This window comes from Bubalus kerabau, chromosome 13 (assembly GCF_029407905.1).
Source record: "Bubalus kerabau isolate K-KA32 ecotype Philippines breed swamp buffalo chromosome 13, PCC_UOA_SB_1v2, whole genome shotgun sequence".
NCBI classification, from domain to species: Eukaryota; Metazoa; Chordata; class Mammalia; order Artiodactyla; family Bovidae; genus Bubalus; species Bubalus kerabau.
In genome coordinates, this window is record NC_073636.1 from 80,701,608 (window position 1) to 80,773,696 (window position 72,089).

Below are 72,089 nucleotides of genomic sequence, written 5' to 3' on the forward strand. Positions count from 1 at the left end.
AGCCCACCGCAGGGCCAAGCAGGGGGGCCGGCTTCAGGGGCTGAGGCTGCAGGGGACGTCTGTCCCCGAGCAGGTCTGCATGGCCACCGCAGGCGAGCTTCCTGGCTGGGCTGCCTCCAGCCCGCTTCTCAGTCCCTCATGGAGATTCTCTCACTATAAACTATCCTTTTCCACTCAAGACAGCCAGAGATGGTTTCTGTTGCAACTCCGAGTCCTGACCTTGGGATGGCTGCATTTGAGGAGTGGTGAGAGAGGAGGCTGCGTGAGGCCCTTGTGATGTGTTCACATGGTGGCTCAGACGGTGAAGAACCCGCCTGCAATGACCTGGGTTCCATCCCTGGGTCAGGAAGATCCCCTGGAGAAGGAAATGGCCACCCACTGCAGTCTTCTTGCCTGGAGAATCCCATGGACAGAGGAGCCTGGTGGGCTACAGTCCAAGGGGTTGCAAAGAGTCAGACACGACTGAATGACTAACACTTTAACATTGAACAAGGGTTTAGTAGGACATTGGCTTTATAATAATAAAACTTAATTTCTCAGACAATTCAAAAAGAATATATTAAGCACATGAAAAATCATAATAGTCTCAGTAATAGCAGAACTGCAAGTAAAATCACACATTATTTTTATTTCAGAGAAATGGGAAAGGTTTTTTTAAAATGTTCAGTGCTGATAAAGATGTGAAAAATAAGACATTTGTGGTTCAATCATATTCCAGAGATCCTTCCAGAAGGAAGTTAGCGATAACTAGCTAACTAACTTTATATGTCTATGTGTCTTGATCCAGCAGTTTCATGTCTAGGAGTTTACTTAGGAAAATAATTAGATGAGTCCAGAGGACTTTCAGATAGATGGAGATATAAAAATGTCAGCTTTACTTCTGATGAAAAAAAAATTTTTTTTTTTTTTTGAGGATTGTTTTGAGCAGTATGTCCACCTGGGCAGTTTACCCAGGGAAAAGTTACACTTGTCAAAGGTTGCTGCCTCAGGTTACATGGTTCTGGGATAGAGAAGAATGGCTGCTGCTGCTGCTAAGTCGCTTCAGTCGTGTCTGACTCTGTGCGACCCCATAGACCGCAGCCCACCAGGCTCCGCTGTCCCTGGGATTCTCCAGGCAAGAACACTGGAGTGGGATGCCATTTCCTTCTCCAATGCATGAAAGTGAAAAGTGAACGTGAAGTCGCTCAGTCGTGTCCGACTCTTCGCGACCCCATGGACTGCAGCCTACCAGGCTCCTCCATCCATGGGATTTTCCAAGCAGCAGGTTCTAAATTAGCTTTTTACTGTTAGCCCGCCCACCTGAGCCATGTGGACCAATGGCTATCGCCCGTCAATCAAGTAACTCACTTCTCTGGGGCGGGAGCACGCGTGTCACGTGCCCGTGGTCTCTCTCCAGGGAAACGCGAGACACGAGAATAAACGTTCCTGGCTCAATAGCACCATAGGATTCCATTTCTGTTTTTTAAGAATGTGTGTATGTTGGTGGAAATAGGTATAAAAATGAGCCTGAGATGGATGTTTGATCAGGATTTTTCCCTGTGGGTTGGGGCTGGGAGGGAATCTTCAGTTGTTATTATTGGACTTTCAAAAATGCACAATAATTATTTTTCACGAGGAAAAAAACTGAAACATATTTCATTAGAGAATGAAGTTTCTGTTCAAACGGAGTGTAATGCTTACGGTATGTAAATGACATTTAGTCATACAACAGCAAGTGTCTTTTATAGTTAGCTAAACATTGACAATCCAGCGACACAGATTCCACGATGAGAGCAGTGATGGGTTCTGCGTGTGTTCTCTGCTGTCTTTTTCTTCCGCGGCACTGGGTCTTCGCTGCTGCAGGCTTTCTCTGGTTGCGGTGGGGGGCGGGGGCGGGGAGGGAGCTGCTCCTCCTTGCCGTGTGCGGGCTTCTCGTTGCAGGGGCTTCTCTTGTTGCAGAGCATGGGCTCCAGGTGCGTGGGCTTCAGAAGCTGTGGCGCACGGGTTGAGCTGCCCTGAGGCACGTGGGGTATCCCTGGACCAGGGGCCGAGCCCGTGTCACCTGCGTTGGCAGGCGGACTGCCCACCACTGGACCCCGGGAGAAGCCCTCTGCTGCCCTTTCAGTGTGCAGATGTAAACCAAGTCCCTCCTCTGCTCCCCCCGAGACCTCTCTCAAACCCTCTTTATTAAAACCATTTCTCATGTTTTCATTGTACCTCGAAAGAGAAGTCATCCTCAGTACATTAACGTCCTGCGTGAACACAAGACACACAGAGGTACCGGGATTCAAAAATCAAGCTTTTACAGAGAGATTCTTTGCGGGGGATGTGAAGGCAGTGAACCTGGAATCTGGTAAACTTGCATCCCAGATTCTGTTAGGGTAGCTGTTTCAGATGCATGCAGTTCATTCAAATGAAAACGAAAAAAAGAAAAGACAAGAAAAAAGGCAAATGATTGGTCTAAGAGGATTATTGGTCTCTTTTGCTTACCTTTTCATTGCTCTCCTATTCAATCAACTTGTATTTAATACCAAAAATAAGCCTAATTAATCTCACACTTAGAAATCAGTAGCTTTCAGAGGTGATGGCACAGAGGACTGTGTCTTTTGTCTTCAGAATTTCAGCACCACACCCTGCTCCTTTTGTGTCCACTGACATCTGTGGAAGCCCTACTTCGTTGTGGGCACTGGAAGGCAATCTTCGTTGTCTCTCTAACCTCTGTTCTTGTTTCTTCCTTGTCAGCAGACTCCGACTCTGCCTCGGCGCTCAGGGTGTCCACATAAACAAACGCGCTGTTCTCCCACCTCCCGCGCCACCAGGGGCGGACACTAGCACAGTTCTCGTGGGGAAGACTAAACCGGCCTTTCTGTTAAACTTCAGTTTTCTTTCCGACCTTCCCCCTTTTGTCCCTCTGCCATTTTTATTCTTCTCACCTGGAATACAGATGTGAGGCCTGGAGCAGAAGCAGTCGCCTTGTGACCATGGGGATCACTGCCTTATGCCAAGAGTGATGAAGCAGAAAGAAGGAAGGCCTGAGGGCTTGGTTGACCAGCTCTGGTCTATAAACCTCTGGACTTCCTGTTGTATGAGATGAAGAAATCTCTACTTTTTAAGGTCAGTAGCTTAGGGCTTTCTCTTATTTGCAGCCCAAAGTATTCTTTTAAAATACTGAGGTGAAATCCATATAACCACTTTAAAGTGAATTCAATTCAGGGAAATTTAGCACATTCACAATGTTGTGCAACGACCACCTCTGTCTAGTTTCAAAACATCTTCATCACCCCCGAACCAAAGTAATTCTTAACTGACACCGGCGTTAGCCCAGTGTTTTCTTATTGAACGCTCTGGACGGGCCTAATAAAGTAGATACTGGTGCCAGCCGTTGTGTGCTGCTGTGCACCAATCACTTCCTGTTTTCCAGTCTTGTCTTTTTTTTTTTTTAGCTTTCATTTTAATAAACTGCATCTGAAACATCTACCCTGACAGGATCTAGGCTGCACGTTTACCAGGTTTCGGGTTCACGGCCTGAGTTCTTCCGTGTCCTGGCAGCAGCACTCACTTTCCCTCTGGGAACAGCGTCTTCCCCACGTGTCCCTGTGTTCTGAGCAGCACCGACACCTTTATGGCTCCATCGCAGGTTTCCGGATGAGCAGAGCATCACTGGTTCAGAGATAGGCTTAGGGATGGACACATGACACTGGGCCAGTGTTCAAATGGCTGGAGAGGGCTGTTCTAGTTTTCATTAGAAAAATACAAAAGCCAGGAGCTCCCGGCCACCATCCTGTCCCCATTTGGAACTGGTCAGCCTGAATGTGAAGCTGATACAGTGGAGGGCAAAGCCAAGACACAGGGTTACCAGGTCCTGAGCTCCCCAAAGTGACTGGGGTAGAAGCCAGCTCTAGTTTCAATATTTTCAAATATTTGAGTTAATCTCCTTTTTCTTCAACCCATTTGAATAGGATTTTCTGTCACTTACACTTAAAAGAGTACCACCTCTCACTGCAGTGGTAGTATACCAGCCCCATTTTACAGATGTGGAACCGAGCATCCAGGATGACAGAATTTTCCCAAGACCACCCAGCTTTGAACTCAAGTCAGTGTCCCTCCAAAGTTGGTCAGCTTTACCACTAAGAAGTCACTTACCTACTTCTGTTCCATGCTGGCTGCATCCAAGTATGGGAGTCAGGATTTCCCTGGTGGTCTAGTGGTTAAGATCCATGCTTCCACTGCAGGGGGTGCATGTTCCATCCCTGGTCTGGGAACTAAGATCACACACGTCACGTGGAAAAAAAAAAGAAAAAATTTTGAATCGAGTAAGAAGGAAACTACAGTGTATCAACTTAAAACATTAGATGGGAAAACAAACAAATGAAAAACAAAGACGGGAGTCAAGTTCCACCATCTTGCTAGTGAATGGGAATCTGTGGTTCTCTTGGGTCCCAGGCTGAAAACGCTTGTTGGATGTTGGCAGGAAGAAAAGAAACATTTCCTTGAACAGATTAATTTTTGGACTTGGTATTTATAATTAGCTATTTTTGAGTTAGTGACAGCAACCTCTGTGGGTTATTTATTCATCGCGTCTGATTCTGAAGCAAAACAGCTTTGATTTGGTTTCCCAGTGACCAGATGAACCGTATCGTCAGGCAGTTGGGAGAGAACTTCCTAACGACAAGAAATAAAAGGAAGGATCTGAGCACTCCTCCTTCTCCTCTAACATTCTTTGGGAAACATGCTTCGCTAGGTTCTGGACTAGTTCACTCACGTGTCACTAGCAAAATACTGAAGAGGCAGAGGAGCCTCATGGAAACAGTTTTATTGAGTGCCTCTGTGACAAAAATATCTTCAAAGGGAGTTCTATCAATTTTATGAAGCTACATTGCGCACTTTTACACGACAAGCATATCAAGCACAATCGCATTTGAATTAGCAATCAGGTTTTAATAGTATTTGACACTTCCCCACCTTGTACTGGCAGAAGCTGTCTCTCTGAGGAGAGACACCGGGAGAGGAAAAGTCAGCCTCCTGCTGAGAAGTGGGTGGCGTCCGAAAGTTCATTTGTGAATTTGTTAGTTGTTGCTCAGAACACATGTTCCCACAGTCAGAACGGGGTTTAGTTTCCTGTGCTGACACTCAAGGGCCAAGGGAGCCCCTTGTATCAGTGAAGGGGTTTGGTGTCAAATAATAGAAACGAACTCTGCTTAGTTTCAGCCAAATTACTGGAAGGATGCTGGGAGCTCTGAATGGTGGGAAAGCGGAGGGACTAGACTTTCCACGGGGAAGCCCCGAGGCCCACAATAATGACCACCATCGTGATGTCTGTCAGCACCCTGTCTACCAAAAATCTGGTCCTTCCTGTGGTCCTCCCCCTCAGCAAATGGCTCCTCAGCCCATCAGGGTGGACTAGTCCTTGACTCTCCCATTTTTCTCACGCTTCACATCCAGGTGTTTGGTAAACCTGGTTAGCTCTACCTTCTAAATATGCATGGTATCTGATTACTTCCCATTCACCCCACGGGTACAACCTTGATCCTGCTGCTGCTGCTACTGCTAAGTCGCTTCAGTCGTGTCTGACTCTGTGCGACCCCATAGACCGCAGCCCACCAGGCTCCGCCGTCCCTGGGATTCTCCAGGCAAGAACACTGGAGTGGGTTGCCATTTCCTTCTCCAATGCAAGAAAGTGAAAAGTGAAAGTGAAGTCGCTCAGTCGTGTCTGACTCTTCGAGACCCCATGGACTGCAGCCCACTAGGCTTCTCCGTCCATGCGATTTTCCAGACAAGAGTACTGGATCCTAGGCATCATCATTTCTCACCGGAAACACTGCCGTCACCTCCTTGCTGGCCCTCCCTGCCTTCCCCTCTCAGGCTACGACATCCAGCAGCCAGAGGGATTAAGCTGAAATGGTTTGCTCATGTTTTGGTGAGTGGCTTGATCCAATCTGATCTGGGTCCTGCCTCTTCCCCTGCCTGCTCATCAATCACATTTCCATTCCATCCTTCTGCTCCAGCCACACTGACTTCCTCCTTTCTGTTTCTCAGATATAGTCAGCAGGCTCCTGCCTCAGGGCCTTTGCACTTGCTCTATCTTCCGCCAGGAACACTTTTGCCAGAGCTTCTCTGTTCAAACATAGCTTCCTTAGTGAGGCCTTCTCTGATCACCCTCTAAAATAGAAGTCACCTTTCCCCATCTCTCTCACAGTCTATCCCCTTCAGTCTACTTTTTCTTCATAGCCTCATCACCACTTGGTGTTATATAAGACACAGATGTTTATAGTCCTAGGATATAAACTACTTGGGGCTTCCCTGGTGGCTCAGACGGTATAGCATCTGCCTGCAATGTGGGAGACCCGGGTTTGATCCGTGGGTCAGGAAGATCCCCTAGAGAAGGAAATGGCAACCCACTCCAGTACTCTTGCCTGGAAAATTCCATGGATGGAGTAGCCTGGTTGGATACAGTCCATGGGGTCAAAAAGAGTTGGACACGACTGAGCAACTTCACTTTTCACCAGCTACTTAGGATATAAACAACTTATATTTGTCTCTTTTTTTCAATTCCATGTCCTTACACTGGCACCTATTAAACTGCGTGTGTGTGTACTCTGTCGTATCCAACTCTTTTGAGACCCCAGGGACTGCAGCGTGCCAGGCTTCTCTGTCCATGGGATTTTCCAGGCAAGAATACTGGAGTGGGTTGCCATTTCCTCCTTCAGGAGATCTTTCTGACTCAGGGATCAAACCCATGTCTCTTGCATCGCTTGCATTGGCAGGTAGGTTCTTTACCAGCTGAGCCACCGGAGAAGCCACATCTTAGGTGCTCAATAAACATTTTTTTTAGAATGAATGGATGAAGGTATGCACGGATAAATATAGGATCAGCCCTGTGGTGGGAACAGGCTCATTAGTCATTGTGCTTTCCACTGGGAAGAATGAATTCTGGTTAACTTTCCATCTCAAAAATCAAATTTCAGGGAGGGGTTTCTGATTAGTGTAGGTTGACTAACAGGCTCATATCTTAGCAAAAGAACAGGATGCAAATCCCATGAGCCTCCCCAAAGAAGACACACTCCCAAAAGGAAACCAATTTTCAACAAATAGTAGTGGATTCTTGAGATACAGGCGAGGGAGCTCTTCCCCAGTGTGTGAACTTGTGCATAGAAGTGAAGTAACTTTCTGCTGCAGGAATTTGATACTCCCAGTAACCAAAACCCAAGTAACAGAAGCTTAGACATACAAGGGCTTATTTTTCAGGCATAACTAATCACTGAGAACACAGTTGCTGCTATTGGATCTGGAGCAACAGAATCAGAATCTGGGCTGGCATTTCTGAATCTTCTTAGCCTTTCCCTCATGGTCACAATATGGCAGCCGTGTGTCCGAGATTCCTGCCTTCACACATCCTTCGAAGGAAGGAAGGAGTGGAGGACAAATGACACGATGTTTTCTTCTGGTACGTCTCTCTCTAATCCTGGAAGGAAATATCCTTCCTAGGAGCTATCTGAGACTTTCCATTGTCTCCTTTTTGGCAAAACTGGAGGACTTGGGACAATGCTACTTAGACTTTCCAGTCTCTATGGTGAGAGTTGGACATTGAGAAGGGAGTTGGGTGGTCGACCAACGGTGTCTGCTTGAGATCAAACAGCTAGAGGGAGGACTTGATTTAATTTGAAATTTTGTCTGGTGCCAAAGCCTATCTCTTGGGCTCTAGGCTAAATCGCCTCTTGGGAGGAAGATTTTGTTTTCCCTTTCATTTTGCTTTGCTTTGTTTTCAGATGCTGTCTAGGTAGCTAGACACAAGTGGCCATATATTACATGAATCTGTTGATATGGAATGTCCAGAATTGGCAAATCTATAGAGACGGAAAGTAGATTATCGGTTGCCAGGGGCTGGGGTGGTTGCAGTGAATGGAGAGTGACTACTAATGAGTATGGGGTTTGTTTTTAAGGTAATGAAGATATTTTGAAATGTGATAGTGGTGTCAATTGCATAATTCTGTGTATATACTAAAAATCACTGGATTGTACACTTTGAAATGGTGAATTTTATGGTGTGTGTGTTATAATCAAGCTGGTATTTAAAAAAAGATCAGTGCTTAACATATACTGTAGTCTTCATAACCCTCTTCATTAAAAAATATACCAGGCTCTTCAAAACATCACAGTGCCCTACCCCTTTCCTGTCCTCTCAGAGGTCGTGTGGCTCTTCACCCCCGATGAGCTTCCTGGGTCCCACCTGTCTATTAACTCCCCTGCCCTTCTTCCATAGATCAGCACTCATTTCTCTCGTTCCTTTTAGGTCTTCTTTCTAGGTATTTTTCCATATGTACTCACACATGAAAAACAATTTATTTCCCTCGCACTCTCATGACCTCATTAAATTGCAAATTCCATGAGATGGTACTTGACATTACAGCTAATATTGTTTCTACATAGTAGTTGCTCATGTGTTGCTAAGTGGAGGGCCCGATTATAAAAATATTTGAGAAGGACTTTAGGAAGCTCTATAGCAATATTAGACCAGTTGCTTAGGATGGAAATTCTCAACCTGGGCTATGGTTTAAAAGCACTGGGTAGCTTTTCCAATGCTGGCACCTGGGGTCCATGCCCAAAGATTCTGATTCCATTGGGATGGCATCAAGGGTATTCAGCAAGGATTAGAACAGTGGTTTTCAACTGACAGTGATTTTGCCCCTACCCAGGGCACACTTGGCAATGGCTGGAGCAGTTCTGGTCTGCACAGCTCCGGGAGAGACATGTGCTGTCTCTTTTTGTGGACCGAGAGCGAGCAGGGACGCAGCTAAACGTCCTTCAGTGCCTATGGCGCCTGCCGTGCTAAATACACATCTGCTCAAGACATCGGGAATTCTGAGGGGAGAAATTCTGGGTTAGAGGAATCACAGAGGACTGGCCCGTTGCATCATCTGAGTTTAACTCTGGGGCAGGTGGTGGCAAATAGAAATGCATGAACACTGTACCCAGATAGCCAAGTGGGTAACCACGGAGAGTCATAGCTGCAGTTCAACATGGCTTTGAGTTTGATCTCCTCATGTGTTCCATGGATCCACACCTTTGTCGATAAGCTCATCTGAAAGCAAGACAGAAGTTAGGTTGCTAAAATTCTTGTTATTTTTACAGGCATTCTACAGCTAAAAGCCATCAACTGTCAACCATGATGAGCAATTTCTGTTCAAAATGATGAACTTCTGACAATTACCACGAGTCTTTATTCCTTCGGCATGTTTTCAGAATTATTGCTTTCATTATGGAGCAAAACTTGGGCCACAGCAACACACTCCAGAAAACAGCACACCAGTCTTTGTGATAAGAGGGGAGCAGTAGATAAGAACAACCAACCACGGGCTCAGGGGAGAAGTCTTTGTGGGCCGGAGTGAACGCCTGAATCAGATGCAGAGCACGCCAAAGCCACCGAAGCAACACATATCCTATACACCTTGGGATAAATGTTGACTCTGTGGATTTCTGTTTGTTTGTTTAAAACCAATCACTTGATATGTTCTCATCAGCTATGCGAGAGATTGCTATCATGGATAATGAAAACAAAATGACAGGCAGATAAATTTAGTTACTGTTTAAGAAATCTTGTAAGGTATTCTCAATAGTACAAAGATAAGGAAATCGCATAATTGAAAGAGCTGAAAACAGCATTAGCACGAGAGCATATAAGGAGAGCAAGGAAATCAATTGCAGAATGTAGGCAAGAGGCTCCGATAAGGCCGATTCTCCTTTCAGTGAAGAAAATTGCCCACTATGAAAGTTGCGCGGCCTAGCCTAGTGTTTTTCAACCTAGACTGCACAATCAAACCTCCTAGATAGCTTTAAAAGCTCGAATGTCCACGGTATATTCCAGACCAATGCAGTCTGAACCTTGGGGGTGGGATCAGGCAGCAGCATATTGTAAAGCTCCTTGGATGGCTCCAAGGAGCAGCCACATTTGAGACCCCCTATAGGAGAAGGCAATGGCACCCCACTCCAGTACTCTTGCCTGGAAAATCCCATGGACGGAGGAACCTGGTAGGCTGCAGTTGATGGGGTCACTAAGAGTAGGACACCACTGAGTGACTTCACTTTCACTTTTCATGTACATGCGTTGGAGAAGGAAATGGCAACCCGCTCCAGTGTTCTTGCCTGGAGAATCCCAGGGACGGGGGAGCCTGGTGGGCTGCAGTCTATGGGGTCACACAGAGTCGGACACGACTGAAGTGACTTAGCAGCAGCAGCAAGTACTCCTTCCCTCTCCCCACTAATGTGGGGATGCCTGTGGTACAGGGTGTCTTGGCTTGGCTCATAACATATCTTGTTGCACTTAAACCTTGGGGCTATACAAGCAGGTCCCTTAGTGAGGATTGGTGGCAAAGGCATTGGGACAGTGTTGTGAGCCCAATGGCAGAAATGTCCTGTAGCAGCAGTGACCATGGCACTTGGAGACTAGTGTCTCAACAAGAGTTAAAATTCCTCTGGAGTGACCTTGAAGTGGTTCCTCTGACATAACTTGGTTCCTACTCATTTTTCCAGCCTTCTTGTCTTTGGGGGGACTTCCTGATTTCCTGCCAACAAATAAAACTTCTGCTAAGTTAACCAACCTTGGTTTCTGTTGCTTGGAGTCAAGAATGCTGATGGGTATATTTATTGAATGTTTTCCTTGAAATGGACAAATTTGAAAAAAAAAAAAAAAAAAAAAAAAAACACAAACCTGTTTTAGCTTCATCCTAAGATAATGGACTTCCCTGGTGTCCCAGCTGGTTAAGAATCTGCCTGCAATGCGGGAGACCTGGGTTTGATCCCTGGGTTGGGAAGATCCCCTGGAGGAGGGCATGGCAACCCATTCCAGTATTCTGGCCTGGAAAATTCCATGGACTGTATAGGCCATGGGGTCGCAAAGAGTCTGAGCAACTCACTTTAAGTAATGATATCTATGGAATCCCTTTAGATGTGTTAGTTTTAATCTTTCTGAATATATTACATTTCTATGTGCAAACATTCCCACTGTGGCTGATTTCAAACTTACCTGCACAATCTCAAATGACTTCACAGGTTGCTAACAATTTGATAGTCAGCTTTCGTGAGCTGGGAAGACAAGGGAGAGGTGGCAGAGACCATGGGAGAAAGTTTCCTAAAAAATTCATCATTCTAGCACCAGGATGATGAGGAATAGATGTGGGACAGACGAAGCCAACAGATGCACCCTACTGAGAGTAAAGAAGCTTCAATTTATTTTGCTAAACACCTATTGAGATGTATTTCCATGAATGTGCTAGGAAGTAGGTTCTAGAAGAGAACTCACTGATCCGTCACCAAGTATTTATTATCCACCAAGGACAGAGCCTGTCTCAATCTGGGGGCACAGAAATGAACTCATCACCTAGCGTGGGAAGCTGACATGTCACAAGAGGTTGTAGAAGATATGGTAAGTGCTCTAATAGAGGACAGGTATTAGGGGGGGCAACCAGCAGTCCCTGTTTGGGGAGCGAAGGACTATAGAAAGTTTCAGAGAGCAGGAATTATCTGTGCTGGTTTTAGAAGGATGCACGGGAACGTGTCAGACAAAGGGGTGGGCACACCAGGCTAAGGGTTTGGAGTTTGCAGTCATAGGGTATGAAAGACCTCCAAGTGATTTCAGGTGAACTCAGGTGGGACGCGGGGCCAGGTCTTGCATGATGTGTTAAGGACGCTGGGCTGTGCTCCACTACCACCGAGAGCAGTCAAAGTGTTTCAAACAGGAAGAAAGGTCATGATCCGACTGGCATTCTAGAATGGCTGGGCATCTGTGTGGAGGACTGATCCTAGAGGAGTGAATCTGAAAGCAAGGAGATCAGCAGGGATTTCAGTGAGAGAAGGTGGGAGGAGCAAGCAGGGGAAACAGTCAACTTAGTGGCCGATTGGCTGTGAGGGGGAGGTGGATCCAGGAACTCACCCTTTCTGTCCAAGAGAAGCTTTAACTAACCCTTTGGGAAGGACAGGATTATATGCAGGAGAGAAACACAAAACCTACAAGCAAAGGAAGCAAGACCTTAGAAATAAAGTGCCTCACTGGTTTAATATTATCAACAAGGATGACTCATGATCAGGAAGAAGAGAGATCCACGTTGCTTGGCACAATTCAGAAAAACTTATGAATGTGGCAGAGACAGAAGGGTTCCATTAATAACAGGGCTTGCACTGGTCAGAGTGAAGCAGACGCTGTGGTCAGGCCCGTGCCCACCCTCTCCTCACTTCTGGGCCCAGGGCTCATGGGATGGCAGCAAGGTTCCACCTCCCCGCCCCGTGCCCTCTCTTTTTCCTTCTGGTTGGCTTCACTCTTAGACAGATGTACCCCCTTTATCTGGAGAAAAAGAAAAGGTTCCCCTTTTTCTGGAGAAATTTCAATTTTTGAGATACTGCAAGTTTGAAAATATTTTTATTCCTGAGTAATAATTTGGCTAGTTATGAAATTACCAGAAAGATATACTTTCATATTAGTGTTTTGAAGACATGTATTGTGTTTCAGGTTTCATCATGGCTACTGTGATGTGTGATGATACTTTTAAAATCTCTCTGCAAAATTTTTAGGATTTGAAATTTTATGATGATGTAACTTGGTGTGGACTTTTCTCACTTTTGGAGCTGGGTAACTGATGGGTTCCTGAAGCTGGTCTTCTTCATCTTTAGAAATTTTCCTGGATAATTTATGTTATTTCTCCTTTTTCACTCCTAATTTTTATTGCTGTTGTTTTTTAAAAACATCTATTGTTTGGATATTGTATCTTTAATGTTCTTAATATTTTCTCTTAATCATCTCTCTCGCCCCCCCACCCCCCTTTGTTCTACTTTCTGGGAGAATTTTCACTATCATCTTCTAAACCACCATTTGAATTTTTAACTGTTGCACTCTATCCTTCAATTTCCAAAAGTTATTTTTTGTTGTATGCACTAAAGCTACAGCCCACTTTAGATATTTCAGAACACTTGATAATTTTTTCTTGCATGCCACGCAGTCTAGTTCCTTAGAGCTCCTCCTTTCTCCCGTTTGTTTACATGCCTGAATTTTATCGTAGAGGCTTTGCTCAAATACACGGTGATGCTTGAATGTTCATTTGTATTTTCAAGCAGGACTACCCGATGGCTCGGCAGCTGACACAGGAGATGCGGATTCGATCCCTGGGTTGGGACGATCCCCTGAAGAAGCAAATAGCAACCCATGGCAGTATTCTTGCCTGGGAAATCCTATGGACAGAGGAGCCTGGCAGGCTATAGTCCATGGGGTTGCAAAGAGTCCTAGGTTAATGAGAAGGTTCTGGAACCCAGTCAGTTATCACTTGGTTCATTCACTTGCCGTCTTTCAAAATCAGGCTGACATTTCTCCCCTGTCATTGTCTGTTCTTCCACTCTCTTTCTTTGTCCTTGTGGAGTTTATAACTCCTGAGTCCCTTTACTGTCATGGTAGCAAGGTTTTGAGAAGGCGAGAAGATAAACGGGTGAATTCAACCCGCCATTTTAAACCGGAAGTCCTTTAATATACTTTCTATTAATGTTTAACATGTCCATCCATTCCCCTGCTCTCTCGACTGCTGCTGCAGACAGTCAGACACCTTGATTGAGCTGTCCTTGATGGCTTTGTTCAGGTTTTTTCCTGTTGAGTATTTCACAAGGTCAGAATCCACAGCGCTGAGGTCAGCTTCCCAAGAGCACAATCACAGGAGCTTTAGAAGAGCAACTTATTCCTTCTAACTCCTGCCGGTCACATCGTCACCCACTGTTTTCTAATGGAAACTGAGGGAAGGGGAAAATGGGGCACGATGGAAGAGACCCTACAGAGTTTTGTGACAGACCCTATACTCACACAAAAACGGCAAATGGGAGCCACAACATGCCTTTCCATTTTGCAGTTTTACTCTATCTTGAAATCCTTTTAATTTTCTGATAAATCCTTTTGAAAGATACTCATTCAAAAAATACTCCAACAGTGTAGAGGATCAGCATAAACTTCCCTCGTCTTTCTCCTCTAATCCTGCACCCCATCCTTTATGCACTTGGATTGTATCCTTCCCTTTGTATCCCTTCACACACACCTTCTTGTACTAGCATATGAGCACTCATTTATTCATTTAACAAGTAATTTTGGAGTCTCTCTTTTGTGCCAGGCATGGATATGGAGATGTAGGCAGTATGCTGGTGAGTGAGACAGGCCAAAGCCCTTCCCTTGTGGGAATCCACGCATTGTAGTGGATGTGTACATCTTTAACCAGCCAATACACCTTATATCCACAACTGTACAGACACTTTCTGGCTATATTACATATGGTGTTCTGTAAGCTACTGTTTTTTTTTTTTTTCACTTATCATCCAGTATGTCTTTCCACATCAGTACTATAGATCTTTATTATTTTTAATGTGTGGTATCTCATACAAATTGATTATTTATTTAATAATAATCCTTTAGTTTTCTTCCAATATTCTGCTGTTACAAACAATGGATCAAGCATAAATTTTTGCAAATATTCCTCTATTGGTCAACCTTGAAGCATTTCTAGTTTTCTCTTTAAAAATCTTTAATCTTACAAACAACTTTCAAGATTGCCTTTGTACATTTAACTTTGTACCCCTGCGCAAGCATGTCAACAGTGTTATGTTTCTATAAAGAGAACACTGGGGTCAGCTGGAACAGAATCACACATTTTGAAAGCTATTGCCAAGCTGCCCTAAAAAAGGGTAAATTTATTAAAACTTCCACTAGTGTGAAGGAGTGTGTCCGGTTCTGAAAAAGGTGGTTTTGATGCATATAGTGATTTTTTGCATTTCCTTAGTTATTTTAAATTTGAATGAGGCAGGACAGTGTGCTTCCAGAAACTGCCTGATTTATACCACATGAGACTTCTTATCAGACACCGCAGCACTTACTCCTCTCTCAAAGCAATGTGGACACTGAACTCTTATCATTTTCCTTCCACTAGATCTTGAACAAACAAGCTAAAGAGATTTGGTCTCAGACCTATCTCTGAAGAAGTCATTTAATGAAAAAAAAAATAATTAAGAAAATCCCCCAACTATACATCTATGTATCATCTTCAATCACTTTTAATCCATAACAAAATGTTATCCTTCAGTTCTTATTTAGAAAAGCAAAGCAAACTTTATGTGTAAGGTCATCTCTATCTACTCTCCCAATGAGACTTCTCAAAGATCTCTGTGCAGGTTGTGGGATGATTTGGTTATAAATGAATGTGCATTACTAGACATGAAAACCAGAGACATCCAAATGTGGTGATTAGAACAGGCAGTGTTAGACATAACGATGAACAATGGTCGCTCACAGCAGCTTCCAGAAGTTATCTCCAATCGTCTACCTTCCTTTAGCTTAAGAGATTTTCTGTAGGGTTCACTCAAATCAGATCCTTGCTCTTTTAATCTAGTTCTCTCTAAGCACATGCAAATTGTGCTTGACTTAACCAAGCAACTCTGCTTTAATTTGCTGGCACGATGTGATGTGTAACCAAAATGGATTTTTGGGCTCATCGAATGTCTATGCTATATGGTTCAAAAGCAGAGTGACCTTTACAACCTGCATTGTGCACTGCAAATCTAAAACCAGAGTCCAAGATTGGAAATTCTCGCACGATTTTCCTTTCATTAGAGAAGAAAACAGAATTCAGCTGGACACATGCACTAAAATTAGATTCTTAAATAAACAGCCAAGGTCTTAATAATTCATGCAAAGACGCAGGGGAAAAATGAGGAAAATAATTGAGCAATGGCAGGCAAATACCCTGTCGTTTTGTACTGCCTCAAACTGCATCAGTACTGTATATCTCTGATATACAGGTTTATTAATGAAACAAAAAGGCATCTACTAGGGATAAATAATACATCATATGGAGTTCACACATTCTATGTATAATAGAGATCAGTGACACCTGTCAGTTCATTCTAAATCAGGTCATGCGCACTTCACTCAGTCCACAGTTCGTCAGTCTCTGCTTTCTGCTTAATAGATGTTGTGGCTTGCTGTGCTTTACAAGAAAGAAACACTGTAGAGAGGAACCAGGTGAGATACAAAGGTAATTACAAAAAACCGGCACGGCTCACTCCTCCTCCACAAAGGCAGCCTAAACAGTGATGTATTTGTACGGTGATCCTCACTAACATGGGCTCAGCTTAGTGATTTACTGAAAGAATTCAGCAGCCCCAGTAAGAAATGAGGACATTTTGCAAACTTTTTTTTCTTTTCAATTCCACAAACCCATTAGGATATTTATGACTGCGGATGAAGAAGAATTAGCATCATTAACATGAAGAGGTTGTCAGGGGGGTTACAGTAAGCCAGGGGTCACGGGATGGGGGGCAGGAAAGAAAGGTGTAATCCCAACTAAAACAGTAGATTGAATACAGGTTTCTAAAAAAAACAGAAACAATTAGTGGTATAACATAAATAGACATCATTAGCTGTAGTAATGTCTATGGCAAATAAATAACAGTTGAAAACAATAAAATTCCTGGTAATGCACTGTGTTGTAATATTGATGACAACATGTGGGAAGCCTCTGACAGCTGTTAAACAGATGTGGCAATTAGCAAACCTTATGGTCATGCCGGTAAGATTATTATGCAACACATTCTCCAGCAAAATTAGATGGTTTCTTTCTTTGTGTGGCTTTATCCACGTGGAGAGTGAGCTAGTCTAATGTTCCATTTAAGCAGAGTCGTTAGCTGATATCGCCTCAGCCACATACATATGCGAGTCTGTGTGTGCATACATATACATATATATTTTTTGATGTCTTCTGAAAGATTTAGAGAAATTCAGAATTTAAACAAGAACAATATCTATTCAGCTGTGTAGCAGATACTTCAATTATAATCGCTAATGGACAAATTGAGAGATAAAAAGACTTTTCTATCATGTTGAAATTCAATGAACAGTTTTCAATTAGGCTTAGGATATAAAAGGAAAAAAGAAAGCGCCTTTCCCTTGATGTTTAACATTGCCGAGAAAGATGAGAGGAACTCTGCTTTTTCATTATACTGAAGAGATGCATATAATGCCGCATATTTAAATTATAAATCAGGTCGCTATCTGCCAACTGAAAGCAATATCAATTAGAACTTAGGTGGATTAAGCTTTAAAATGCCTTATATTTAATGACAAAAGTATGACTGTTAATCTCCACAGCCATCAAAGGGATAATTTAAGGCAGCAAGAAATCAGAGAATGATGTCACAAAAATAGGCCCTTGCAGCTTTTTGGATGGTATTATCGTAATTAATGTACTTCGAATGACTTTTCTGTGGGTTATGGGCTTTCACAAAAGCATTTATTGCGGGCATAAAATATAAAACTCTAAAGAGTGGGTTTGACTAAGGTTGACTGGAGGGTCCTTACCCTTTCTGCTCAGTAATTCCTGTAAAATAATAGTTTCATTTACAGGCGCAATTTATAATGTTGAATTTATGCCAGTTCATCTGATATAAATCATGGTAATAGCATGATCTATTGTATGTCACTTGAGCGAATGCAAATTAAATATCGTTAAATTAAAGAAAAACTGTTAAAATAACATTAGGTTGTAACTAGAGCTGCTGGAATAAAGGAAATGTGGGGTTAAGGATGAAATTTCACTACTTAGGCCTCAATCTAATACTGGAATGTGTTGCCCAAAGCAAGTATACACACACAAATAAATAAATTAAAAAAAATGGGAATGTGGAATTAAGGACAAAGTAATAAATCCACTCCAGAGTGTTCTTTCATTTTAATTTCTAACCATGACTCAAAAATTAAATAGCTGTTTTTCTACTGGGTTTTCTCCCTGCAATTCTTTAATGTCTTATTCAGCAACTGGAAATGAAGTTTCTTTTTTAATTACTTGTGTTTTTGTTTTTGAGCCATAGACGTTCCTCCCCCCCAACCCCTCCCCGGATCATTTTCAACAAAGCTATTGTGTATTTACTCCTCCAGACCCCAGCCTCTAGAGCTGTTGACAGGCCTGGGGAGCTCAGGTTAGCTGGTTGGGCTGCTGCTGCTGATTCTTTTCACTGTTTTTACAGTAATACGCTGTGAGGCCAGATCAGCAGAGCCGAGTGCAACTTCAGTTCTTGAATGTGTTCTGGAAAGCCTAGGTCATTAATAAACAGAAATCATTAAAATGCATCTATCAGACAAATCTATTTCTTCCCACAAATCAGAATTCTCTTTATTCCATTTCAGAAGCTGATTACAACTCATGTTCAAAACAAACCAGAAGCATTGTGCTAAGATAAATACAGGGTGCAGGGGGAGGGGGGCGCCTGGAGGGAAGAGTGAGAGAAAGAGTGAGAGAAAGGCAGAGAGGAGAGAGGCAGGCTGAGACGACACAGGGAGCACAGGAAACATGAGTTCCCTTTTACTTAAAAAATATACCTTGCAAACCACATTATCGATGGATCACACTTGGCAAGGAACAAGTTGGAATTCTGGCGTGCGTGTGTTGTTTCACGTGTAACCCAGCACGCTGTCAGAACTCAATAAATGCTGACGGATGACAGGGTGACATACCCATTATAACGTCAATTAATTTGCTGTCAAGAAAAAGTGGGTCCTTCAAATTATCCAGCCATAATTGCCTTGGCTTTGCTAACTTCCCCCCCTCCATAACGGGTTATGTGAGTAGTTATCAACACATATGCCTCAGAAATATTCAATAAAAGGCTGCCATTTTTGTTTCCACATGCCATGATAAAAAAAAAAAAAAAGATACAATGTATTGTGGTGACTGGTTACCTGTTAAGATGTGAATATGTGGTTATTCCTGGTAGACCAAGGAGGCAGTGTAGGGGTTGTAAAAAAAGAACACTTGCAGCTGTGCTGGACCAGCTGGGTTTGAGGATGAGCTGTAACATTTATTAAGTACTTATATGCCAGTGTGAACTAACCAGGACCAGTTCTAGAGTGAGGAAAGTGAGACATTCACTGTGGGTACAAAATTTGGGGGAGAGGGCACATCAAAAAAACTCAGGTATGAAGTTAACTCATTTTACACATTTTAAAAAAAAACAAAGTTAATATAAAATCCCAAATGAACAAAATATCAAAAATTTAAATAAAGACAGAATCATATTGAAACCTGAGGCAAATGTGCTTTTCCCATATGCATGCTTATATGTATCTTTTTAATTGTTATTTTTTCCCTCAGAATGTTAAAGTTGAAAAAAGTACTGAAAAATTGATAAGTAGGTGTATTAAAATGCATAACATTATTTTAAGTCTAAATATTTTATTTTTACCCCAAACAGAACTGATAATTTCACTTTCTCTTTGAATGGGTGCAAAACTATCCTTTTCAAAATCTAATTCTGAAAAAAGTTCAACTTCTAAAAAGTATATAAAAGCATACCTGTGGGAATGCATGTGTGTGTTTGTTTTGACTCAGGATCTAGTGTAGATTCACACAGAGCTGTTAGTGATCTTACTTCTTTGCAAAATTTTGATATTCAGTTCATCACGGATTTTTTTAACTTTGGTTTTTTTTTTTAAAGGTTGCACCAAAATATGATTGATGCTGATTACTGAGTTTTTTGGTGTCCCCTTAAATTCTATGCCTGAGGCAAGTGCCTCACCCACCTCTTTTAGTCTCAGACCTAAAGCACTTAACATTATTATTCATTTAGCCTTTCAATATGCCCAAGAGGTAGGCCTTATTATTATGCCTATTTGCAGGTGATGAAGCTGACTGATAGGGACTCTTCACCCCACTCCCCTATCTCCTAGGCATTCTGGGACTGTGCCCCAGGGCCTTCTCTTGTCCCCGGGGAATGGTCTATCTACAAGGGTGCAGAGGTGCTGCCCTGTCATTATCCCTGGCAGCCCTCCACCCCTGGAGCAGACGGTCAACATCCTTCACCTCCCCTTCCTTGCTAGACAGGATGGTGCTGGTGCTGAGGCTTACTTCCTGGAGGGCCTGGCAGGATTGGCCCAGCTGTCCCCAGGAGTGACCTGCTCCTTGATGGTTTCCATATTGGGCTCCCTCTCCTCCATGTCTTTGCTTCCTACATCCCAACCAGTGCTTCTGGGATCACTTTCCAAATAAGCCCTCAAAACCTGTCTCAGGGTCTGTTTTGGGGGAACCAACTTGAGATGCTGATGTACAGAGATGTTGGTTAAATAATTCAATGAGTTTACATATTTAAGATGAAGGCGGGGGGAGGGGGAGGGTGGTGGGCGGGACCAGGAATTCACACCAATGGAGCTGGCCTCTAGAATTTGTCTTCTTACCCACACTCCACCAACAGTTTGGTGAATTCTGGCCTGTGGGCCAAATTTGGCTTACTGCCTTTTTCTGTCTGGCCATGAACTATGATTAATTTTACCTTTTACAATAATTAAAAAATAATAATAAAAAGAAAAATTATATTTTTGACATGGGAAAATGATATGAAATTGAAATGTCAGTCTATAAATAAAGTTTTATTGGCACACAGCCATGCCCATTCATTTACATATCGCCTGTGTATGTTTTCCAACTAAAGAGGCAGAGCTGAGTAGTTGTGACAGAGTCTGAATAGCTTGAAAAGCTAAAAATACTTAAAAACCTTTACAGAAGAAGTTTGCTGAGCCCTGCTCTACTGCCTTTCTATTCTAGCTTTGTAGCTTATTAGTTGGGTGGCCTTAGGTAAGTTCCTTTACTTCTCTGAGTCTCAGATTTTGTAAATATAAAATGAGATAAATAATTGCTCCCTTGCAGCACTTGTGAAGATTTAACATTTGAGGAAATACTTGCAAAGCTCCTAGCACACAGTTCACTTCGTGTAAACATAATTTCCATTTCTACCACAGAAAATTTTATGAAAATATTGTTATCTAAGTTTTCCCTCAGACTATGAAGGCCCTATTTGGTTAACCAGCAGATTTTTCTGGTGGGTTGGTCTGGAATAGTGTTTACATTCTACAGTTAATGGTGGGCCTAATTGCCTGTTAGCTGCAGATTCCTTTAAAGTTGGGCAAGACACAGGAAAGCAGAGAAAACAAATGCATAAAAACAAAGCAGCATGGAAAATGTCAGGGGTAGTATGTGAGAAACTGGAATCAATATTCAAAATGCATGCATGTCTCAATTTTTCTTTGTTACTGTGTCACTGTTTTGAAAAGTCTAAATTATGCTTGCAAAAACTTAACGTATGCATACATATGTATGAAAGTATACAACTTAGCAGGGATGAGACAGGCACACACAAGAGTAGGTTTTGCAAAAGCAAGTAGTAAAATTCACTTCCTTACACAAGTGGAGCAGTAGGTCACTGCAGCAGACCCTTCTCAGGGACATAACAGATGGGCGGGAAACGTCAAGGACGCTTCTGCTTTTCTCTTACATCCATCTCCTTTCCACATTCCTGCAGTCCAGGCTGCCTGCATCTCTTTCCTGGCTTATGGCTTCCCAACCTGGCCTCCCTCCTCTCCACTGGTTTTCAAATGGGCTGATTTTGCTTCCCAGGGGATTTTTTTTTTAATGATCAAGAGGATGCTTCTGATATCCAGTGGATACAGGTCAGGGATGGTGATAAAATCTTACAATGCACAGCACAGCCCCTCATCCCCAACAAAAAACTCTAGACCAAAATGTCAGTAGTGCCCAGGTCCCTGTTCTAGTCATTCCCCCACAATGGGTTTTCAATTCAGCAGCCAGAGTGATTTCTACTTTCTAAAATGTAAATCTGGGGAGTTCCCTGGTGGTCCAGGGGTTAGGACTCAGTGCTTTCATTGCTGTGGCCTGGGTTCAGTTCCTGGTTGAGGAACTAAGATCCCAGAAGCTACTCAGCTTGGCCCAAGAAAAGTACATGTGATCAGGTCACTTCCTTGCTTAAGACCCTTTATTGTGTTCTCATTGCTTGCAGGGTAAGACCTGAATACTTATTCATGATTATAAACCCCCCTCGCCTGTTTTTTCCCCTCATCTCTTTTCCCGTCCCACTTTTATTTTGTATATGCACCTTGTCCTTGCTCTCCTACAGACGTTTCATAAGCTGTTTCCAAAAGCTGAGTCACTGCTCCACAACCCTCTTCACCTTTTCCTGGCTGATTTCTATGCATTTGAGTGGTGTATATATCAACTTACAGGTTATCAGATATCAACTTACAGGTTAGCTACCCTGGACGGCAGCTACCATCTCTCCAACATGATCCTTAATCCCGTTCATTGTAATTGCTTGATCAATTATCTGCATTTCTATTTAGACTCAATGCTCTTCCAGGGCAGAGACTGTGTCTGTCTTTCTTACTATTACATGTGCCATGTCTGGCACACAGAAGACTCTCAGTAAATATTGATTGATGGATGGAGTGCTTATACCCGTTTGTTTACATGAAACAGTCTATTTAGAATGTTGTTAAGATATTTCCAAGTATAGATAGTTCTGATAATTTATATTTCGGGATTGTGATAATACTGATGTGCCATGTAATTTTACCAACTGAAAACTAAACTAAGAAAAGGAAGTAGAAATCCAAAAGGTGGAATTTGAGCAATGTAAATTGATAGGCTATTCTAGGTACTTTGGAGAGGAGGGAGGAATATTGGTTAATTTAGTAAGTTTCAAAAATAAATTAATTTTAAAAATCACTCAATAATGGCTCATGTTGTTGTCAAGATCTATGGAAGGTCTATGACTTGACTTTGCTTGCGGGCTAAAAAGTTAGCCCGCCACAGTTTCATGGATGCTGGCAGAAGCCATAAGACGCGGGTCAGATACAAAAGGTTTTGTTACTCACAGCACAGCTGGAGGCATGAGCTTCCTCGTGTCTGTCCCCCTTGCTTGCAAGTCCCATGTGGATATTGTGGAGTGGCCTCAGTAGAATTTGCACACACTGCTGGTTTATGCTGCAGCTGAGGATCCCCATGTTTAAGAAACTTCCAATATTATACAGGGCCATTGGCATATCTTCCCAAACTTTGCCTTAAAGAGAGGGCATTACCTTTTTATTCTCCAGATAAGGAACAAATCTGTTTTCTGCCCTGGAGGAAGACACTACTTCTAGTTTTCAAGGCTATATGCTATACAAACATCCTTGAGTAGACAGTCTGGGACAAAACCTGTCACAAGACATTGAAACACCATGGAGCTTCACCACCTCCGCCTGAGAGTCACCATGATGCACTGATCTGTTAATGCTTTTAGAATAAGCTTCAGAATCAACTTTTTTTTTACCCTTTGAAGTTTGAGGTAACATTTCCTTGTATATTCATTTGCATGCAAGATAGAAGGGATGAAGAGAAAATGTAGAAACACGCCTGGGTATTTTCTGTATTAAATTATTCTTGTACACGCATAGATAGAACTCCCTGGCAAACATTCACAAATGCATTTCTCTGGGAATGGCACCAGCCACCAAACCATCATGTCCTATTGATTCCATCTTCCAAATATTTCCTGAATTCACCCATTCGTCCTCACCTCCAATGCTGTCATCTTGCTTCAGGCTGCAGTTTTCTCTCTTGGGGTTAGAGCAACGGCTTCCTAAGTGGTTCTTTCCGTCTGCTCCAGCCACTGCTTAGCTAGTCTCTCAAAGCCTAGTTTTCTGATCTCTAAAGCAGGAATAGCAACATTCCTACCCCATAGAATTTTTTAAGAATTACATGGAATAAGGCAAGTCAGCCTGACAAGTACTGAGGCTGAACTAATGTTAGCTCTCATGATTTACTACTTCTATATGCACAGGCCCTGAATTCATATTCTCTAACTTTGATTTCTTACAACCATCATGTACTCTGAGGCAAAAAATCTTCAAAGTGAAATCACTCCTTATGAATGGAATCAAGTAAGGCCAAAGCATTTTCAGCTGAGAGCTGCTATGCAAAGAGAAGGGGGTTGAAATTGGGAGAAAGGATAAAATAGATCAGTTGATGCTTGCTCTTTGAGGAAATAGAATTTGAACTATTTTCCTGTTGTAAGGCAACTCCATGTAGCTGGGAATGTACATTTGCTAAGCACATCAGAATTCTAAAAAAATGATTTGAAAGCTTTTCTCTATTCTGTGATTAATTGAACATGTTTGGGCTGATACAGGAGGAATAAAATTACCACATCACTATATGTATGTGAGATAAAATATACGATTAAAAATATTTATTATACTGATGTGGAAAAGAATAATATGTTAAACAGATAAGCATGTAATAATGCATATTTTCCCCATAAAATTTAATTTATCCCTTGGGCTGGGCATAAACTTTCCTGTTGAACAACTTGCTTTCCAACTATAGATTGCTGAGCTAAACTGCTTAGTTTTACAGCAAATTGATCACTACTGTAATATTTCAGGAGCAAAATGATCCTCACCAGTCAGTTTGATTTCAAAGGCCAAAATTTATAGTTTTGTTCCTGATTTAGTGATAAGATTTTTTAACATATTGAGCATTTTATCACCCTCTATCAGGACATGGAGTTGAACTTACAAATGGAAAAAAAAAGCCAACAAAAGAGGAACCATAAATAATATACTACAGAATGACAGAAGAGTTTAATATTGCCTTTGGACCAGTGGGAAATTACTCAGATTTCTGTCCTTGTAAACATATGTCCTGGTCTCTATGGAAGATGTGTTATACAATCTTTATGCTCCTGAAAAAGTAGTCATAGACAAAGCTGAAACTCCAAACCACAAGGACTTTGCTAAAGCATAAAGGAAAGTTTATTATGTGTATGCTCCCCCATGTCTCTGTTCAACTTTATTCAAGGTAGATAAAATGTAGTTATTGGACACTTTGATATGTTGAAAATAGGTGCAGACATTTAATGATGGGAAAGTTCAGGACTCAGTAAAGATTGCTCTCTAGCTGGTAGCTTAGGATAGAAAACTATAAAATCAAATTATGATCATCACTGGAGTCAGGAGAAAAAAGCAGGCCTGCTGAGCTCTATTTACTGAATTTTTGACTTCATTATACACCACCTACTTTTCAAGCACAAGGAACAGATTTTTGACAATCTCAGTAGATTTGCAAAGTAAACTATTTTGTGATTACTATGTGAATTTTTGGGGGAGACAAGTTTGTAAGGGAAGGGACTGGGGCTAGATGAAACATAAAATCATAAAGAATAAAAACAACCTGCTTGCACCACAATCTACTCACATGGATCTGGAATTTACCTTTTGAAGAGTTGGTTTGACATTAAAGCAGTGAAAAGAGATGTGGTTGTCTTGGTTTTTACCACTAAAAATCATTTTTTCCCAAACAACATTTCCATCACATAGCAGTGTCTACCTGTCTTGACCTAAGAGTTAAACCATTGATCTGAGGCTTAAATAGGATTTTGAGCTGCAATGGTCTATTTTATCACATGTTACTTATGTGTTGAGTCAGCAAGGCCAAATACACTTCTAGTAGACATCAAATCTAGACAGCTGGGGTCCGCAAGTTCTTTATTTTTTAGCCTTCACTCAGGTCTGTGTTTCAGAGGGAAGGGTCAACATTTTCTACCTGTGACATTAAGAATATCTATGCCTTGGACAGTGCCCTTGACTGGAAAATCTTGACGATGATTTTATACGGAATAGCAGCCCTTGGTCTGTCAAATTACACAGCTGCTGGCACTAACAGGATGCTTCCTCTTGGCATGCTTGTTAATATTTATAGAGTTCTTACTCTGTGCTTCGTTGCCTTTTGTTTGCTAAATATTGTTTTTTTCTTTTAACCATTCTGTAGCAGTAAGGTATTGCTATACAAGTTCAGTGACGTATACATAAGCATTTGTTATTCCTGCTTGAGGGTGGCCAGTTAAGTGGCCTTTGTCTGGATTGGTCCCATATCTGAGTGTCAGTTAGGGCCACTGGGTGATAGATGTGTCTCTGCTCCATGTCTTGCATCCTCTGGCAGGCAGGCAGGTCCTCATGATGGTGGCTGAAGGCCAACCAGGATACATCTGACTCTTGAAACCTAGACTCAAACTGCCATCATTGCCAACACATTCTATCAGCCAAAGGAAGTCCAAGGTCAACCCAGATATAAAGGATTCTTCTTCTTTACTGAGAAACACTGTAAAGTGATCTGGCAAAGGGTGTACATACAGAGATGAAGAAGAACTGGGGCCCGTAACTGAGACTGTTATCAGTTCAGTCCCTCAATCGTGTCGGACTCTTTGTGACCCCATGGACTGCAGCACGTCAGGCTTCCCTGTCCATCACCAACTCCCAGTACTTGCTCAAACTCATGTCTATCGAGTTGGTGATGCCATCCAATCATCTCATCCTCTGTTGTCCCCTTCTCTTCCTGCCTTCAATCTTGCCCAGAATCAGGGTCTTTTCAAATGAGTCAGTTCTTCACATCAGATGGTCGAAGTATTGAAGCTTCAGCTTCAGCATCAGTCCTTCCAATGAATATTCAGAACTGATTTCCTTTAGGATAGACTGGTTGGATTTCCTTGCAGTCGAAGGGACACTCAAGAGTCTTCTCCAACACAGTTCAAAAGCATCAATTCTTTGGTGCTTAGCTTTCTTTATGGTCCAACTCTCACATCCATATGTGACTACTGGAAAAACCATAGCTTTGACTAGATGGACCTTTGTTGGCAAAGTAACGTTTCTGCTTTTTAACAAGCTGTCTAGGTTGGTCATAGCATTTCTTACAAGGAGCAGGCGTCTTTTAATTTCATGGCCGCAGTCACCATCTGCAGTGAATTTTGAGCCCAAGAAAATAAAGTCACTGTTTCCATTGTTTCCCTATTTGCCATGAAGTGATGGGACCAGATGTCATGATTTTAGTTTTTTGAATGTTGAGTTTTAAGCCAGCTTTTTCACTCTCCCTCTTTTACTTTCATCAAGAAGCACTTTAGTTCCTCTTAGGTTTCTGCCATAAGGGTGGTGTTATCTGCGCATCTCAGGTTATTGATATTTCTCCCGGCAATCTTGATTCCAGCTTGTGCTTCATTGAGCCCGGCATTTCGCATGATGTGCTCTGCATATAAGGTAAATAAGCAGGGTGACAATATACAGCCCTGATGTACTCCTTTCCCAGTGTGGAACCAGTCCATTGTTCCATGTCTGGTTCTGTTTCTTCTTGATCTGCATACAGATTTCTCAGGAGGCAGGAAGGTGGTCTACTATTCCCATCTCTTGAAGAATTTTCCACAGTGTGTCGTGATCCACACAGTCAAAAGCTTTGGTGTAGTCAATAAAGTAGATGTTTTTCTGGAACTCTCTTGCTTTTTCTATGATCCAATGGATGTTGGCAATTTGATCTCTGGTTCCTCTGCCTTTTCTAAATCCAGCTTGAACATCTGGAAGTTCTCAGTGCATGTACTGTTGAAGACTTGCTTGGAGAATTTTGAACATTAGGTTGCTAGTGTGTGTGAAGAGTGTAATTGTGTGGTAGTTTGAACATTCTTTGGCATTATCTTTCTTTGGGATTGGAATGAAAACTGACTTTTTCCAGTCCTCTGGCCACTCCTGAGTTTTCCAAATTTGCTGGCATATTGAGTGCAGCACTTTGAGACTATCATATAGCTCATTAATCCTGACCATCATGCTATGAGTTTAGGTAGTGTTATTATTCCCATTTTGCAGCAGAGGAAGTTAATGCCTAGGATGCTTAATTAATGCAATAAACAGAAAAAAAAAAAACCTCCAGCTGGAAATTGAGAGAGAATCTGGGCGCTTGTTGCTGCACTAGGGAATTTGGTTGTAACAAACAGAAAACCTGTAGCTTGTCAACTTTAGTTTTTGAAAATCTCACATCACCATGGTGGAGTGCGTATCAATTTTAGTTTGCAAAGTGAAATGCACAATGGAACTGTATTCTCTGGATTTCGACCTAATTGTTAACTTGGAGCTCCCATTCTGCTGAATTGTTAAACTAAGTTCTTTCTGCAGATTACCTTCTGTCCTGGAGATTTGTTATTGTTTCTGGTTGCTGAGTATCTGTCTTCTCTTCTCAAGTCTGAGGAACCCTCATGTTTACGAAGCTGAGCTCACCTCCCACTTCTGATGAGGGAACAGCACTAGATGAGTGCTTCCCCAGCCTCCTTGCAGGTTCCAGATTCTGTTGAGAAGCTTGTGAAAGGAAAGACTGCACAGGATCCATCTGACTGTAGTAAAAGCAGTGCTCATATCTAAGTAGAGGTAGAAGCTATTCTGACATCAGTGTCTGATGTCCAGCACTGTTTAAACTACAGTGTCTGTGCCCAGTGCTGGCCGTAGGATGGGTCATCTTGGGACCAGCATCACAGTTCAGTTTTAGGTTTATTCTGACTGCGTACATGTGTGCTCAGTAGCTCAATCATGTCTGACTCTTTCGACCCCATGGACTGTAGCCCACCAAGCTCCTCTATCTGTGGGATTTCGCAGGAAAGAATAATGTAATGGGTCGCCATTTCCTTTTCCAAGGGATCTTCCCAACCCAGGGATTGAAGCTGCATCTCCTGCGGCTCCTGCATCAACTGGCAGCTTTATTTATTTATTTTTTACCACTGAGCCACCTTGGAGGCCCTTCAGAACTTTTGAGAGATTCTGTGAGCTACAGTGGTTGTGTTAGTTGCTCAGTTGTGCCCGACTCTTTGCAACGCCATGTACTGTAGCCCACCAGGCTTCTTTGTCCATGGGATTTTCCCAAGAATACTGGAGAGGGTTGCCATTTCCTCCTCCAGGGAATATTCCCAACCCAGGAATTGAACCTGCATCACCTGCCTAGCAGGTGGGTTCTTTACCACTGAGCCACCAGGGAAGCCCATTTTGTATTGGGGTACAGCCAATTAACAGCAGTGTAACAGTTTCAGGTGAACAGCTGAAGGACTCAGCCATACTTAAGCATGTATCCATTCTCCAAATTCCCCTCCCATCCAGGCTGCCACATAACATTGAGCCGAGTTCCCTGTGCTACATGTAGGTCCTAGCTGGTTATTGATTCTAAATAGAGCACAGTTTAAATGTCCATCCCACTTGCTGCCTCTCTAGTGGGCTATATGAAGTGAGGTATAGGCCTCCCACCTCTGCGACACCACAGGACCACCCTTGTCTCTTTTGCTTAAATTCATCTTCTCCAGCCTGGAAGGAGTCTCCTCCCATTCTGGAGAAACGCCCTTGCCTACATATTTCAACCAATATATTAATACTTTGGGTTTGTTTTCTTTCTTTTGTTTTTTTCCTTTTAGTAGAAAAATTGGTTTGTTTTCAAACCTATTTTAAAAGTCACATTTGTTAACTGCAGGATTTTGAGAAAAGAGAGCCTGAAAACCTTGAGGACAATTTGTGTTCTGTCCCGACCTGTCGACTGCAGATCCGCTGATCTGATTAAAAGTGAGGAAGCCAGTGAGGCAATGCAGGGAGAAAATTCTCCTTTTCCAGAGGGTGACATCTTGCAGGGTGTATGTCGGGACCGCTGGCGGAACTGGTCCACTATTTTGACCTCACGCCCCGACATTTATGCCTCTTCCTGTTCCAGAGAACCTATGTTCCTGCTGAACCAAACCATCACGTACAAAACCCATCCACAATTCCCAGGAAATGAAAATAGAATCTGGGTAACAAAGTCTTACCTTTTTTGTCATCCCTTTATGCTTCCTCTGGTGTCACTGGCTCACAGGCTGCTGCACGCAGAAGCCTTGAACCCAGTCACTGAGACCAGAGCTCCTGGCTCAAAATGGCGGCCCCGGCCCCTCCGCCTGGGGCCGTGCGCAGCGGCGCGGCGCTCGGCGCTCCGTCCAAGATGGCGGCGGGGCTGTGAGCGGAGGCTCCGCGCCTGCGCTGTGAGCGGAGGCTCTGCGCCTGCGCTGTGAGCGGAGGCTCTGCGCCTGCGCTGTGAGCTGCAACCTTGAGCCCCGTAGCCAGCCCGCCAGAGCTCCGCCTGCTCCCCTCGGCTGGTGAGACCTCACAGAGCAGCCCGGCCCACTGCCTCTCCGGCAGGCCCACTGCCTGTCTCTATAGCGGGAACTCCAACCCCTCCATGCCTTGATCAGACCACGAGGCTTTCCTCTGCATCTTGACTGAGCTTGTCTCCTTCCATTGTCCCGAGTGTCACAGGGCAGGAGGACACTTGAGGTAGAAGTGACTCCGGAGGGTCGTAACAAAAGCAGATAACGTGTCTCCAGTATCTCTTTGCTCCCATATTTCTCTGCACAATTGTTTTCTCTGTCTGATGTGTTCCTTGTTTACTGGTTCTTAGAGACAAAATCCTAACTACCCTTAAGAAGAAAAGCAGGGATGTGTCTGGCAGTGGAGCGGTTGACTCCCCACTTCCACTTCAGGGAGCACAGGTTCCATCCCTAGTGAGCGAACTAAGATCCCACAAGCCAAAAAGAAAAAGAAATGGAGATGGTGTGGGAATGCATATCAGGAACTATGTAATGTTTTAATGTCTTTGTGTGCTGATATATTGTAACTAGACTTATTTTGGAATTCACTTTGAAATATATAGATGTATCAAATAGCTTTGTTGTATAACTGGAACTGATATAGTTATCAAAATAAACTCAGAAAAAGAGATCTTTTCTCTTTCAGGAAGGGTTGAGGGGAGGGGGAATTGAATGAAGACAGTTGAAAAGTACCAACTTTCAATTGTAAGATAAATAAGTACTAGGGACATTTGCCAACAAAGGTCCGTCTAGTCAAGGCTATGGTTTTTCCAGTGGTCATGTATGGATGTGAGAGTTGGACTGTGAAGAAGGCTGAGTGCCGAAGAATTGATGCTTTTGAACTGTGGTGTTGGAGAAGACTCTTGAGAGTCCCTTGGACTGCAAGGAGATCCAACCAGTCCATCCTAAAGGACATCACTCCTGGGTGTTAACTGGGGGGACTGATACTGAGGGTGAAACTCCAATACTTTGGATGCAAAGAGTTGACTCATTGGAAAAGACTGATGCTGGGAGGGATTGGAGGCAGGAGGAGAAGGGGACGACAGAGGATGAGATGGCTGGATGGCATCACTGACTAGATGGACATGAGTTTCAGTAAACTCCGGGAGTTGGTGATAGACAGGGAGGCCTGGCATGCTGCGATTCATGGGGTCGCAAAGAGTTGGACACGACTGAACGACTGAACTGAACTGAACTGAGGGACGTTCAACATTGATAAGTATAATTAACACTGCTGTGTGTTTTATGTGAAAGTTGAAAGTAAATCTTGAATTCTCATCATATGGAAAAATATATATATTTTTATTTCTTTCATTTTGTATCTGTATGAGATGATGGATGTCATTAAACTTACTGTGGTCATCATTTCATACTTGTAAGTCAGTCAATATGCTTTACACCCTAAACTTGTACAGTGCTGGGATATGTCAATTATATCTCAATAAACACGAAAGGAAAAAAAGAAACGAAGAGAGGGAATCCCCACTGGGAGGTATGGCTACTGTTTGAATAAATGTTTTGAGAAATAGTTTGGCCATTTGGGGGAATTTCTATAGACAGAGTCCTTATTTTATGGGTGCTTGTGTTTTGATAGAATAATTTATTGAAAACTTGAGATTCTGAAACTCTGCAGTATCATCATACTGTTCTTCAAGGAGAAGATGCATTTCCTAAGGCCTTTCTTCCCTGGATCTCTGGGTTCTTATTAACCTCACTTGTTCACTGGTTTAGTAACAGGAATGGGTGCTTCTCAGGTGGCACTTCTGGTAAAGAACCCACCTGCCAGTGCAGGAGATGTAAGAGATGTGCATTCGATCCCTGGGTCGGGAAGATCTCCTGGAGGAAGACATGGCAACCCATTCCAATATTCTTGCCCGGAGAATCCCCATGGACAGAGGAGCTTGACGGGCTACAGTTATTAGGGTTGCAAAGAGTTGGACATGACAGAAGCGAATTAGCACGCATGCATGGGTGCAGAGGAGAAATTTTCAAGTTCCCAGAAATAAATGGAATGATAATCTTAATGTCATTTTAAATTTAAGTGGGCTAGAAATTACCTATGGGAATTTTGTCCTCTTATACTCTCTCTCTTCTCTTTCTTTTATCTTGAAATGGTAGTTTTCAAGGATGTCTTCATTCTTTCAAGGACGTTTATTGAGAATTTACCATGTGTAAGACATTATGCTAAGCAGTGGCTTTATGTATATAATAGAACATTAAACAGGTTAGGAATAATGGGGTGTAAACATAAAGCAATTTTATTTTATCTCCCTCTATCACTTAAAACTTTATTGAGCTGGGAGGGGTTTTCCTCTGCTCTTAGATGATTTTTCTTGATCATTTATGTTAATAGAAACTTCTGCAGTTGCTCTAGGTTACTAAACACAGTTTTAGTTCCAAAATTAGAATTTCTTTTTACTTCAACAGAATCTGTTTAATTGTATCTTTTAAAATTTTTTATTGAAATATAGTTGATTTACAATGTGTTCATTTCTGCTGTACAGCAAAATGAATCAGTTATTGCCGGGGACCAGCCCCGGCTGATCCAGGGTATTCGAAGGAGAGACGGCTAGGCGAGGGTCGGGGAACAACTGCTTAATTAAACGTTAATTAAGGAATAGAATAAGGATAGCTCAGTGAGGAAAATTCAGTGGAGAAAAGAGGCTGAGTAGCTTGGTTTACGTGGGGGACCAATAAAACTTCAAGACAAGAAGCTTGCACCACTTACGTAGGCCGCAGGCGTCCTTCCGTTCTCCCGAAGGAGAGGAGACACTGAGGCCTCCCCGGTCGGATCTTAGAAGCCCAGGCATAATTAGTAAGCATGGTGGGTTCCGCGCTCCAGATGGAGACTCAACCAGAGTGAGAGAGAGAGAGAGACATGGGGAGACCAGTCTTTCGAGGAACTGATCCCAATTCTTTATTTTCCATGGTCTACTTTTATACACTGAGGTGTTATGCAAAAGTCACGCGGGGTCAGCAGTCCTGACTTTTATCAAAGTCAGGTGCTTCATACAAATGTATACAGAAGTCTTAGGGGTGTTACATCATCTTCTGGCCAGGGGGCCTGCTGACAATTTACGACCCTCTCCTTGTGACAGCGGTCAGTCAACCAGGACACTTATTTCTCCAGGGGTGATTATTCTTAAAACAGACGCCACCCAAATAAAGTTACATTCCTATAGGGTGAGGGTGTAGTGGGTTTTAGTTAAGGAAAGAATTTACTTAGCCTAAGGTCTAACGTGATTAATATCAAAGGTTAATACTTATTTCTTCTATATATTCATTAATGTGTATAAGGGCAGGGGATGTGGAGACTTAGCAGTAAACATTGGCTCAACAAATGAAAAACCCTTCACCAATATGATTTCTAATTAGCCCATTATACTTATACTAATAATTTTCTAACTTTTCTAAGGAACCTGTTTTTAGAAGGTTTAAAGCATCTCGTGCCTCTCACAGTTGGGAGGCTGTGAGCAATCACATGTGGCCGGACAAGCCTGTCAGGCAGGCTAGAGAACCTTCAGAGGAGTTTGTAGGTTAAAACACTCTTGTCACGCCCAGGGGTTTTTATCAACTGGAGCTTTAAGTTAACTCCTTCTCCGAAAGAGGTGGTGGGGGACAGCCCCCCGTAAAGTCAGAGGTGTAGGTGAGAGCACAAAGTAGTAAAGTAGGCAGGCTCTGGTTATGGGGGTAGATGCTCGAGGATTTCCAGGGGGACTCCTGAGGCTCGATCCCGCCTTTGCGTATGTCGAGCCTCCTTCCTCATGACCTTTGCCATGGGCGGAGTGCCTCATGCCGGCCCCCAACAAGTTATACGTATACATATACCCACTCTTTTTTTTTTTGAAAGACTCTTTTGCCATATAGGCCATTCAGAGTACTTGAGATTCTGAAACACTGCAGTATCATCATACTGTTCTTCAAGGAGAAGATGCATTTCCTAAGGCCTTTCTTCCCTGGATCTCTGGGTTCTTATTAACCTCACTTGTTCACTGGTTTAGTAACAGGAATGGGTGCTTCTCAGGTGGCACTTCTGGTAAAGAACCCACCTGCCAGTGCAGGAGATGTAAGAGATGTGCATAGAAATTACCTATGGGGATTTTGTCCTCTTATACTCTCTCTCTTCTCTTTCTGTTATCTTGAAATGGTAGTTTTCAAGGATGTCTTCATTCTTTCAGGACGTTTATTGAGAATTTACCATGTGCTATCCTTGAGGAGGGCATGGCAACTCGCTGTAGTTTTCTTGCGTGGAAAGTTCCGTGGACAGAAGAACCTAGTGGGCTACAGGCCATAGGGTCGTAAAGAGTCAGTCACAACTGAAGCGACTTAGCATGCATGTATGCACCTGTGCTATACAGCAGGTTCTTATTGGTTTTCTATTTTGGCTATATTAATAACAATGTGTATATGTCAATCCCAGTTTCCCAGTTTATCCGCCCCCATCCCTTGGTGACCATGAGTTTGTTTTCTACATCCATTACTCTGCTTCCGTTTTGCAATTAAGTTCATTTGTACCCCTGTTTTTTTATATTCCACATCTAAGTGATATCATATGATATTTGTCTTTCTGTGTATGGCTTACTTCACTCAGTATGACAATGTCTAGGACATTCTGTGTTGCTACAAATGGTATTATTTGCCTCATATAATAAGCCAATTTCTGAACTTGACTTAAAAAGATCTCCTTCCCTTAGACAAGCTGTCCAAGAAAGTCTACATCCAGTAAATAGGAAAGTGGTCGCCTTGTTCCTTCCTTTACTCTGTAGTCACAAGTCTGTCCAAAGGGGCTTCTGACCCTCTTCTTCAGAGAGTGGGGATGGGGTTGAGGTTGGGCGAGCAGGGAAGTGACTGACAGCCTTGTGAACTGCGTCCTGGTCTCTGGCCCCAGCAGATGTGTACACTGACTCTTTTCCTCTGAGCACTGTCCTGCGTTCTTTGGAGATTCTCCTCCCCTTGCTAGGAAACTCACACAAGAACCTTTCTGTTTTTCTTTCATTAGTTTTTGCTCAGGGGCCAAGGGTTTCCCTGGCAGATGCTCTCCCTTTCTCAAGATATCCAGACCCCTCTTTGCTCAGAGGGTTTATAGGTACTTCAGATCCTTGGGTCGCACTGTCTACATGGGGACATGCTCACACTTGGTCTCATGTTCTGCTCTGAGGTCCTGGAGACACAATCCTGTTGGTAATGAATCCTCCCCTGCAGCTTCAGGAAGCCAAGTTTTTGACTCCTTCTCCAGGCTGAGGCCCTCGTCTGCCCCCTCCCCTTCCTCTTTTCCTTCCATCCATGTCTGAGCCCTGTTTCTTGAGAGACAGAAGCTGCCCCTGGAAACACACATGTAAAGCATTCCATCTCGGAGTTAGTCTGGTAGCTTCTCTGGGGCTTCATTTTTGGTTTGGGAGAAAATGTTCCTTGGAATGCCAGTGAGGAAACAAAGGGTGAGGGAGCCAGGCTGAAAACACAGGGTAATCGTTCAAGAGCTGCTTCTGCCACACAGCCTGATTAGAGGGTCATCAAAGGTTTTGCTAAGAGGTGTTGTTTTTGCTGGTACTGAAGGATAAGTTCGTCTCTGAGGTAAAGTAAAGAAAAAGGATGTTCTTGACAGAAAGGATAGGGCCCCAAAGGGAAGGTGTCTGAAAGTACACAAAACATTTGTGGAAACGGCTGCAGCTTTAGAACAGGTGGTTGGGAAGATCCTTAACGAAGAAGTACTGAGTGTGTCAAACAAGGGGTTTGGCATTTACCCAGCAGTCTCTGGGGTCGCACAGAGTCGGACACGACTGAAGCGACTTAGCAGCAGCAGCAGCAGTCCCTAGGGACGCTTTGGGAGGCTGTAAACAGGGAGGCAATGTGTTCCTAAAAGACAGTGACACCTAGGAAAAAACGAACAAAAATTGTGTAAGATATCTATGGAGAAAATGACAAGGCATGAGTGAAGGACATGAACCAGACCCTTGAGAAAGAGAAGTCCTGAAGCCCTGGGCTGCCCCTTGCAACCCTGTGTTATTTGTTGGTCTGATTTTCATGTCTCTCTCCTCTGTTGATTGCTCTTCCACTGGATGTGAAAAGGTAAGGGACGGAAACAAAACTTATTTAAATACTTGCCCCTCCCTCCTCTGCTCCTCTTCAGTGACTTGTTGCAAAAGTCAAAACGAGACAAAGCAAGACCATTTGGGCTTTAGAAGTAAGTGGGAAAAAGGAAAGTTGTCAAGAAGGATATGTATTTGTATATTCATTTGTAAAAAAGTGAATGAACAAATAAACAGTACATATGGTAGAGTTCGTATGCTCATGGAAACAAAAAATGGAGGAATATACACCAAACTGTAGATATTCGTGTTTTGGTGTATTTTCAAGTATTATATCTGAAATACGGTATTTTTTATTGAAGTATAATTGCTTCACAATGTTGTGTTAGTTTCTGCCATACAATAGCGTGAGTCAGCTCAGTTCACATGTAGCCCTTCCCTCTTGCGCTCCCTCCTGCCCCCCTCCCGCCCTCTAGGGCATCACCGAGCGCTGAGCGGGCTCTGCTCGCCGTCTGCTCTGCGCGTGACAGTGTATGCGTGTCAGTGCGGCTCTCCTACCTCTCCCTTCATAGCGCTTACCCGCTACATTGTATCACGTGCTTTTTCTATCTTTATACCTATCTTTTATCTCAATCTGTCTATGTAAACTCTGTGAAAGACTTTTCCTAGAAGAGTCTCTCTGATACATCGTAGGGATTCAATATATATCTGTTGAATAAATGAGTATATACATTATATATATATATATGTACATATATAGGATCCTTTACTTATAAAAAAACAACAATTTTACTTTTGTGTAATAAGGGTTGAGTTCTCAACCTCAGAACTTTTGACCTTCTGGCGGGGATACTTTTGTTTGACAGGCTGTTCTGTGCATTGTAGGATGTTAAATAGCATCTCCGCTGCTGCTTGTCAGTCAGTCATGTCGACTTTGTGTGACCCCGTGGACTGTATCCCGCCAGGCTCCTCTGTCCATGGGATTCTCCAGGCCAGAGTAGTAGAGTGGGTTGCCATGCCCATCTCCAGGGGATCTTCCCAACCCAGGGATCGAACCTGGGTCTCCTGCATTGCAGGCAGAGTCTTTACCAGCTGAGCCACCAGGGAAGCCCCTAATAGCATCTCTGGTCTCTATTAATTAGATGCCAGTAACTCCTCCCTCCCTGCCTCCAACCAGTGGTGGCAACCAAACTATCCCCAGATGTTGCTCAATGTCCTTCCGGGGTCAAAACCCTCCCCGTTTCCCTCACCGAGAACCACTGTGATGGGAGAAACCCAGAGTCAGGTACTGCTATATCGTTGTAAAAACGCGCAGCGCATCATGAGGTAAATGGCAAGTTTCCATCTACGGCTGTGCTGTTAGAGGGGAGTGAGCTGAAAGCTCTGTCATGGATTCCCATACTTTAATGAGAGTTACTCAGGTCTCAGCACCTCTCTACATTTTGGTTTTCTTGTTTAGTATAAATGCAATCCAATTTAATCTGCATATAAACACATCCATTGCATATTAAAATCAACATATTATAAGCATCAAGCTGAATGCTTTCTTGAAGGAGCAAACTAAAAAAATTCATACATATTAATATCACAGATAAGCCAATTATTATATGAAGTAGTAAATAAAAAAACAATATGATTAATCTAAAACTGGGAGCTTCATAAAGCAAAATATATGATATTAAGATTAGACTGCTTTAGAGACAATATTATGAATCCTTGCATTTTACATGTAATTTGTTTAAAATTAATTTCCCAGTGTGCTATCTTATTTTTGTTTCACCTAGACCTATGCTAATATGTTTTATGAAACCTTGATATTACTTAAAATCACAGCATGGAGAAGATGCCATTTCTCTACTCTTAATTGAGGCAGAACACACGGGTTAGCTTCACAGTTCACAAGACCCTAAGGACCTGGAGGTATGCTGGAATTGTTGATTATCTGCTGGAAGGGAGCAGTGATGCGGCTCACCTGGTTTATGAAACACTCAGCATTATTCTTTACATAGCAACAACAACAATCTTTATAATAAAGAATACAGTTTTTGAGCACTTACTGTGTGCTAAGCCCTTAGCATTCTGACTGCATGTGTGTGTGTGTGTGTGTGTGTGTGCTCATTTGCTCAGTTGTGTCCGACTCTTTGTGGTCCCATGGACGGTAGCCAGCGAGACTCTTCCGACCATGGGATTTCCCAGGCAAGAGTACTGGAGTGGATTGCCATTTCCTTCTCCACGGGATCTTCCCAGCCCAGGGATCGAACCCTGGCCTCCAGGCAGATTCTTTACCACTGTGCCACCTGGGAAGTCCCTGATGTGTTAACTCCTTGAGGGCAGGGTCAAGGTTTGTTCATCCATGTCTCCTCCAGAATGCAGGATGTTTTGTTGGTACTTCAAGAAATATAAAGAAACAGCATTCGGCTTTACCTTGGTCTTGCCCCTGGACTTCCCGGGCTGTGTCCTGTACTTTCCTGTCCGTTCCCTCCAAAGACCATCATGTTCGAGCCACAAACCTATGTATCTCTTGCCTTCTTACACTTGAAGGTCCATTACGGCCCTCACCTCCTCAGTGAAAACTACTTCTGAGCCTCCTCTGGGCACTCTGTGTAGCAGTTAAACCGTTTTCTCTTTTTAACCTTTGAAACATCTTATTATATTTGTAGCCTTTTTGCAACCCACCGTAAGTTTCTGCATTGATCTATATTTTAAGAGCCTCTTCTTGTGCTTGGAACATACTAGGCAGATAGTATACGCTAGCTGTTCTTATTACATGCTGGTATTGTATATGTGTGTCAGAGGGGCATGCATTCAGATCCCTACAGGGTCCGTCCAAATCCTAGCAATGGACTTTAAGCAAGTCACAACCCCTTTGAGCCTCAGTTTCCTCATCTGTGAAACTGGATCATAAGAATACCTACTTCATAGAGTAGATGTACAGATTAAATCCACTTAAAATATGTGAAGGGCTTAGAAAACTGCCTGACACATTGAGTTGTTAGCTGTTATTTTTGTAGAGGTGTTAGCTGTTATTTTTATAGGGACCTATTAATGAAGTGAATCAAGCTGAAATTGAGAATTTTTTTTTTTTTTTCTTGAAGCACGTGAATTGCCTGATCTGGCTTAATTCCCCCAGTTTTAAAAGAGATGCGGGTATAAGGGATATTGCTTATTATTTCTTAAGTTCACTATAAGGGCAACAGTAGTGCCAGTGTGATGATAAATGGTTGCTGAGACTCAGCCTCTATGCAGGAGACCTTAGGGAGTGGCGGGGCCTGGGAAGAAACGGAGCCACTCACGCTGTCTGAGGGGGCAGCCACTACTCAGCTCAACTGTTGTGCTGTGGGGTGCAGACCTTATCTAATCAGATTGTCAGGTTTTAAAGAGAAGCCCAAACTGAAATTTTATAGGAAGTCTCCAAATTTTTAAATGTTGGCAGCTAAATAAATAAAATATAATATTTTCTGCAGCTTCCCTGGTGGTTCAGTGGTAAAGCATCTGCCTGTCAATGCAGGAGACCCAGGTTTGATACCTGGGTCAGGAACATTCCCCTGGAGATGGAAATGGCAACCCACTCCAATATTCTTGCCTGGGAAATCCCATGGACAGAGGAGCCCGGTGGGCTACAGCCCATGGGGTCACAAAACAGTTGAACATGACTTAGCAACTAAACGCACACACACACACACACACACACACAGTATTCTCTGCAGTGTGACAAGATTGTAAAAAACCCTGCATCTCTAACCCAGTTTGGTCCTCTAGGCCACCGGTTTGCAAGCTCTGTTTCATCTGACAACTTCCTCTAGGGTTTGAATGTGAGCTGCCCACCGAAGATAGGCAAATAGATGTGAGTGAAATCACAGTTTGGTCAAAGAACTCTGGAGCATTTTCCATACATAGAATTCGGCTTATGATTTTTCTTTTAATAATCCAAAGGCTATTTCCCACTGTTGCTCTGTTTTCTTCTTTTTCTTTTTCGTCATTGTGCGCGCGTTGGTAACATGCCCTGAATGCAGAAAAGCCATAAACTAGGTCACTTCCTCGGACAGGGAAATTCTCTGAAGCAAAAGCAGCAAAAAAATCCATCATTTTCCTACTACAGAAGTATATACTTTCTCTCCAAAACCCAGAGTTTGACACAATAAAAAACCACATCTGACAAAAATGCTAAATTCATGCAGTTTAAAATTTTTAATCACCTTAAGCCGAATCCTAAATCGGTTTTCCTGCAAGATCACAAATCAACTGCTTAGCTTCCCTTAAGGAAATGCTGACCTCTACAAGAAACAGTTATTTGTTTTTATTTTTTTCTCCTTCCCTTCTGGATGTTTGTGTGTGTGTGTGTGTTTTGTTTTGTTTTTTTTTTTTTCACTTTATAGAATTTAATAAAGGGTGAAGTAACAAATGAGGAGATAAAAATATTCCTGAACACTCTAGGGCAACTGTGGGTATGTAAACAGATATTGTAGCCAGTCCCTCAAGTCGCATCAGCATTTGACTTTATAATTCGAGCTCTGTTTATTACTAAATTTAACTTGTATCTGTGTGTCTCTCCCTGAATTCAAGTAAAGGGCAGCCTGAGACTATAACATGCCAAATTATCCATTTCATCGGCGAGTCTGTCGATTTATGCATCTGTCGGTGCATTGATCTCTTTTAACGTGGTCTTTCAAGGAAGACATTTCTATATCTTTGTTTCTTATTCCTCCTTGTTTACGGAGACCTGGTCCTCCCTTCTCTTTCAAATTGCCCTCTCTTCTCATCTACAAAGGTTCATGGTACAGATTTTTTTTTTTTTTTTTCCTCTAAACTTTCTCGTTCTCATCTCTGTCTTTTATGATGTCGACTGTCTCCTGAGGCTGCGGGCTAGCCCTCGTCAGCCCTGGTCTCAGCCTCTGCGCGCGCGCAGGACGGGAGGGCGGGCCGGATTCCTGCGCACGGCTTGTCCTCACGTGGAGATGCACCATCGCCGAAGGAAGAGCGGTAGATGGACCCTGATGAGCTGCGGACGAACTTCCTGTGGTGAGTGTGTGGTGGCAGGGCGGTGGGGGGTGGGCAGGAAAGAGAACCAAGTCCTGACCACCTACCTAACTGACCAGGTCCTTTTTCAACTATTCACCGAGATATCAGTGGTTCTGAAATGCTTTCCAGCATAATGTTGGCGACCTGTATCGGTGAGTGCAAGTGGTGGGTGGGGGGAACACCGTGACAGAAATAACCCACTTTTTTCTGCCCCTGGGTTCCATCTGCCCAGCTCACCACCGTCAAGTGGCTCCCCTCCCTGATGAAGATTTCAGGGTACCCTGTGGGGTGTGGTAAGTGAGACCTTGGCCCTGGGTTCAGCGTTTAAGGGGGCCCTCCAAAACTCCATCATCATCAATATTTTAATGGAATATTTAAAAAAATCAAGATGAATGTAAAGAAATCTGCAATGAACAGAATATCGAAAATTCTCGGTGAAGATAGGGTCCACACAGCTGCTGTTTTTTGATGCCTTAGGCCCCAGGATGGCTTGGCTATGCAGTGCTATTCCTGATTCTGTCTTTATTTAATATTTTCATGTCCTTCTCGAGGAGGGCAATACTGAGAAACTGGGCCCTCACAGTGCCCAGGTGTGCTGTGTTATGTGGAAGGGCCCCCCTGTGGCACCCTCTGACCGAGGGATCCCAGAGTTTCCTGGCACCCCTGTGTCTTACAGAGTTCCTGTGCCTAAAGCATCTTCAGTGTTTACTTGTATTTTCTCAGTTCTCCAGCAGACTTGGGGACGAGAGTCCAACAGGGTCTTGGCCAGAAGACAAACCCAAGAGCCCCAAAGAATGTTCTATTCAGGATCATGCCTTCTTTTGGAGGCTAAGGCTTTTGTACAAAGCTAGTCTCACTGTGTTGGAAACGAATGCCTGTTCCCTTGGGGTGGCTTCTCTTCCTGCTGCTCTCCAGGCTCCCTGCAGCTCTCGCCACCTGGGAATCAGGCATATCCATTGCCCTCATCATCTTCATCTCTGTCGGTCCACATTTATTGAGGGCAAAGGGCACCATTTCTCATTTACTCCTCGCCATAGCCCTGGCTAGTGGGATCCGTGATTATGTGCCTTTTGCCAGTAAGGGAGCTGAGGACCCAAGGAATAAATTCCCTGGCACCCTCTTGCTTGGAAGCAGTGGGGCTTGGGCCTGAACCCACATCTCCCTCATTCTAGATGCTGGGCTCCTAACCTCTTATTTGCCTTGTAGACTTCTGTGAAGTCTCAAGAGCCAGGAGGCTTTTGTAGAACTTTATTTACTCTATGCACACAGAACACACGCTCAACATTGCCAACATTCTGGCACTCTGCCCCTGGTTAAATTTCAGATCTTGGCCATACTGGTGATCTTAAGTCAGAGAAAGTGCCCTGAGAGAGTTCAGCTCAGTTATAGAATGAAGCATCTTTATCAGTTAGGGTTACTGGCCGTAAGCAACAGAAACTAATTCTGGTTAACTTAGACAAAGACTGGGTTTATTAAGAGAATACTGGCTTCTCATGAGGCTTCCCTGGTGGCTCTGATGGTAAAGAATCTGCCTGCAGTGGCAGAGATCCAGGTTCAATCCCTGGGTCGGGAAGATCCCCTGGAGAAGGGAATGGCTACTGACTCCAATATTCTTGCCTGGAGAATCCCATGGACAGAGGAGCCTGGCGGGCCACAGACTCTCCATGGGGCAGCAGAGTCCAAAGAGACTGAGTGACTAACCCTTTCCCTGTCACTGACTTCTCACAGAAGATCACGAGAGTTAGAGACGGGTTCAGGAGCCACATAACACCTGGTTCCAAGGCCCTTAGCCCTTTTGTCTAACTGTTTGCCTCTCTGTACACATGGATTTGTGGAATACATGCCCGAAACGAGAGGACTGCCAGGGAAATTCAGTAAGAGGCGGCAAATCCTTCCAACAAATGTCCTAACTTGGAATCATAGCCTTTCCTCAAGTTACAAAATCTAATGAGAGGCTGAATAAGTTGCCTACGATCACACCCCTGTACTAATCCCTATTGAGGTCTTGAGACCTACTGTGGTTAAGTAACTTGCCTAAGGTTACTTAACTTGCCTGAGGTTTCAGAGCCAATGAGTGACGGAACCAGGATTTGAACCCCAGACTATCTGCCTTCAGATAACTATCTGAAAAATAAAACTTTTTAAACACCAAATCTAAAAATACATCTAGAAACCTTAGAAAGTTGAAATACATCTTTAAATTGGTGTCAGAATACATACCCTGTGCTGTCTGACTGAGGGAGATCATTTTGCTCTCATAACACCCTCTTCATTTAGTTCTTACAGTGCTGCTTAAAATCATTCTCTATGTATATATCATCCAAGAGTTTTCTGGGGAAAAAAAAGTTCATAACTACTTATATTTACAAGCAGTATTACCTTTGGGGATGTAATTTCTAGAAGTTTACCATTTTTTATGAAAAGGAATTGAGAACTTTAAAAACATTGCTTAGAATATGGCAATTTAAGTATATCTGTGAGTTTAGGACAATTATCAGCATTGGCTTTCTCAACTATCCTGAAATCTCCGTTTCCTGGCCTCAGCAACCAGGGGTAGTAATGGGTACTGATTGCTCACCTGCATCGTGCTTACCTGCACAGCAACACGGCCCCACAGCTCCGGCAACCTGCCTTCTTCCTCGGGAACCTCTGAGCGTCCCCTATGGGGTCCCCCATGGACATACAAGCTATTAATCTCTTAAGTCATGTCTGACTCTTTTACGATCCCCTGGACTCTATCCCGCCAGGCTCCTCCTTCCAGGCATTTCCCAGGAAAGAATACTGGAGTGGGTTGCCATTTCCTTCTTGAGATCTTCTTGACTCAGGGATCGAACCTCTTCTGCGTTGGACATGGATTCTTTGCCACTGAGCCACCTGGGAAGCCCCAACATAAAAACTGTAGAATCACTGTGTATCCCAACTTCTGTCTGGGATTCATTTGTCATAGTTTGTCTATTTCCATGTGACAATAAGAAGATTAAGTTACACAGCGGTAGGATTTTTTTGCCTATTTTTCTCCTACCTCTGCTATGACTAGTGTTTGTAATTGTTTTGATGAGAATTTAATCTTTTATTGAACCTGTTTTCTTTTTGTGGAATTTTTATAAGCTGTGTTCAGGAGTGCAGAGTTCTAATAGTTCTAATGAGCTAGGAAGAATTCTTTTATTTATTTATTTTTCAGTCAAGATGGTATGTGCCATCCAGGCTTGGAGCTGGTGGGCTAGAATATATTTCAGGCAAATGGATAATTATACTCAATGGCAAATGAAGCTCGATTTTGTTCTTTGGAATTGTTCCGGTTCTAGTACCTAAACACTGAACGTTTACTTTATTTCTTTACTGTTGCGTCCTGGTCTTTCCTTTCCATACACTGGCTGCTGGCACGGCCAACACCAAGAGTAGCTAGCATTAGCTAGTGCTGCCCTGCTGCCAGGCGTGGGGCCTCCTGTTCTTCCCCTTCTGGTGGTGCCACCCGAGGTGGATCGTTCTGCTGCCCATCCATTTTCTTCATATGTAAAAGTGGGCACGCTATTAAAACCCAGTTTATAGGTCAGTATGTTTATTAAACAGACAATGTATAAAATGCTTAATCCAATGGCTGGGCCTGCCCTGGTGGCTCAGATGGTAAAGGATCTACCTGTAATGCAGGAGACCTGGGTTTGATCCCTGGGTTGGGAAGATCCCCTGGAGAAGGGCATGGCAACCCACTCCAGTAGTCTTGCTTGGAGAATCCCACAGACAGAGGAGCCTGGTGGGCTACAGTCCATGGGGTTGCAAAGAATCAAATATGATTGAGTGACACTCTACCAATGCCTATAATATAGTAAAGCACTTGATCAATATAAACTTTTATTATGAAACACCGACACACACTTTTTATTTAAACAGAAGTGATATTATAAACTTGTGAGTCTGTATGTGCCTCTAATCTTGAATTGCCAGGTGACATTCCTGGCTTGTGTGCATATATATGTACCTTGGAGTCGGTAAACAGATATATATACATATAATATCTGTGAGTCATGTTCTCTTCCCAATGCCTATGGTCTTCCTTTTGAAACATCAGTTATTTCACAGCTTTGTGGGTGTATGCCGTGGCAGTGTGTCTGAGCATTCTTCGACCTTCTCGGTCAGTTCTGATCTAGTTTTATCCTGAGTAGTTCTATTTTCCTGCATTGATGTGCGAACCTCTGTGAATCTTCTCAAGGAAATGAAATCATAGTAACATCTGGAGAATGCAATGAGATGATTAATCTGAACTAAATCTCTTTGGTCCTTTACTATTCCCATCACCTGCATTCGTCGCTGTGGCTCGCCTCTGGCAGAAGGAGGAATGGCTCTCCTGTTTAACTCTCCAGAGGCAGGAGGGAAAAAAAATAGGAGTAACTAATAGTTACTGAAAACTCCCCATGTGCAAGGACTTTACTGCAGATTCTATACTCCCCTGTAGAGTCTGAGCCTTTATTCCCACCGTCGCTAATTGATAAAAGAGACTGGCAGAGTGAACGCTCAGTGATGCTGAATCGTGGTAGGGCCAAGACTGCATTTCCGATGCCCTATGGTCAGTTCTAGAGCTTGCCGTTTCAGAAAAATAAACTTTGATTTTCAGAATAATTTTAGATTTCCAGCAGATTTACAGAGATAGTATGAGCCTACTGTTTCACCATTGCATTTTACTGTCTCCTGAGATTCTTAAGATTTTACTAAATCATGTCAACTTTATCACCAGCTCACCAAGCTTCTTTTTAAATTGAATTAGTTAATTATTTTCGGCTGTGCTGGGTCTTTGTTGCTGCGCAGGCTTTTCTCTAGTTGTGAGCGGGGGCTCGTCTTCCTCGTGGTGTGTGGGCTTTTCACTGCAGAGGCGTCTCTTGTTGCTGGGCACAGGCTCCAGGGCATGCAGGCTTCAGTAACTGTGGCACACGGCTCAGTAGTTGTGGCTCCTGGGGCTCAGTTGCTCCGTGGCGTGTGGGATCTTCCCGGATCAGGGATCGAACCCGTGTCTCCTGCATGGTCAGGCTGATTCTTCACCACTGAGCCGTCAGGGACGCCCTCACCTAACCTCTTAACTGCAGCTCTGACCTCAGTTAGAGGCTCTGCTTAACTACATCTGAGGCCCCATTGGAGAACACAATGCAAGGTTTATTCTTTTAGTTCAGCAAATGGTGATTAAGTGCTTTCTACATGCCTTGCATGGAGTTAAGGACCAGGTGGTGAGCCATGCAGTCCTGCTGATTGTCCTTTGGGGAAGTAGATGTTGTGTACACACACACACACACACACACACACACACACACTCAGCTAAGTGTAAGTCTGCAGGGAGCAAATGCTGAGAGCATCCAACAGTGGAGGCTGACCTGGTCTGTGCATCACCGCGCAGAGAAAAACAGGTAGGAATCGTTTCCCTTAGGAGGCGATATTTGAGCTGATACTTTGAAGGGCAGGGCTTCTGTGGGAGAGGAGGACTGTACAGGCAGACAGGACATCTCCACACAGGCTCCGGCGTCTGCCATCAACTTTATTTTAATGAAAGAAAGGGTCAGAAAGGTGAAAAAATACTGCATTTCTTAGAATGCCTGTGCAGGTTCTTTTAATTCTACAATCTTTTCTTTAGGTTTTACCCTCTTTGTGATTTTCTCCCTTGGCCCACTCTCTCCTCCCCAGAATTAACCACCCTGTCCTACATCTGAGCCCTGGACATACTCCTATAACCTCACAATATTTTAATTATTTTCCTGGAAGTATCCATCTCCTCTGCTCTAGTGGTTCCTCCTTGAGGAACATGTCTTATTTCTCTTTCACATCTCCAAATAATGTGTGCATGGCATTTATGGAGCACTCACTATGCATCAGGACTTTGCTAAATCTTTTCATGCACTATTTTATGTATTCCTTGGGACAAACCTGTGAAATTGGATTATTTACACCCTACCGCTCATTTAGCAAATATTTCTTCTGCAACACCCACTGTGCAACCCTATGGGATTCTCCAGGCAAACATCCTGGGGTGGATTGCCATACCCTCCTCCACGTAGTGAGGTGTGGCCATATGACAATTCTAACCAACAGAATTGAGTAGAAGTATTCTGGGCCACTTCCAGGCCTGGCCCAGAAAACTCTATCTGTGATCGTTCATTGGATGGAGGTGCCTCTTAAAGATGGCAGCTCCTATCATGCTGTCCGAGGACAGCGTGGAGCTGAGAGTCCTCCTTTCCCAGCTAGAGACACCCCAGTCCAGAAGCACTCAGTACTCCTGCATTAGCAGGAAACAAGTGGAAACTGTGTTTGAGTCGTTTTATGTTTTTTGCATCAGTTTGTGCCATCAGCTAGAGTTGCTCCAAGTGGTACAGTTCTGTTATTATCCTTCTTTTACAGCCGTTCTCCCACTTTATTAAGCCTTGAGCAAGGTCATCCTGCTCAAGGGTGACCTGGCTGATGGGTGGTCAGGAGCGATCCATGATGTCCACCTAGATTCCTTCTCTCCTGTGCTTCTGCCATCTGCTAGAGTGATGCTCTTGACCCTGTCAAGCCTGGTTCATGACTGCTGTCTGCAGACAGGGGTGCCCAGTTCGTATTTGCTTCATTTCTCACTTCCACTCATACACTGTTGTCCCATGTGGAGTCACATGGCCACAAAAGGCTCAAAAGGAGGCTGGGGAATGTATTCTTAGCTGGATGTCCATGGGTCCAGCTGACACACAGGGACTTCTGTCTTTAGAAGGAAGAAAGGGAAGATGGCTCCTGGGGAAATGGTTTCCTGTCTTTCACACACATGATGATGACTCAGAACTTGCAGCCAAGACTAAATTAAGTCACTTATAGCCCCAAATAAGCAATTCATAAAAATATCTTTTCCCTCTTTTTAAGTATAATAAATCCTATTTAATTTAGAGGTGTAATATTAATAGCTAGCAGTGATTGAGAGCTTGAAGCTTCCCAGGTGACTCCGTGGTAAAGAATCCGCCTACTGATGCAGGTGATGCGGGTTCGATCCCTGGGTCGGGAAAATCCCCTGGAGAAGGAAATAGCAACCCACTCCAGTGTTCTTGCCTGGGAAACCCCATGGGCAGAGGATCCTGGCGGGCTACAGTCCACGGGGTCACAGAGAGAGTCAGACAGGACCGAGTATGCACACCACCACTGAGAGCTCATTATGTGTAAGAATCCGGGTTGAGTGTTGCCTGAGTGTTAGTTCACTGAAGTCTCATAGCACTGTTTCAAATAAAGTGTTATTTCAATTAACATTTTATAGGTGAGGAAACTGAAGCTTATGGAGGTTAAGTGATTTGCATAAGATCTAAAACTTAGGAAGAGCCAGACTCGTGGTTCAGCCCTAGAGAGCCAGACTCCACCACTTCATCCATGCGATAGGGATAGGAATCACCACTCCCTGAGGGTAAATGTGAAATACTTAACTGGAAGAGAATGCAAAACAGCTTATTTACTTATTTTTTTGTAATTTAAATGTAAAAGTCTGCATTTGAAAAACTCTAAAACTAAAATTTGCCCAATTTTAATATATGGCAGTTAAGTCCTCTAATTTTTTTTTTCCCTAAGTAAGAGTGCTTGTAAAATAAATCAAATATACAGAGAATCAATACTCGAAGTCTCTCCTCATCCCTCTGACGACTCCCTGCACACATAACACTCATTTCTGCAGAGCAGGGTTTGGCAAACTGTGACACGCAGACTGCCTCCAGCAGCCCCGTTGCCCGTTCATTTCTGTAAATACATTTTATTGGGACCCAGTCACAACCTTTGCTTCATATTGTCTATGTCTCCTTTTGTGCTGCAAGGTCAGAGTTGAATAGTTTTGCCAAGACTATGTGGCCACAGAAATAGAAATACTCGTTATCTGTCCCTGCACATAAAAAGTTCATCAAGCCCTGCTCTAGAGCTGGTCAGTGTTTGCATTCTGTCATCTGTTATTTGAGACTCTTTTTCATGTTTTTGAGTATGTCTGCATATGTATCCGATTGTACAAACACGTCTCTCTACACATAAACACACACATATATGTATACATATATTATTGTTTAGTCACTCAGTCATGTCTGACTCTTTTGCCACCCCATGGACTGTAGCCCGCCAGGCTCCTCTGCCCACGGGATTTCCTAGGTAAGAACACTGGAGTGGGTTGCTATTTCCTTCTCCAGGGGATCTTCCCGACCCAGGGATCGAACCCACGTCTCCTGCATTGGCAGTCAGATTCATAACCAGCTGAGCTACCAGGGTAGCCCATACATATATATGTACACACAAACACCCAGGCATACACACACACACACACACACACACACACACAGACACACACATTTTACCTTAAATGAGTCATATTATGTATATTGTTCTATATACTGTATCTTGGTAATTTTTCCATATCAGTGCCTATAAGATTACTCTGTTATTTTGAGGAAAGCATTTGGAATCATCGTATAGATGTACAATAATTTATTTGATCATCCCCTGCTCTACTGATGAAAATAAAACTTGTTTCCGATTTCCATCAGCCATCTTGAAGGACTCCCCAAAATGTCTTTGAAAACCCAATTGTGGCCGCCATTTGCTTAATTTGTAAATCCTTGGAAGAAAAGTTATGACCAACCTAGATAGCATATTCAAAAGCAGAGACATTACTTTGCCAACAAAGGTCCGTCTAGTCAAGGCTATGGTTTTTCCAGTGGTCATGTATGGATGTGAGAGTTGGACTGTGAAGAAAGCTGAGCGCCGAAGAATTGATGCTTTTGAACTGTGGTGTTGGAGAAGACTCTTGAGAGTCCCTTGGACTGCAAGGATCCAACCGGTCCATTCTGAAGGAGATCAGCCCTGGGATTTCTTTGGAAGGAATGATACTAAAGCTGAAACTCCAGTACTTTGGCCACCTCATGTGAAGATTGGCTCATTGGAAAAGACTCTGATGCTGGGAGGGATTGAGGGCAGGAGGAGAAGGGGATGACAGAGGATGAGATGGCTGGATGGCATCACTGACTCCATGAACGTGAGTCTGGGTGAACTCCGGGAGTTGGTGATGGACAGGGAGGCCTGGCGTGCTGCGATTCATGGGGTTGCAAAGAGTCGGACACGACTGAGCTACTGAACTGAACTGAAGTCTTTGTAGCAGGAGGCTAACTTCATTCCATGTTAAGAGTTTCTAACTTACAGTAAACAGGACCAAAAATATATTCTGCATTTCGGATCTTAATTATGCACTTAATTAAAATTCCCATTGTCAGTAAAAGGTAAGGACTATATTAGATTGTGGTTGTTGGCATTCTGATTAATATACATATAAGCTTTAAAATCTGTTGTTACATTATGGTAGATTTTCCAGAAAGAAACATGAAGCTTTAAACTGCATTTTAAAAAACACAGAAGGGGATATGAACTCAGTGGAAGAAATCCAGCTTATTCCAGAGCAGATGATAGCTATATATAACGGAAAAGGGAGCCAGAAGTCACACCTTAATTTGCGTGTTGTTTAAAGCAGGCAGGTTCTTCTCTTTCTTTCTGAGAATTAGAACCGGTGCAAAACCAGGGGATGAAAAAATGCCAGGTATCAAATTCCAGGATAAAACTTGCATGCAAATTTCTATTTGACAAAACCAAATAACTAAGTTTCACCAACCTGAAGGTTAGGTTTCGGTGGGAGTACCTGCTTGGTTTCTTCCCAAATCTCCCTTCCCTCGCAAGTCACATTTTCCAATGTGAGAACCTTATTTTCCATTTTTTTTTTTGACCCTAGAATGTTTCCCTTTGTTCTGAGACTTATCCGTGGGCTTGATGTGAATTTTCCACTTTGTTTGGTGCGTTTCCATTTATAAGCTGTGTTTTTCTCACCTTCTCTGCTTCACGCTCAGTTTATTTCCCCTAAAGATCAAGAAAATGACTGTGAAAAGTTTGTTTCACGTTTTGAGGTGGCCTCAGTTCTTCTGCTTCTGTTCCCTGGAAGCTACCCCCCACCCCCAGCTCTTGATTCTCGGTTCTTTTCCTATTTCCGTTTTCGGCCACAGTGGCTCTTTAAACCTTTGTCTTTTCTGATGGCTAGCATTGTCTTTGCTCTTTTAATTGGTTGTCTCCCTTTGCTCCCTTGTTCTTTGTTCTCTCTGACCCATTGCTTCTCTGTGATTGTCCTTAGACCTTGAAGAATTTTGAGGTGCATATTAAACATCTCAGACAGTGAGTGCTTGTTTTCTCCTGATATCTCCCTTTCTTTCTTAGGAACTGAACCTCAAAGGTTCCAGGCATGTGTCACCCAGAATAACATCACATAGCCCTGGGTTTGGTGGGACTAAGTGTGACCATCTGACCAATTTCTGGCCAAAGGGATGTGAGTATAAGTCCTCTTTGCCACTATGTGGGGACATTTTTGCCCCACTGGCTGCTTGCTTGCTGGAATGTGGTTATGGGGGTTGGCGATAGAGAGGTTCCTTTGGACCTGGACATGGAAGCTGTGTCTTGACCTTGGTAGACCTGATGACCAGAGACACAGGTTAACATGAGCATCTCAGTAAGGTCAGGAGGTAAAAGCTAACACCACCAAAGACCAGAAAATATTGCCAGATACTAGTGGATAGATATGACTATATGCTCAAATCTCTTAGCCCTTGAAGGTTGCCCAGGGGAGAAGGAAGGAGTGTGTGTGTGTGTGTCTGTGCATGCAGAATCCTAAATTGATTGTGCGTAACCCCAAAAGACGGCACTTATCTGAAAGTGATTACATTTTCTGCTATTAGGTATATTGGGGATTTGAGAAAAAAATGAAATTTACGTTATACAATTTAAGAAAACTGTGTTTCTTTCACACTCAAATTTGTGTTCTGTGACAATTCTGTGCACGGTGGGAGCCTGGGCTCGAGTGGGCAGCTGGGGGTCGTTGCTGAGCTCTAAGCAGGGCTGTGGCACTGTCAGATTTGTGTTTTCTCCCAGTCTTTTTTCTCATGGTTGTGGCCACGTGATGGTCACGGGTCACTTCCACCCCCTCGTCGAAATGCTCAAGTGTCCTGTATAAGTCACTGCATTTTTGCAGAGTCAGATGGTCTTTCCTGAAATACTTCCTATTGTCATCATTTGTGATCTCCACTATAGCCCTGTCTTTATATATTTTCTTCAAAATAGGCTCCCAGTCAATTTTTGGAGAGAGTGTTTAGATTCTCTGGGTCAGATTTAAGAACTGCAAGTGACTCAGTCACTCAACTGACAAGGAAAAGCAAAAAAAAAAAAAAAAAAAAAAAAAAAAAAAAAAGAGCATGCCTTTCATTTGAGAAATAAAATATTAAATATGTTACCTTTGCATCCATCTTCTTTCAGTTTTATTTGTTCATAAAGTGGTAGTATCATGCTATTAAAGAATTTCTTTAAATAGGAAAAAGAAAAAGCATTCACAACAACCTAACTCTGGGTTTTTGGTTGGCGGGAACAAAAACTGAACTGAAACGAGCTGAGATGGAGAAAGCACATGTGGGCTCCAGTCATGGAAAAACCCAGGAGTGGGGCTGGTTTCAGGTAAGGTGTCAGATAGGCTGGGTTTGGGGACCCCATGAACGTCCACCAGCGTTTGTCCATGTCTCAGTTCTGTTTTCCAGGGCATGGTTCTTGGGCAGGACAACCCTTGGAACAGCAAGATGACCATGGGCAGCTCCAGGGGTGGGCACCATGGTTTCAGCAAACTCAGCCCTAGAGGGTCCTCTTGTTCTTGATATTAAAGAAGGAAAAAATCCTAGGCAGTGATTCTCATTGGTTCCCTTGAATGAATCACCATGGGCAAGGCGATGAGGTGATGTGTGGGGCCAGGTCTGGGGCAGGTACCTGTTTTTATTTATCCTTTTGCACATGCTTTTCTGCTTAGCACGATAGGATGTTCACAAGATGCTGTTTGAGGAGACCTCTAGAACCCTCCTCCCTCTCATGACCAGTTCTGCCTTCTTGGGATGGTTGACTTTTCAGATTCCTCAGTGGTTTGTTCCTCTTAGCTTTCAGGCTAAAACCCTCATTCTTTAAATGATATATTGGTATCTGCCTTACTTTGGATTTGGGGGTGGGCTAAGTCTGGGGACCACATGGATTAAAGATGATGGGAAAATCTCCCTTAAATCAGAGTGTTGTACCCAGAAGGATAAATACGTGTTGAGTACGGAAAATCAATAGAGGGCTGTCAAACTTACAATTGGCATTCTCCAAACACAGGATGCTTCCATTTTCTGTGTTTCTTTTTGTCTATTTTCATAAACACTGCACATTTATTTAGTTATACTTTTAATGTAGGATAGACTGGGCATTAGCAAACTACAGCCCAAGAGCCAAATGTGGCCATCGCCTGTTGTTGTCAATAAAGTTTTATTGGCACAGAACCATGCCCATTCACTCGCACATTGTCTACAGTTATTTTGATGCTACCGTAGCGCAGTTAGTAATTGTGACAGAGACCACATGGTGCCTGAAATCCAAAAGTATTTACTGTTTGGCCCATTACAGAGAGACTTGGCCATTCTTGGTATATACTGGAATTGGAATTTTGTGTTTTTTTTTTTTTTTTTACTTAACAGTTTCTTGTGAATAATTTCACATTTTCCGAGTCTTCATAACTGTTATAAATTTTGGCTACAGAAATACTTCCATTGGGTTGAGTGATTCTCCTTTACTCATATGCCCCCAGGTAGAGAGCAATACTAAAGTTTTCCTGTACGAATCCACTCTTTTCATGCAGCTGAATAAAATGTGGAGGTCTTTTAGGTGCTTTCTCCATGGTCCTCTAAGCTGAACTCTGTTGAAGCCCATGTCAAACTGTAATTATGTTTTCCTTATATAAAATATATGAAGTTCAGAGACAATGATTCCTTAAGCATCTTATTCTTAATATCTAGCACAATGAAAAGTACTCAGTTAAGGATGTTGTTTACTACCTGTGAATTAACAAATTCTATTGCTGGTAGTCCAAACCAAGTCATCTATTGCCTTATGCAGAACCTTCTGTGGTTCTTCCATTGCTCTGAAGATAAGAGAAAAAAGTGCCTAAACATGATGTATAGGTCTTGTGTGATCTGGCTTTAACTTTCTTTATACCTGGCTTCCTGTGCTCTGGCCATGCTGGTCTGGTTTCCATGCCTCCAGTACCCCATGCTTGTTCCTGCCTCTGGGCCTTTGCACATGCTGTCCTGAGATTATTTCCTAAAACAGACTATGTGTAATTCTTCTATTCCATAAGCATCACAAAGTGACTCAGTGTTAAAGAATCCCTCTACCAGTGCAGAAGATGCAAGGGACTCAGGTTCGATCCCTGGGTTGAGAAGATTCCCTGGAGAAGGGCATGGTGCCCCACTCCAGTATTCTTGCCTGAAAAATCCCATGAACAAAGGAGCCTGGCTGGCCGCAGCCCATAGGTTCCAAGAGTTGAACACAACTGAGCGTGCACACACACACACACCCTCTCTACAGATTTCATCTACAAATCGTTATACTAAGGAATTCACTCACCAAACATTTATGTATTACCATGTGCCAGGGACTATTTTAGAGTCTGAGAATAAGACATCAGTAAATGAGACAGGTGCAGTTCTTTTTTTTTAATTTAAAGAAAATTTTTATTTTATACTGGAGTATAGTTAATTAGCAGTGTTGTGTTAGGTTCAGGTGTACAGCAAAGTGATTCAGTTATGCACAGACATGTGTCTATTCTTTCTTAAAAAAACTTTTTACTTTATATTGGAGTATAGCCAGTTAACAATGTGATCGTTTCAGGTGGATAGCAAAGCGACTATAATACGTGTATCCATTCTCCCCCAAACTCCCCTCCCATCCAGGCTGCCACATAACACTGAGCAGAGTTCTCTGTGCTGAACAGTAGGTCCTTGTTGGTTATCCATTTTAAATATAGCAGTGTGTACATGTCCATCCCAAACTCCTTGACTATCCCTTCCTGCAGGAGACAGGTGCAGATCTGACCTCATGAAGCTTCCATTCAGTGGAGACATCAGAGGAGTAATCCATCAGTTATAACACAGAGTGACAGGTGGAGGTGCAGGAGAAGAGACGATGTGGGAGCAGAGACCAGGCCACCTCTCCAGGTTGGGGAGCTCAGAGAAGACTCAGGGGGTGTGCTATCAAAGATGCCACAAGATGGATGCAGATTTGGCAGGTGAAGGGAGGGAAGTATGCCCTCAGTTGGAGCAGCAGCATTTGCCAGCCCCAGAGGAGGGATTCTCAGAGGATTTCTGGGTTTGTTGGAGAGCCCAGCGGTGGCGGGATGCCCTGGAGGACCAGGCCAGGTCCCCTGTCCACTCTCAGACGGAAGGAAGTGGGCTGGACTCCGGGCATTCTCAGAGTCTCACCTCCCACTGTGGTTTCCCTCGACTCTTCCAGTCCTTCCTGCTTTCACAGCAATCCCATTGTTAGGGTACAGGCCAGGACTAGCGTTTGAATTAATATCAGGCTTATTTCCTGCATACAATGACTTAGATTAAGGGTTGGTTGATTTTTTGTTCTGTAAATAGCCAGAGAGTAAATATTTTAAGCTTTGCAGCCTATTCCCGTCTCTGCCACAAATTCTAGCAGAGCCCTGCTGCTGCTGCTAAGTCGCTTCAGTCGTGTCCGACTCTGTGCGACCCCATAGATGGCAGCCCACCAGGCTCCCCTGTCCCTGGGATTCTCCAGGCAAGAACACTGGAGTGGGTTGCCATTTCCTTCTCCAATGCATGAAAATGAAAAGCGAAGTCTCTCAGTCGTGTCTGACTCTTCGCGACCCCATGGACTGAAGCCTACCAGGCTCCTCTGCCCATGGGATTTTCCAGGCAAGAGTACTGGAGTGGGGTGCCATTGCCTCTTCCAAGCAGAGCCCTGGGTTGTATGTAAATGAGTGGGTGGGGCTGTGTTCCATTAAAACTTTATTTAGAAGTAGGTTTGGCCAAAGGGTGTAGTTTGCTGACCTCTGACTTAGATGATCAGCGGCATCTTTATCTATGTCTTGACTTACTATTTGGGAAAAAGAAAAAGAAACGATTTATCAGTGTTTTTCAAATGGTGCTCTGTAGTCCCCTGGTGTTTAATGGAATTGTGTTAGAGTCTGTGGAGGTGATGAAATGATGAGCCCAGGAGGGGGGAGGCCTGACCCCAGGGCGATCGTGAACCTGACATTTGAGAGCCGTGAAATCCGATCTTCTTTACACGTATGTGTATATAAATGCCCAAATGTGGTGGTAAACAAATGGTTTAATTTTTTTTCCGTAGGAAAATTGCGTTTGTGTGAATGACTTTTTATTATTTCTTTAAGGGTAAAGTCTCAAAGGAGTTGTCGTCTAGTCTGAAGAAGTAGGAAGATCAGAAGTTATTTAGTCTGGGCATGACTTCTGGTTGGTTTCAAGAGAAATTGATGGCTCTTGACTAAAATTTGCTTTTTAGTCAAACCAGCTTGTGTAAGTTTTTGGGTGAGGGTCAAACTCTTGTTTTCTTTTCCCATGAAAGATATTATTTGAATGACCTTCTTACTGGAGCTTTTATGATGTTCTGTCTAGTAGCACTTCTCCATTTGTGCTGGGATTAGGGATAATATTTCTCTCTTTGTGGCTGCCTCCCACTCATTTCAGTCTCTGATTCATGAACTCCTCCCTGACTCCACACTCTAATTTTGTGGCATGCTGTTATTATCCTTTCACTATTCCTTGAGAGCGCTTAGCACTGTTTGTCATGTTCCAGCAGGAAAAGCACGAGGGATGGTTTGTTCCCTGTAAGCTCCCCCATTAGAGGAAGCCCTGCATGGGCAGTGACCATGTCTCCATGGTTCACCATCGAACTCTTATTGCCAGATACAGGCAGTGCTCTGTAAGGATCCGCCAAACGAATTAGCATTTGTGTCTTTTCACTGGCATGGAATTCTAGAGAAGTTTGTAGAGTACAAAAGACTTAGAGGAAGAGTTCTGCTATGATGTCAATTAGGAACAACCTGTTACTCATAATAGACTACTGACAAAGAGTGACTCAAAACCTGAGACCTTTTCAGTTTACCGTAGAAGATGATGTACCACTGGAATCCTCCTCACCATCACCCTGCATCTCAGCACACACACGGTACTCTCATGTAGGTCACTGGCTTATCACTCAAAGCAGGAGTCTGCCTCGGGGCTGGACAGGGGCCCTCGATGGCCAGAGGGGTTATCCAGTCATTAACACTCTGAATTGGCTTCCTTCCCTTCCCTGTTTCACCTGCCTTCTCCTACTGGTACTTCCTGGGATCACATTCCATGTAAATTGCTGTTATTTAGTCACTAAGTCATGTCTGACTCTTTGAGAGCCCACGGACTGTGGCCCACCAGGCTCCTCTGTCCATGGGATTTCCCAGGCAGGAAGACTGGAGTGGGTTGTCATTTCCTTCTCCAGGGGATCTTCGCAGCCTAGGAATCAAACCCGCATCTCCTGCATTGTAGGTGCATTCTTTACCACTGAGCCACCTGGGAAGCCTGCTCCATGTAGATGGTTTGCACCCACATGCTGATCTCAGCTTCTGCTTCTGGAGGAACCTGACATAAAAGTATTTTTAACTAAGAGCCCAGAGGTGGACAGTGCTGGGGCTGGCTCACTTGGCAAGGTCGTCAACAGCCAGACGTCCATCCTTCTCTTCCCTCCTCTGCCCAGTGGCTCTGTACCTTCCGGCGTGTTCCGTCAGGGAGACAAGATGGCCACTGCCGCTTCAGATAGTGCGCTTACACCTGAGGATCTAAAGCCAGAAGTGCGGGGGTGGGGGTCGGAGCTCCTTCACCAGGAGCAGCAGGTGAAGGGCTCTTTCCTCACATGCTCCTCTTGAAACAAGGAAAAGCTGTTTCCCAGAAGGCACCTCTGTGTGTCTCATTGGTCAGGATTGGTCACATGACCAGCACTTGCCGCAAAGGAGGCTGGGAAGGTGACTTACTGGTCTTTTCAGTCTCTGGGTGGGAGGTGGGCCAGGCCATTGGGAACAGGCACACAGAGCCACAATGTTCCCAGTATCCGGTGCCTCTCACCCCTTTAAAATATTTTGTAGCAGTGAGACCACTAATCTTTGTCAGTGCAAGACGGGAATACACAACCAAATGTGCCTCTAGAAAGGAATTTTAATCTGTTCATGGCTGAAAACTTTTAATTTTACAGCAAAAGTTTGAATTCGCTGTAAACGACAGAGATGAAAAGGTCGGCATTTAAATCTGTTTCCTTAACAGATGGCTCCCGCAGTGAGCCGAGATCGGAATTCACTTTCTGGGCTCAGCCAGTCTCCATAAAGCTGGTCGTGCGGTTTATGACATCAGCAGAGCCCCAGAGTGAATTACAGCGTATCCTTGTATTCACCGTGGTGCCATCTATTATGCTACTGTGTGTAATGCTGATTAGGAAGGTGTCTTTGATAGCTCAGTGGAGTAAAAAGCGCTCATGTTAGAGGCCTGAATTACAATAATGGTTAAAGACAAAGGTACATAAAGAGACGGTTGGACATTAACAGCCTTCTGCATTTTTGTATGTCTGTATGTGAAAAGGAAGAATAAGATTACATCAAGTCATTAAAAATAGAAGCACTCCACGTTTATGAACAAAGACTTCCCTGTTCCTCCCCCCAAATAATTCCTAGTTGAGATCTATATATCTCCTTAATAAAGTCCTGCTATTTACCTAATGCTGGGTGAAACACACACACTTAAAACCCATAATTTTCGAGTCTTGAGAAAAGAGCTCTCTATCACTCTTGGCACTGAAAGTCAAGGTCATAGATCAAAGTTCATTACTACAAAACAAAAAGTCAAAATGTATTTTCTCCACTGGAATTTTACTGGGTTGATATCACTTGTAGCAGCCATTGGTTGTAGCTGGGACATTTTTTGAGTAATGAAATTCTAGAAATGGTATTTGTGTTAACATTGTTTGACCTGGAAGAGTTAATATGCAAATAATTGTTGTAAAGACAAGCCTCTTCCATTAAACTCTATATAGTGCTTCTCAAATTTGGGGTACCAGATGCTCAGACCTTTTGTCAACTTGCTGAATCAGTCTTGGAAGGTGGGGCAGAGCCACCTGTATTTTTAATAAGCTCCTCAGGGAATTCTGATGATCATACCGAAGTGCTGTGCTTCTGCCAAGGAGCTTCTTTTAAAAAGTCTTCATCATATCCTAGATGAATTTACCAGCTGCTGCGCTCGGCCTTAGGGGTTAGACCTACCCAGCGTGGCATCCACTAGCCACATGAGGTTATTTCAGTTTTAATTTACATTAATTAGAATAAAATAAAAATTTAGTTCCTCTGCTGCATTAGCCACCAAGTGTTCAATAGCTACGTGTGACTTAGTGGATAACACACTGGATTGCAAAGGTCTAGAACATTTTCATCATTGCAGAAAATTCTACTGGACAATGCTGGACTAGACAATAAACAAAACAGATACAATTTCTGCCCTAATGGAGAAAACAGATCAGTCTCCCTTGCCCTAGTAAACTGACAAATCAACAACTACGAATTCTATTTTATGAGGGAAACCAAGAGCTGTGAGCAGGACTGGTTATATGATTTGTGGGGCCCAGTGAAAAGTGAAAATGCAGGTCCTCTTGTGAAAAACATTAAGAATGTCAAACAGCTATAGCAGAGCCTGAAACCAAATACCAGGCCTCCGAGCAGAAGCTGCTCACCCAGCGGGGCTGCACTGTACCCAAACCAAGGAAGTGGGGCTAAGGTTGTCGCAAATGCTCCTACTGGAAAGTGACCACCTGAGGTGGAAAAGAGGAGAAAGAGCTAGATATGCAAACACGCAGGAAAGGAGGTTTCGGGCAAAGGGAACAGCCTACACAAAGGCCCCCTGACATGCGAAAGATGGAACATTCCAGAACCTGGAAACGTTCCAGAGTGGTCGAGGGAGGGAAGAAGGGCAGGGGTCAAGGTGGAGGAGCCAGGCGTGGTTGTTCCCTGCCAGCGGGGTGCTGTGCAGTTCACCCCTAAGCTCGCAGGCACGGTTCAGCCCACTGCCCCACCTTTTGGTTTCCTCTGTGAGCCCGTGAGCATCCCTAACTAGTCAGGAAGCCTGATCAGGCAGGATGAAATTCTACTTTTTACTTTGAAGACAAGAGGGGGGAGAGAGAGGCACAGGAAATTATTTGCTTTGATTCACAATCTGGTGCAGTAGCAGGTTAAGGAAATCGGTGAGATCGCGCTAGGTTGTGAGCGCAAACCGGCTTTGAGAGCCTCCCCCTGGGAGGCAGCGCTGGGTGGAAGATTCGTGACTCCCATGTGTTGGAGAGAAGCGTCGCCTTGCACACAAGCTACTTCCCGAAAAGGTGTTTCATCAACAGAAATGCTGATTCTCTGGCTCCCTGATGCTATATTTAAAAGTGACATTTACATTTCCACAGATCAACAGCCCTTTCGGATACAGTTCCAAGAGCTTCGCTGTGACAGGGAATCTGCTGGCTTTTATTTTCCCCTGTTCCCCTTTCTTAGCTGTTGGGAGTTAGCGAAATTAGGAGACATCTGTAATTTGGTAGATAAAAATAGTCCAATATGACAAATCTGTAAATTTTTAAAGAGGTCACAGTGTAGTATCCTGACTTCAAAAGCGCTTTGGGGAAAATTTGTCCGACACTATAGTTTCTGTCTCATTCATGTGAAAATACCGTTATAGACTCTAGGTAAAACCTCCTCAAAAGCTTTTCCATGTTTTTTTGGGGCACGGGGGATGGGGATGGGCACTAATTTTGAATCTGAATTTCTGATACTGTAGATGGCTTACTTATTGATAGTTTGAATTCAGAGGGAAACCTTTTTATTCATCAGTAAAACATTATTTTTCTGAGGCTTTATGTCTGTGGTGTGCTATGATGTGCATATTACTTTGCGTCTGATGGCATTTAAATGTTTTAGGTATTATTTTTTGACATGTTTCCTTCTTGCTAAAATAGTTCTCACAGATATTGATAAAAAAGGAACAGATCCAATATCTTACTTCCTTGTCAAGAGGGTGGAAAAAATTGGAAAAGTAAAGATAACCATGGGTGCCTGTTAATCTATGGGATTATTGATCTGTCTTTGGTAGTAACATCCTTCAGTCTTCTGGAACCTGATCAAGGGACCCCATAAAATTATGAGCTTATGTTACCATCAGAGGGCAGTGTGCACTCTCTTCAAGAGCCCATAAAAATTACATGCTTCTCTGCTGTGGCTAAAAGGATTTGTCTGGCAAAGGGCAAACCCATTAGGCATAAACAATCAGCATTTTTTGCTGTTGCCTGTCATAATGGAAACAATGATTTGAAAGTTCTGATTAAACCTGCAAGATTTCCTATCTAGTATGTCTTCAAGCATATGCTTTTCAAAGTTATTATTTTTTTTTAATTTCCAAGGGTTCTAAACAAACAAGAGTTAGACCTGGACAACTATTTTAGGCCTTTGGTATTTAATAGAAAAAGCTTACTTTAATCTCAGTGGCACGGCCCTCATTGGAATACAGATGGTCAGTAAATTTTAGGTCTTTATCAAAACAACACCCAAAGTTAAAACTTTTCTTAAAAAAGGAAAAAAACAAGTTCTGATTAGTTCTACAATGTACTAGAAAATTCTCATCCACCAAGATCTAATGCAAATATGAGGAATTAGTGAATAACTTTTTCAGTCCTGGTTTTCCTAAGATGCATAAAAAAGCAAAGCGTGCATATGAGCGTTGGTAGACAAGTAAACAAAGGCCAGAGAGCTCATTTGTACGAATCTGGGTATTTGCATTTAAAATATGGTCTGCTGTGGCTTTGTTGATGATCCGAGTTTGATTCATCTGCGGGCATAAAATCTTTGTGTTGGAGGGTGGACCTGGAATTGGGAAAATTATGATTGCGTCAGCATAGGAGCCAGCATCAGCTCCGGTTCAGGTGTGAGATTGTAAAGGAAAGGGTCTGGTAGACTCGTCCTTCAAAGATTTCAGCAAATAAATTGTGCGCTTTATAACTTGAGGAGCAGTTGCGCCGGGCAGCGTTGTTTTTCTGCTGACTGCGACAGATTGAGCTCTTCTTCTGGAGTTTCTCTAGAGGGCGGCAAGGATTCGAGGCTCTTTCCCTGTTTTTCTGAAATGACGGATCCTCATGCTGCAGCTGCCGAACTCAGCACTTGCTCCGGGGCTGGAGCGAGCTGCCGGACGCTCTGGGAAGGAGCCGCTGCCGCCGCCTCTTAATGTCCTCCAAGATGAGATTTTGTGATGATTTCCCCCTTTTCAAAAAGAAATCTGGGTTTATTAATAGAGTGTAACCATAAACAACATACTCTGCTAGCCTTAGTTGCTCAGTCACGGCAGACTCTTTGTGACCCCATGGATTGTAGCCCGCCAGGCTCCTCTGTCCATGGGATTCTCCGGACAAGAATACTACAGTGGGTTGCCACGCCCTCTTCCAGGGGATCTTCTCAACCCAGGGATCAAACACTGGTTACCCACAATGCAGGTGGATTGTTTACCCTCTGAGCCACCAGGGAAGCCCAAGAATACTGGAGTGGGTAGCCTATCTCTTCTCCAGGGGATCTTCACCTCCCAGTAATCAAACTGTGGTCTCCTGCATTGCAGGTGGATTCTTTACCAGCTGAGCTACCAGGGAAGCCCCAATACTATATATATATATATATATATATATATATATATATATATATGAATGGTTGACAAAAGATTTGAAAATTAAATGCCTCCTGGGATGGTGATTTGATGGCTGGGTAAAACAGGAATGATTAATCTAGACAGAATAGCTAGGAAAGAGAAATTGAAATAACCCAGTGGTCCTCAACCAGAGGGCACTTTGTTTCTAGGGTACATTTAGAGACATCTTAAAAAGATCATTTACTCGGTTGCATTGGGTCTTAATTGCGGCACTTGAGACCTTTCCTTGCAATGCAAGGACCATCTGGTTGGGGCTCAAGGTCAGTGGTTGCAGCGCCCGGGCTTAGGTGCTTCTCGGCAGGTGGGATCTTAGTTCCTCCACCGGGTATCGAACCCACACCCTCTGCATTGCAAGGTGGATTGTTAATCACTGGACCTCCAGGGAAGTCCCTTAGAGACATTTCTGACGGTCACATCTGGGGGCGGGTGATACGGTATCTAGTGATGCAGCTGAAGATCCCACCATGCACAGGATGGCCCCCATCACAAAAAATTACTTGGTTGGAGGGGGCAGCAGAGGATGAGATGGTTGGATGGCATCATCGACTCAATGGACATGAGTTTGAGCTAACTCTGGAAGACAGTGAAGGATAGGGAAGCCTGGCGTGCTGCAGTCCATGGGGTCACAAAGAGTCAGACACGATTGAGCCACTGAACAGCAATGTCAGTAGCACAGAGGTTGGGAAACCCTGACACAAACAATTGAGTAGCCAGGAAGGGATTGTGAAAGCAGAGTATAGGATGCTAAAGAAGATCTAGTTTTGATCTTCAGTGTGTTAGACTCTGAAGATAAAAAGCCAGGAAGTCTGTGATATCCAATATTGTTTTTCTTGTGCTTCCTAGGGAAAGCGTGAAGTTCTGAGACCCAAGCAAATCTGAGCCCGCCGGGCAAGAGGAGACACTTAGGTGGACTGACTGAGTGCAGCTCTGCATGCTGCTGAACTGGTGGCTGGTCTTTGCTGCAGTTCTCGAGATGCAAGCCCTCCGGATGCTAATTTTTTTTTAAACTGTAGGTTCAGCAGAGAAGTGCTGACGTGTCAGAGCAGAAACGTCTTCTTTGGAAGGTTCTCAAAATGGCATATAGTGCACATGGCAGGCTTCGGTTGGGTATCTCTATGGCTGCAGCTCTCAGGCAGAAGTGGCTTTGTTCCCCAGGGAAACACTTGACAACGTCTGGAGACGTGTTTCGGTTGTCACAGCAGGGGAGCTGCTGCTGTTAATAGGCAGAGGCCGGGGTGCTGCTGGGACCCTGCGAGCACAGGGCAAACCCCTCCCCTTCCCCAGTGCAGAATTCTCAGGCCCCAAGTCTCAATACAGCCGAGGAGGAGAAAGCTTGTTCTAAGGTTTCTGGCTTTGCACAATACATCATAATACATTCACTTTTTCAAACATTACTATTTATTTTTGGCTGGGCTGGGTCTTGGTTGCTGCGAGTGGGCTTTCTCTGGTTGCGGCGAGCGGGGGCTGCTCTTGGCTGTGGTGTGCGGGCTGCTCACTGCGGTGTCCTCTCTTGTTCAGAGCATGGGGTCTAGGTGCGAGGGCCTCAGGAGTTGCAGCACGTGGGCTCAGGATTTGCGGCTCGCAGGCCCTGAAGGGCACGGGCTCTGTACTGTGGCACCCAGGCTTAGCTGCTCTGAGGTGTGTGGGATCTTCCCGGACCAGAGATTGAACCCTTGTCCCCTGCACTGGCAGGCGGATTCTTATCCACTGTACCAGCGGGGAAATTCCATAATACATTTTCCTTTCCTTCCTGCTCCAGAATCAAAAGTCTCACTGTTGATGAAAATTTCCTGTCCTCAGACATTCTGCAGATGATTTGCTTGTAGGGGCAAAGAGTGGGAATTGCAGGCACTGTATTTGTAAGATTGAGCCATGTACTGCCAAGCTTTTAAGGGACAACTCAGTGCGGAGAAGTGGGCATTTAGAGAAAGCAGGCTGGGGACCTGTCATCTTGGGATTAGTCATTTTGGAAACTCAATTTTCTGAAGACCCACGTACAGGGCCAGTCTTTGCAAGAACTGGAAGGTGACATGGCTTGACAGAAATGCAGGAATGAGTGGAGATGTTGACTGGTCAGGAGAGAGATGGGGAGAATAAGACATGAGGTGGGGTGGGGGTGTGGGTGGCGGGGGAAACCTTCTCTGACTTGCTTAAAACAAGACCCTTTGTCCTGATATGCACCATTCCCTTCCTGTGCTTCATTATTCATTATTCTGACAGCGTTTCTTGTTGTATGTATTGTCTCTCTCTCTCCTAGGTTGAGATTTCCATGAAGGAAGGGACTTAGCTTTTTTTCCCCCCACTTTTGTCTTTCATGCTTAGAAAAATGCCTGGTATATAGTAGGTGTTCAATAAATGCTTTTTGAATGCATATAGTTTGGCCCTTTGGGATCAGGTTGCTATCTCTTATCTGAACCTGTGAAAGAGACGTAAGATCTCTTTTACTTATGATTTTCAGCTGTTTGGTCTTCCTGCCCATGGAGACAGTGAAACTGTATGGAATGGAATTACATGTATGGAGACAGTGAAAATGTATGTTACAGAAAATGTAACGCTAATAGTACGAAATATAGTGTAAGTCACAAATGTAATTAAAAATTTCCTAGCAATCATATTAAAAGGCTAAAAAGGAAAAAGGTGAAATTAATTTTAATAATACATTTTATTTGCCAAACATATCCAAAATATTATATTAACATGTAATCCATATGAAAGAATCGATGACTTTGAACTGTGGTGTTGGAGAAGCCTCTTGAGAGTCCCTTGGACATCAAGGAGATCCAACCAGTCAGTCCTAAAGGAAATCAACCCTGACTACTCATTGGAAGGACTGATGCTGAAGCTGAAGCTCCAACAGTTTGGCCATCTGATTCGACGAGCCGACTCATTGGAAAAGACCCTGATGCTGGAAAAGATTGAAGGCAGGAGGAGAAGGTGATGACAGGATGAGATGGTTGGATGGCATCACCAACTCGATGGACATGAGTTTGAGCAAGCCCTGGGAGGTGGTGATGGACAGGGAGGCCTGGTGTGCTGCCGTCCATGGGGTTGCAGAGAGTTGAACATGACCTAGTGACTGAGCAATAACATATCAATATAAAAAAGTCACTGCTGGGATAGTCCACACTTTTTTTGGTACTAAGCCTTCAAAATCCAATGTGTATTCCACACTTGTGGTATTGGGCGTCCCTTGTGGCTCAGCTGGTAAAGAATCCGCCTGCAATGCGGGAGACCTGGATTTGATCCCTGTGTTGGGAAGATCCCCTGGAGAAGGGAAAGGCTCTGGAGAATTCCATGGACTGTATAGTCCATAGGGTTGCAAAGAGTCGGACACGACTGAGCGACTTTCACTTTCACTTCACAGTTTGGGTAAGTCACATGTAAGGTCCTTACTCGCCGTATTGGTTAGTGGGTACTATAGCGAACAGCACAGGACAATAGAGTTTGAGTCCGGATAGGAGACAGAGTTGTGCCTGGTGACTCAGAAGCAGTTCTACAGTAGCAGTTAAATACTTGATTTTGGCCAACCTTCGTTGTGTTACTGCCTGCCAGAGTTTTGGGATAAACCATCACTGTAAAAATTTATGGGTGCTCAAGGGGAAAATCAAGCTTTCTGTGGTATAATGCAACACTATAAATTAAAAGGAATGCTTTTTAAAAAAATTATGATGTTATGTCATGCTTTGATGCCATGCAGTGTGACAGGTTGTAACTTTTGCAGGATTTCCTTAATGAAAAGCAGCAGGTGAGTATGAGGACCTGGAGTCCGGGCCACATTGCAGCTGGCCACGGCAGCATGCCACTGCTCAGAGGCTGGCACAGCAGACGCCAATGGAGTCTTTGGTCCTGTCTGGTGTGGCTTTTTGCATGGTCCATTTGGATTTTAGGTTTATTCTAAGAATCTCCCAGGGACTAATGGGAAATGAAGAGAGGTCTTTGCAACAAATCCACTCTACAGGATTATATGATATTGGAACTGGAGTCCCCATTGGTCCAGATGGCATGATTGGCAAATCAGTTTCATCTCAAATGGCAAACTAAAGAACTGGGACTTGACAAGCTGACCCTACTGAGTGATATGGAATATTCAGCAGCTTCTGTTTGTGTATTAATAGATTGAAGAGGCAGCGGGTAGGTGCCTGGCATTCCCCCACCTTAGCTTCAGTCCTCAGGGCTTAAAATGATTTATTTTCAAGAGCCTGCAAATGTGTGACAGCCTAAGAATGATACTGATTCTAAAATGTTCCCCATCCTTTCCGCATTCTTTGCCTGCTAAAGAAGACTCTGGTTTCCCTAGATTCTCTCTTTTTCCCTTTTCTTCAAAGAGAGTCATCTCACTTGGGTCTTTGCGGAGGAGAATAAAAAGGAAAAAAGGAGCAAGATAGAAATAGGTGTTTGTTGAACTGAGCAAGACGATGGTTTCAGAGTGGTTTGAGGTGAGAATCTGGGCTGTGTGAGGCGGTGGGGAGATAGAATATTAAAGGGTTATTTCTTGCAGTCAAATATAAAGCATTGGCATAATACTGAAGTCAGTTTGGCTTGCATGCAGCATGTTCCTTTAGCTGTGACATAGATCAGGGACAACACAGGATGAGTCCTGGGTCCCAACTTCAGGAGCATTACCCACGGAGGTCACCTTGGGTCACACTTCAAAACTTCAAACTCTCATCAACCACTAGGAAGACTCACCCCCACACAAGTTTGGGTCTCATGTCATCCTCGGGAAAATTCTCGTAGAGTCAAAACTACCCCTGAAAATCCCCAAACGATTTACATTAAAGGGGGCTTCCCAGGTGGCTCAGTGGTAAAGAATCCACCTGCCAATGCAGGAGATGAGGCTTTGATCCCTGGGTCGGGAAGATCCCTGGAGAAGAAAATAGTAACCCACTCTCTCTGGGGAAATCCCATGGACAGAGGAGCCTGGCAGGCTACATATAACATAGTCCATCGGGTTGCAAGAGTCGGACATGACTTAGCGACCAAAGAGTAACAACAACAATTACATAAAAATGCAGCGTCTTTCAGTACAGGTCCAAGCCAACCCGGTTTTCCTCCAGGGTCAGTACAGCTTGCAGCTTCTCTGGTGGAACTCCAGATGAAAGAGCTGGCTTGCATTTACAGACACAAAATCTACACTCAGCAAGGTGAGATCCTCGCCTGTGGGAGGGGTGTGGTGATGAACGACATGTGGGGTGGGGGGAGCTCAGATTCACGCCTCGTTCTCACACCTGTTCTGGGCACAGGCTCACGGAGGAAACTCACCTGTGTGCGAAGCTTTCTTCTTTTCTGCTTCTGTCTCTCTCGGCCCAGTGCATACTGTAGATTTGGCAGGAGCTGAATGCGTGTAGGACGTGGCTCCTTGGTATGATGTCTTCATGAGCACCCAGGGTGGCCTCGTAGAACCAAGACCTGGGAGGGGGAGGGCCAGGAAGTCCCCACTGCAGGCTGCCCACTGCCCATCCTGGTAGCATGGAGAGCATCCAGGATGATTTTGGTGCGCATGTGCACACTCAGTCACATCCAAGTCGTTATGACCCCATGGACTGTAGCCCGCCAGGCTCCTCTGTCCATGGAATTCTCCAGGCAAGAATACTGGAGTGGGGTGCCATTTCCTACTTCAGGGGATCGTCCCAACACAGGGATCGAACCCATGTCTCCTTCACTGCAGGCTGATTCTTTACCGTTTGAGCCCCCGGGGAAGCCCGTATGATTTTGGTGATTGGGGAGAAAAGTAAGCTAGAGTTTAAATGTGTTCTTCCAGGGCTGATTCCTCACTTCTAAGTGAATACAAGCCCTGGGATGCAGACAGCAGGACAGATGCTGAAGCATCAGGTGTGTGTGGGGCCTTTCTCTGGAAGCCAGCTAATAATTTCTCATTAGCAAGAACAAGTGAGGAAGACTGCGGTTCCACCGGAAACCTATTGACTATGATAACTGAGGTCCGTCCTCCCTGCTCAGAGTGAGGCCCGAGACCACACCGGCGCCTTCCTGCCCCAGCCCAAGTAGGTGACCTTCTGGACACTGCATAAACTCTGCGTGGCCGTGGCGAGAAGCGGGGTCTGTCTGCCCCGAGAACACGGGCCGCGGCGGGGGAGGGGTGCTCCTCACTGCTGCAGCCGTGGAGATGACAGCCCCGCTGCTTCCTCGCCAAATGTGATGTGACGCTGGGAGGAGCCTGGCAAATGCTTCCTACATTCTACCTTTTTCTGTCCTCTCATTTCACTCCAGGCTTTTTCTTTCACTTTTTGAGCTCCTTTCTATCTTGCTTCTTCCTCCCGAGCTGCCTTTGTGCAGCTGACAAAGGAGGCTCGTGCTTCCGATGGGAAGAGAGGGTTATCTGCTGCCTTCAGCGCCGATGCTTGCTCTGTGAGTTCCCCGACACGGGGGGCTGTTGGAAGCATGTGACAAGCATCTTCCCACCGTCGGAGGCTCCCACCTCACGGCTCTTCATCCTCTATGTCACAGGGCCAGCCGGGGGGCCCCACGTGACAAGCAGCAGGAGTGCTTATTCGAGGGTGGGGAGAGCTGGAGGAAAAAAAAAAAAAAAAAGCCCACTTGACCATGACCTTGGTTGTCCGAGAGGGCAGAAAATTCTTTTTCTTTGTAGACACCCTGACTTCTTTAGATTTCAATAGTTCATATACTGGTTAGGCTGCAGCATGTCTAGACTTCTCTTGCAAATTCTGTCAAGGGTCTAAGTTTTCGTGCTCTTGGATTTAGGAAATTGTACACAGTGGTGACATTAAAACTACTGAACTGTAGGCACCAGCCAACCATGAGAGAAGCCCCGTCAATCAGAAGAGGCGCTGGAAGGGAACAGTGGCACTGCCTTGCCAGGGTGTTCATGTGGAGCTAGTAACTGTGTGTCATTGAATCGCTCCGCTGTCTTAGCTAGGGACTTGTAGACTCTGTCCTACGTGCTTTTAATGTATGTCAAATTTATGCAAAGCAAAGGAGAAAAAGAGAAAAGCAATCTAAATAAAGACACTCTTCAGTTTCAGCTCCATTCAGTCACTCATTCGTGTCTGACTCTTTGTGACCCCATGGACTGCAGCACGCCAGGCTTCCCTGTCCATCACCAACTCCTGGGGTTTACCCAAACTCATGTCGATCGAGTCAGTGATGCCATCCAGCCATCTCATCCTCTGTCGTCGCCTTCTCCTACTCTCAATCTTTCCAGCCTGAGGGTCTTTTCCAATGAGTCAACTCTTCGCATGAGGTGGCCAAAGTATTGGAAGTTCAGCTTCAGCATCAGTCCTTCCAGTGAAAATTTAGAACTGATTTCCTTTAGGTTGGACTGGTTGGCTCTCCCTGCAGTCCAAGGGACTCTCAAGAGTCTTCTCCAACACCATAGTTCAAAAGCATCAATTCTTTGGTGCTTAGATTTCTTTATGGTCCAACTCTCACATCCATACATTACTACTGGAAAAATCATAGCTTTGGCTAGATGGACCTTTGTTGGCAAGGTAATGTCTCTACTTTTTAATATGCTGTCTAGGTTTGTCATAGCTTTTCTTCCAAGGAGCAAATGTCTTTTAATTTCATGGCTGCAGTCACCATTAGCAGTGATTTTGAAGCCAAAGAGAAGTCTGACACTGTTTCCACTGTTTCCCCGTCTATTTGCCATGAAGTAATAGAACCAGATGTCATGATCTTGGTTTTTTGAATGTTGAGTTTTAAGCCAACTTTTTCACTGCTCTCTTTTATTTTCATCAAGAGGTTCTTTAGTTCCTCTTTCTGCCATAAGAGTGGTGTCATCTGCATATCTGAGATTATTGATATTTCCTCAGTTTACTTAATGCTTAAGGTCCCACACATCTTCTCTGGTGGCTCAGATGGTAAAGCGTCTGCCTACAATGCGGGAGACCTGGGTTCAATCCCTGGGTCAGGAAGATCTCCTGGAGAAGGAAATGGAAACCCACTCCATTATTCTTGCCTGGAAAATCCCATGGATGGAGGAACCTGGTTAGGCTACAGTCCATGGGGTCACAAAGAGTCGGGCATGACTGAGCAACTTCACTTGCTCACTCATAAGGTCCCACACAGTGTGAGATGGGAAAGGAGAATTTGCTTTTCCTTTGGTTGATCCCAGTTCCTTCATTTCACTCAGAGAGTGGGCAGCTCACCCTGTTTTCTGTGGTTCTAGCATTTAAAGAGGCATACTGGTCATATAATCTGGCCTTTACGTGTAAGTGAGCTCTAGAATGGACCAGAAAATCAACCATCTGTTTCAGTTCTTTAGGAAAAGGGTCTGCCCTGGGCTTGCTGGGATATGGTGTATAGGTATAGATGGTATGTAGGTGTAGATGTGACACTCTTTTAAAGATAATTTGGTCACTTGTAATTTGCACTTTCTGCGCTGCCTCTAGAACCCAGCTCTTGTGCAAGTTGTCGCGACTGTGTTTGCATCTTGTACTTGGCTAAGTAAGCATGACTCAACCCTAGGGAGGAGTGTGAATCTGCCTTCTAGCTTCCCTGGGCTAGCCCTTACACTACACTAAGCCCTTCCCTTACACTAGCCACCAGTCTAGGAAACAAAAGTCAGCACGAGACCATTCAAACGGGTCCTCTTCTTAAGGTCACTTGTTATTTCCTGGGGCTTCTAGACTAAATAATCCTCACATTTCATTATCCTACATCTTCCCATGATAATAAGCGAAGATAGCCTCACATTTCTGATGGTTCTGATTGTGCCCCTGGAGTAGAAATAATATGGATTGTGTGTCTCACATCTGGATCATTCACTTCACACCTCCCAAAGGAATCTCTTAGTCACTTAACATCTGGGTTTCCCACTTGCAAACAAACCCAAAATTATACCTGGGATTAAGTTAGTCTTTCATCCAGATACATTTTCTCACAAATCTGGAAGGAGAAGACTGATGTTAGATTTATTTGCAGAACAAGAGCTACTATAGAGGTGGGTATTCCATCTTTTTTTTTTTTTTATGTTTTGGGCTTGAATATTTTGGACAAATCTGATTTTAAACCTACTACCCCATCTAAAATTTTGATCGCTAAGTAGATTTCAAATAGAATGTATTTGATAACGAAATTGTGTGTTTGATCTGTTGGCTGAACAATACTGGGCTTTTCAGAATTAAAGCATCCATTTATGATTTACCTACTTTAAATCATAAGAAATTGAATAGCATTCCCTTCTCTGATTCCCAAGTGGATTTCATAGATAAAAAGTGGTAGTAAATACAAAAAGACAGGAGGAAGATTTAGTTTCTCTGTACTAAGCGCTGTACTAGTGTCCAGTATTCAATAAGGCTTGTTGATTCGATTTGAATTGAGAAGAGAAATGAATAGTTGGCATTTCTTATATTGATGACCACCTCAAAGACCAAAATGAAATTCCTGGTGAAGCCAAGTAAAGGTCAAACTTTAAAAGACAATTGCATATGTATTTCAAAGGGAGACCAGAAATGTTCCAAATATGATACCAGGAAGACACATCTCTGATATGGAAACTGTCACCTAATCTTCTTAATAATGGCAAATACTTAAATATGTACCAGAATAAGATGTGATTCCAGCTGGAGTTTTGGTATTTCTTAGAAAACTGAAGCTATCTGAACTAATAGTTTGTTTCTGTTTGTGAAAAAACTGTAGAATAGTTACAGTGACTTATTCA

At 43.6% G+C, this 72,089-nt stretch overlaps 1 protein-coding gene and 1 long non-coding RNA gene across 6 annotated transcripts in view; one reads left to right on the forward strand and one right to left on the reverse strand.

Annotated features, from left to right (window-relative positions):
• Nucleotides 1–474: 474 nt before the first annotated feature.
• LOC129626116 (uncharacterized) lies at nt 475–30,473 on the reverse strand. 4 transcript variants are annotated; one of them, XR_008701769.1, is made up of 6 exons: nt 29,464–30,473; nt 8,949–9,058; nt 4,123–4,241; nt 3,486–3,676; nt 2,913–2,970; nt 475–2,364 (listed from the first exon to the last, which is right to left on the reverse strand). It is a non-coding gene; the product is annotated as an uncharacterized LOC129626116 (long non-coding RNA). The 4 variants fall into 4 exon arrangements; XR_008701767.1 differs by having other exon boundaries at nt 3,486–3,655; nt 29,464–30,462; XR_008701770.1 differs by lacking the exon at nt 3,486–3,676 and having other exon boundaries at nt 2,913–3,057; nt 29,464–30,465.
• A 36,914-nt stretch (nt 30,474–67,387) lies between these two features.
• The window catches only part of TSHZ2 (teashirt zinc finger homeobox 2), an 885,630-nt gene continuing 880,928 nt past the window's right edge, over nt 67,388–72,089 (forward strand). The window contains exons 1-2 of one of the 2 annotated variants that reach the window (XM_055545340.1): nt 67,388–67,593; nt 68,211–68,451. The gene's annotated coding sequence lies outside the window, so the exon portion shown is untranslated. Of the gene's footprint in view, nt 67,594–67,685; nt 67,812–68,210; nt 68,452–72,089 lie in introns of those variants that run through there. The other variant, XR_008701771.1, reaches the window with a different exon arrangement.